Source organism: Cannabis sativa, chromosome 8, assembly GCF_029168945.1.
Source record: "Cannabis sativa cultivar Pink pepper isolate KNU-18-1 chromosome 8, ASM2916894v1, whole genome shotgun sequence".
Classification (NCBI taxonomy): domain Eukaryota; kingdom Viridiplantae; phylum Streptophyta; class Magnoliopsida; order Rosales; family Cannabaceae; genus Cannabis; species Cannabis sativa.
Window position 1 is genome coordinate 12,900,661 of NC_083608.1, and position 72,089 is coordinate 12,972,749.

At 38.4% G+C, this 72,089-nt stretch overlaps 3 protein-coding genes across 3 annotated transcripts; 1 reads left to right on the top strand and 2 right to left on the bottom strand.

Moving 5' to 3' along the window:
• Nucleotides 1-38,110: 38,110 nt before the first annotated feature.
• Nucleotides 38,111-39,130, top strand: LOC133030152 (photosynthetic NDH subunit of lumenal location 2, chloroplastic-like). Its single transcript, XM_061102395.1, has 2 exons — nucleotides 38,111-38,664; nucleotides 38,941-39,130. Exons 1-2 carry the CDS (start codon nucleotides 38,185-38,187, stop codon nucleotides 39,034-39,036), a joined length of 576 nt encoding a protein of 191 aa, XP_060958378.1. The 5' UTR covers nucleotides 38,111-38,184; the 3' UTR covers nucleotides 39,037-39,130.
• Nucleotides 39,131-39,204: 74 nt separating this feature from the next.
• On the bottom strand, nucleotides 39,205-40,401 carry LOC133030153 (casparian strip membrane protein 1-like). The gene is made up of 3 exons (XM_061102396.1): nucleotides 39,953-40,401; nucleotides 39,681-39,804; nucleotides 39,205-39,580 (listed from the first exon to the last, which is right to left on the bottom strand). The coding sequence occupies exons 1-3, from the start codon at nucleotides 40,186-40,188 to the stop codon at nucleotides 39,365-39,367; spliced, it is 576 nt and encodes a 191-aa protein (XP_060958379.1). The 5' UTR covers nucleotides 40,189-40,401; the 3' UTR covers nucleotides 39,205-39,364.
• Nucleotides 40,402-52,453: 12,052 nt separating this feature from the next.
• Nucleotides 52,454-53,287, bottom strand: LOC133030404 (uncharacterized). Its single transcript, XM_061103141.1, has one exon. The coding sequence runs from the start codon at nucleotides 53,285-53,287 to the stop codon at nucleotides 52,454-52,456; it is 834 nt and encodes a 277-aa protein (XP_060959124.1).
• Between the last annotated feature and the right edge of the window lie 18,802 nt (nucleotides 53,288-72,089).

A 72,089-nucleotide genomic window follows, 5' to 3' on the forward strand; every position in this document is an offset into this window, starting at 1 on the left:
AAAGTTTTAATTTAACACGTTTTTCGAGAAATATCTTTGATTAGCAAAGATTGCACAATAATTGAAAAAGCACTGTAGCGTGCCTTAGCATTAGGGCGTTACAGGTTACACTTTCACAAGTGATTAATATCCATCTTCTATCAATGGATTCAAACTGTATGTTAGTATGGAATATGAGTTTAGTATTCTGTGACCAGGACCCACTTCCACTATTCTAAGAACTCTTTAATGTAACTAAACCTAAGTCATAAAAAGACTACAACCACAATCTTATAAATCTATGGCATTTGTATCTTCTTCATAGTGGTTTTGACAAGATCATTCTCTGCAAAGAGTCAATATGCCTATATCCACTGAAAGTATAATCATCTCATTCGCAGATGGATGTACATTCAGGGGTGGATATGAGTTTTCGTTATATTCTTAAGACGATCACTCTAGATTTTACCTTATGCAAAAGAAATTTTAAAATTTAAAATTTCATGAATTTCTAGCAATGGTGAAAACCATTAAGGTAAGTGGTTAAAGATCTTGCGAACTGATAGGGGTGGAGAAATATTTGGTACATATGCAGTTCAAAGATAATTAAGTTGATTTTTGAATAATATCCAAACTTACCTCCCCAAAAATTCGATTTGCATATTGATGATTAGTTACTAGTCATTGCCTAAGTCCTTCTAGGGAAATACCTTAGTGAAAGGAAAATTTCAGAATGATGGAATGGTTGTGTACTTAGTATAAACCATTACTAGATTCATGGATGGCCTAATCAAAATCTTAAGAAAGGCTAGAACTGTTAACTGAGGTTTGCATGTTTGTTAGCTATTCCAAGTGATTAGGGGTAGACCATCCCATAGTCATTAGAGAAGAAAGTGTTTGTTTAAACAAATACTACTTTTCTAAGAAAATGACTAAGCCTGAGAATAAAGTAGCAAATAAAGGAGATATTTTTTCTTGATTCCAAAAGTGTTCTATCATCTTATTCTACATATGATGATCTCACTGCCTCTGTTGTCTTAACACAACCAAAGAGGTCAATACCATTTAGTTTTCTTAGACATAATTCACGGTACCTTGTCGTAGTGGGAGAGTTTCTAGGAACTCACCCTATTATGACTTGGAAGACACTAGTGATTAAAATCCATTGTGAGTTTAAACAAGTAATGGATTGTCAAAATAAGAAACTAAGAAATAAAGCCAAGAGAACTATGGTTTAAACCATTCATATGGAACAACCAAAAGTTTTCTATTACAAGGACAAGAAAGGAAATTTTCGTTTGTAAGTCTATTCAATGGACTTAACAAAACTTCCTGTTCCTAGTATTATAGGTTTGAGTTTATCTAAACCTATGGCTTATGGTATACCTGGTAATTTACTTACTCTAGTGCAAGCAACTTACTAAATGCAAGCAACTTACTTTAGTAAGATGCTGAAGCATTTTCTTTTCTAATGAAAATCTATAGAAGCTTCTCAACTTCTAGACATAGATTTTATTTATCTAAGGAAAAGTCTCAACTATTCCATAAAAGATAAAGCCATGAAAGAATTCCTTAAATCAACAGTGAGAGGTCTCAAATATGCTTTAGTATGCCTTAGACTAGACACCTACTGTTGAGTGGGAGTAATGAGTAGGTATCAGATTAATCCATGAAGGAACATTGGAAGACAATTAAGTAAATCTTAAGATTAAGAAGAGGAACTATATGTTAGTCGATAAGAGTCTATTTAATACTCTTAGACTATACCACATCAGATTTCTAGACTTGTCTTAGTGCCAGAAGGTCTGCTGATGAGATGGTGATTATGCTGGGGGTGGAGTAGTGATTTTGGAGAAGTGTAAAAACCTATCTAAAATCTCTAAGTCTACCAGAGAGAGACTGAATGTTAAAGTTGCAGGAAAGGTACTTATTAAGTCTAAGGAAAGTTCTATACATTTTTGGCACTGTTCCAACATTTCTTAACTACTAGTGTTACTTCCTGATTAGCGAAAAAGTAGTTGCCAAAAGTATAGAATCCAGTATCCCAAGAGAGTAGACATATAGAGAGGAATTTCACAATATCAAGGATTTTAAGATTAAGGAAATGTAATGGTGGAGAAAAGATTGTGTTTAATTCAACCTGTCAGATCTTATTACGAGGAGTATACTACATACTACACTTGGTTTGTATATGAAGGTGTTGAGATTATTGTTGGGTTTTATGCCCTAAATAAAACTTCATTTCAATGTAATCCATTTTATTCAACATCAATAAAGAAACAAAAGTATTTTTCATTCATTTGTGTATGTTTTGGTTCACCTTATCAATTGCTTGTCTATTTGATTTATAAATTCATCTGAAACCCTTTTCACATACTTGATCCTTTTATTGTGTTGTCAACACTTTGGAAAGTAAACTTGACTATGTGAATAAAGTTTCCTAGATTTATCAGACACAGGGTTTTACTGATATGATAATCTACAACAAGAGTTTACTTGCATTTGGAGAAATGCTATGTTCTTTCCAGAACATTGGTTAAAGTAAAGCTTAGGTTGGATGCATGGAGTATGCATCAGAAGGGTCCGATATTGAACTTTGACTTAGATTTATTTAACTTACCGTAATATCTATTCAAGTCAATATTGCCTAGTTGATCCTAGATCAAATGATCTTAATCCTGTTATGATTAGGCTCAATCTTAAAAGGCTATTCGTGTTATTTGATTTGTTAGTTAAGCCTACTTTTAGGTCAGGGTGATACGTACATTTTGGGAACACAGTAGTGCAATTGAGTGGGAGCGCTAACATAAACATAGAATCTATAGCTTCTATCTAGCGAATAGTAAGTAAAGGATGATCTCCTTCCAGCTTGACCAAACGAAAATAAATGGTGGAGTACTCATTTCACATAAGCTGAAATATCATTTATACGGGGTTAAGTGTTTTAAGAATAAAATACACAGTAGGGTGTAACAGTAATCTAATCCCTTTACAGTGTAGATCATTCATATAGAGGATCATTGATCAAATTAGGATTATAACAATGGATAACTAATGATGTGTCTATATGGTGGAACATATAGAGCATTCTATATACTGAGAGTGCAATTCTAAGTTCTATGCGTGGATTCAACGAAGAATTAATAAGTCAGTGAATTTAGGTTATAAATTCTTGATCTACTTATTGGAAGCTCAGTTATCTAGACCCATGGTCCCCCCACTAGTTGAGATAATATTGCTTGTAAGACTCATATAATTGGTTTTGATTAATCAATTATAATTCTCAAATTAGACTATGTCTATTTGTGAATTTTTCACTATGTAAGGGCGAAATTGTAAAGAAAGAGTTTTAGGGGCGTATTTCTTAATTATGATACTTAGTATGGTTCAATTAATAAATATGATAAATGACAATATTATTTAATAATTATTTATAGTTATTAAATAGTTAGAATTGGCATTTAAATTGTTGAATTAGAAAATTGGCGTTTTTGAGAAAATCAGATGCAAAAATGATAAAAGTGCAAAATTGCAAAAAGTGGGGCCCAATTCCATATTGCCAAGGGCCGGCCACTTTTGTAGGGTTTTACCTCTGATATTTTCATTATTTTAATGCCAAATAATTCAAACCTAACCCTAGTGGAATGCGATAAATAGATAGTGAAGGCTTCAGGAAAATTACACTTTTCATTCAGAAAAACTTGAGCCTTCTCTCTCTCTATACCTGGCCGCCCACTCTCTCTCTCTCTTCTTCCTTAAGATTTCGAAATACTTAGTGATTAGAGTAGTGCCCACACACAGCAAGTGATACCTCAACCATAGTGAGGAAGATCGTGAAGAAAGACTTTCAACAAGAAGGAGTTTCAGCACTAAAGAAGGAGAGAAAGAGATCTAGGTTCAGATCTTGATAATACTCTGCGATAGAAAGGATACAAGGGTTAGAGATCTGAACGGAAAGAGTCATATTATTCTGTTGCAGCCAATGTAAGGTTTCTAATACTTTATATGTGTTTATTTCATAATCGTTATAGAAGTTCATATTTAGGGTGTTAATCAACATACTTGTCAGTAGATCTAAGATCCTGGTAAAATAATTTCCAACAACTGGTATTAGAGCCATGGTAATTGATTTGCTTGGAAGAAATTTGGACTTAAAACGATTGTTTGATGTTTTGGATGGTATCATGTTGTTTTGAGTGTTGTTTGATGATTGATTGAAGTTTGTGAATTTTCGTGAAAAATAATTGAATATCTGTTTCTAGAATTATTTTTATTGGATAGTATGGAAAAAATTAAGCATTTTAATTTTTTACAGAACTCAATTTCGATTTAATTTGAATTAGTTATGATTTTTTGAAGTTTCGAAAAATATCTGAGTCGTGCAACAACACACGCGCGCGCACGAGGGATGTCTCTCGGACAGCACGCGTTCAGACACACTCCATGTCTGAAACCGAGACGTGCGCGCGCGGAGAGGCTGCATGCAGCCTCCTGTGCCGACGTTTCTCGGCCATGCACACTCAGAAGCGCGCGCGGACAGTATGCTGCTGTCCGTACAGCTCGCAAATTTTTCGTTTTTCTTCGATTTTTCATGCTATTTCATGGATTTAACTTCCGATTTTTTGTGTAGTTTTATATTTAGACATTTACTATTCCTAATTCATTTCTAAATATCATAATTAAATTAATTAATTTTTTTTTAAATTAATTCATGATATTAGTGTAATTTAAATTTGAAAATAGTAAATATCTATCTTTTTTGCTTAATTATCTATCTTATTTTTTAAATTTGATTATATCTTATCTTTTTTTTTTTAAATTTAAGGTCAGATATTATTTTTTTAAAATTAATTTTTTTAAAAAAAATTTGACCTTATTTAAATTTAAAATAAGAAAACTATAATCATGATATTTTAAATAGATGTAAGATATTTGGCTAACTTTTAAATTTTGTTATTTTTTATTTAAATTAAATCATAAAATCTTAAAAAGATATTTATTTATCTTTTTTTAATTTTTTATTTAATTTTTATTTATAAAATAACATTAAATTTTTAAAAGTAGTTAGCAAATTTTGAAATGATATTTAGGTTAGTTGAAACCTAATTTTTTAAAAATTGTAGGTTTAATTTTAAATATTATTTTTTAATTAATTTCAAAATATAAATATATATATTTTTAAATTTTTTCGAAAAATTAAATATTTTTTTTTATTTAATTATTTTTTTTTCGAAATTAATTATTTAAAATTAAATAAATCCTACATCCAACTATCCAGCTAACCTTGTTGCAGGAGTATATGTTTTAGCTTGTTTGTAAGTTTTTAAAACCTATTATTGCTTGATTGCAAATAGCCATGGTTAACTTGTTGACAGATCCAATGATCTGAGTTTAACTCATGGCTCCCTTGGTCAAGTAAATAATTTGTAACAGGTATATTTACAATCTTCTTTCATCTGTGTATGACCTAGCAACATGATAGGATCCATCCAAATTGTGTGCCTGTGTGAGCCTATGTGTTTAATTTTTATTATAGATGCATATAGGTTGTTGTTGCTAAATAAAATATCATAGTTTTTGATAGATTTTATTTAGGCCCATTTAGTTTTTAAGCCTATTCAATTAATAACAATTGTTCATTTTAAGGTTAAATTCCTCTCTTTTGGGCCTTGTGTGAGAGTTGGGAGCCATAGAAGTGGGTACGACATACTGAACCCAGCACCCCCTCACATGAACCACCCCAATTGTGAAGGCCCATTTGCCAGATTTGAATAACTGTACTAGGTTAATTAAATTAGTTTAACCTAATAAAATTGATTAGCAACATAATTAATTTCATTTATTTTGAATTTAATTTAAGAAAACCATAGTTTAAAGAATTTTTATATTCTAAGCTAAACTATATGTATTTTCTTGTATTTAATTAAATATAGAATTATAACCAACTAGATTCTTTCTGGAGCTTAATTTAAATTTTTCATTAAATATTCCTATTTAAGTTGATATTTAGTTATCGATAACTAATCAGCTTAAATCTGAATATCTTTTGGATTTAAAATTTCAAAATTAAGTTGAGGAATTTTAGGAATTGGTTATTAAGATTCTTTAGATATTTTTTAAGTTGATATTTTTTGAAATATTAACTTAAAATGGAATATTTTTTAAATTAAGTGGTTAAAACTTAATTTCAATTTAATTAAATCTATTTTTAAGACATTTAAGTTGATTTTTTAGATTCTTCTAAAACAACTTAAACAAGATATTTTTAAATTTGTTCCATTTTTTTTTCGAATTTAAATAATAATTGCGATTTAATTAAAGTTGTTTTTTTTTATTTAAACCAACTTTAATTTGTAATTTTTCAAGGAACAGATGATTAAATAAAATACATATTTTTTTTAAATAATGAGCTTTAATCAAAAGATATTCGATCTCCATTGTTGGTCTTACAATAGTTAAATTTTTTCAATATAACCTCGAGACGCTAGACTTCGTCCCCCTATGGATGGTTATTCGTTGAAAACTTTTAACACTGTAAGATTTCATTTGATAAGTGTTTTGTGAGTTTTCGTCTCTATTAGACTCTCCCCAACGGTGACTACTTAGAGATAAACTCATAAAGCATGAAATAATGGTGGAAGCTCATAAAATGAGAATAACCTTGACTCTCGCCTACCGGGACAACGTTGGATTCTCATTTTGATCGAATAAAAGGTTGCTAAAATGGTTTTATTTTAGATGAGCTGACTACTCTATTCAACTAATGTTATCTTTGACTCTCGCCTACCGGGACACTGTATTTCATTATGTTGGAAACCTTGGAAAATAAACTATGTTAGATTTAGTATTTTTATAACATATGTGATTATTTGTTATTTTCTGAAGTTGTGTATGAATTTTGAACCAAAACCTTACTTCTGTTTTATTGATGTATTGTAGTGCCAATAACCCTCATCCCATCCCACTCCTAGTTAATATCTTAGCAATTGAACTTGAAGTTATAAACTCCTTGTCAGAGTAATACTTCCCATATGCTCATGATGAACATAAAATTCCAGAAAGCAGGTAAGCTGGGAATTGTTCACTCTAAAGAGCAAATAGTTCATAACTCCATAAATCCTACTACTTCAAGCTTAGTTGAAAAGGTAAGAGAAAGTGATTCCACTTCCTCAAGTTATACTTCACAACAAAATAAACCAGCAAGAACAACTATTAACAAACGAATAAGCAGTGATGCTTTAGTCTTCGAATCATGTGTGTTAGAGAATGATAAATCCATTTGGATTCTTGATTCTGGGTCTACAAACCATGTAAGTTGTTCATTGCAATTGCTTGAGAATTGGAATTATTTGAAATCCGGAGAGTTGAAACTTAAGGTTGGTAATGGCGAAATGGTTTCGGTTAGAGCTAGAGGAAAAGCTAAACTCAAGTTTCAAAACAGAATTTTGGAATTAGACAATGTCTTATACATTCCAAATTTCAGTAGAAACTTGGTTTCTGTTTCATGCTTACAATTGCAACAATACAAATTAGATTTTTCGAGTTCTGAAACTACCATTTCTCGAAATGACATTCATATTTGTGTTGCATCCATAGAACATGGGCTTTATGTTCTTAGACCAGAAACACCATTTGCCCTACATAACGAACTTTTTAAAGTAGCTAAACCTAGAAACCACCAAAAGCAAAAGATCAATGATGATAATGAAACATATCTATGGCATTTACGTTTGGGTCACATAGGCTATGACAGACTAAATAGGCTAACCAAAGACGGTCCATTGAAAAATGTCGTCTTAGGTGAATTACCTGTTTGCGAGTCCTGCCTAGAAGGAAAGATGACCAAACGTTCTTTCTCTGCAAAGGGAGAGCGTGCCAAACAACCCCTAAGGTTAGTACATTCAGATGTTTGCGGACCTTTGAATGTGAAAGCCCGAGGTGGTTATGAGTACCTTGTAACTTTCATTGACGATTACTCTAAATATGGACATATTTACCTTATGCATAAGAAATCTGAAACATTTGCAAATTTTCAGTAATTTCACGCATTGGCTCAAAACCAATTAGGTAAAACATTAAAGATCTTGCGAACTGATAGGGGTGGAGAATATATGGATATGCAGTTCAAAGATCATTTAATTGAACTTGGAATTGAATCCCAATTAACCGCCCCTAGCACTCCACAGCAAAATGGAATTGCAGAAAGACGGAATCGCACGCTTTTAGAAATGGTTAGGTCCGTGCTTAGTTTTTAACCCCTACCTACGTCCTTCTGGGGATATGCAATTCAGATGGCAACCGACATTTTAAATGTTGTTCCATCTAAATCAATCCCTAAGACACCCTTAGAACTATGGATTGGTCGTACACCTAGTTTACGCCATTACAGAATCTGGGGGTGCCCTGCTCATGTCTTAAGAAAGAAAGACAGCAAACTTGAGTCACGAACTGAAGTTTGCATGTTTGTCGGTAATTCTAAAGAGACTAGGGGTGGACTATTTTATATTCGCAAGGATGATAAAGTGTTTGTTTCCACGAACGCCACTGTCCTTGAAGATGACTATATTAAGAATTTTAAATCACAAAGTAAAGTAGTGTTGGAGGAAATGCTTTCAGATATAAGTCCTTCCAATGTTCCGTCCTCTTCCACTCGTGAAGAGGACTATCCCACTCCCTCAGTCGAACCAACTGAGAAATCTACTACTAAAGTTCTTGTTCAGAAGATCACCGCTCCTCGTCATAGTGGGAGGGTTTCAACAAAACTAGCTCGTTATGGCTTGGATGGTGAAATCAATATTGGTGACGGTATTGAAGACGACCCATTAACCTATAAACAGGCAATGGCTAGTCCGCAACGGAAACGATGGTCAGCCGGCATGGATTAAGAAATGGATTCCATGAAAAGAACAAACTCTGGGAATATGTAGACGCACCTGACGACTATCATCCGATAGGATGCAAGTGGGTTTACAAGAAGAAAAGAGGAGCTGGAGGCGAAGTCGAAACTTTTAAAGCTAGACTTGTAGCCAAGGGTTATATCCAAAGAGAAGGCGTGGACTATGAGGAAATTTTAGTCCTGTTGCCATGCTCAAATCCATCCGAATTCTTCTCTCCATAACTGCTGCTTTCGACTATGAAATCTGGCAAATGGATGTCAAGACTGCCTTCCTTAATGGGTACTTGAAGAAACCATCTATATGGAGAAACCAGAAGGCTATGTTCTTCCAGGGCAGGAAAAGAAAGTTTGCAAATTAAATAGGTATATCTATGGACTTAAGCAAGCTTCTCGCTCATGGAATAAAAGGTTTGATAAAATCATCAAGACCTACGGCTTTTTTCAGAATGAAGATGAACCTTGTGTTTACCAACTCAAGGAAGACCAAGTAGTAGTATTCCTGGTCCTTTATGTTGATGACATTTTGATTATTAGAAACAATATCAAGAAAATGACTCACATCAAGGAATGGCTTAACACTCAATTCGATATGAAAGATTTGGGTGAAGCAGCCTATGTTCTTGGTATTCAGATTATCAGAAACCGGAAGAACAGATCTCTTGCTCTCTCTCAAACAACCTACATTGACAAAGTTTTAGAGATTCTCCATGAACAACACCAATGGGGCAAACATGCCTTCTAGATATGGTATCTGTCTATCTAAGGAACAGTCTCCGACTGATCCTCAAGAGATAGAGGACATGGCGAAAATTCCTTATGCTTTTGTAGTTGGAAGTCTAATGTATGCAATGTTATGCACTAGACCTGACATCTGCTATGCAGTTGGAATCGTGAGCAGGTATCAGTCAAATTCAGGACAACAACATTGGAATGCAGTTAAGTATATGTTGGAAATTATTTTACCAGAATCTTAGATCTACTCACAAGTATGTTTATTAACACCCTAAATATGAACTTTCTAAAACGATGAAATAAACACGTATAAAGTTTAAGAAACCTTACATTGGGTGTAGCGGAATTAAATGACTCCTTCCGTTCAGATATCTAGCCCTTGATTCCTTTCTGTAGCAGAGCATTATCAATATCTGAACCTGGATCTCTTTCTCTGAATCTTTGATGCTGAAACCTCCTTCTTGCTGAAAGTCTTTCTTCACGATCTTCCTCACTATGATTGAGGTATCACTTGCTGTGTGTGGGCACTACTCATACACTAAGGATTTCGAAATTCAAGAGGAAGAGAGAGAGAGAGTGGGTTCGGCCAAAGATAGGGAAAGAGAAGGCTCAGGTTTTTCTGATTCAGAAAGTGTCAGAAAAAAGTGTAGAAATTTAGTGTAAATTTCCTGAAGCCTTCACGAACTATTTATAGCATTCCACTAGGGTTAGGTTTGAATTATTTGGCATTAAAATAATGAAAATATCAGTTTAAATTGCCTATAAAAGTGGCTGGCCATGCTTAGTGGATTTGGGCCTCACTTTTTGCAATTTTGCAGTTTTATCTTTTCTGCATCTGATTTTCTCAAAAACGCCAATTTTCTAATTCAACCATTTAAATGAAAATTCTAACTATTTAATAACTATAAATAATTATTAAATAATATTGTCATTTATCATATTTATTAATTGAACCATACAAAGTATCATAATTAACAAATATGCCCCTATAAACTCTTTCTTACAATTTCGCCCTCACTTAGTGAAAAATTCACAAATAGACATAGTCTAATTTGAGAATTATAATTGATTAATCAAAACCAATTATATGAGTCTTACAAGTAATATTATCTCAACTAGTGCGGGGACCATGGGTCTATATAACCGAGCTTCCAATAAGTAGATCAAGAATTTAGCACTAAAATTCACTAACTTATTAATTTTTCGTTGAATCCACGCATAGAACTTAGAATTGCACTCTCAGTATATAGAATGCTCTATATGTTCCACCATATAGACACATCATTAGTTATCCATTGTTATAATCCTAATGTGATCAATGATCCTCTATATGAATGATCTACACTGTAAAGGGATTAGATTACCGTTACACCCTACAATGTATTTTATCCTTAAAACACTTGACCCCGTATAAATGATATTTCAGCTTATGTGAAATGAGTACTCCACCATTTATGTTCGTTTGGTCAAGCTCGAAGGAGATCATCCTTTGCTTACTATTCGCCAGATAGAAGCTATAGATTCCATGTTTATGTTAGCGCTCCCACTCAATTGCACTACCGTGTTCCCAAAATGTACGTATCACCCTGACCTAAAAGTAGGCTTAACTAACAAATCAAAGAACACGAATAGCCTCTCGAGATTGAGCCTAATCATAACAGGATTAAGAACATTTGATCTAGGATCAACTAGGCGATATTGACTTGAATAGATTTTACGCTAAGTTCAATAAATCTAAGTCAAAGTTCAATATCGGTCCTTTCCGATGCATACTCCATGCATCCAACCTGAGCTTTACTTTAACCAATGCTCTGGAAAGAACATAGCATTTCTCCAAATGCAAGTAAACTCTGTTGTAGATTATCATATCAGTAAAACCCTATGTCTGATAAATTTAGGAAACTTTATTCACATAGTCATGTTTACTTTCCAATGTGTTGACGGCACAATAAACAGGATCAAGTATGTGAAAAGGGTTTCAGATGAATTTATACATTATATACATATAATCATGAAATAAATCATGTGAACCATGCAACATTAAATGTTATTTCTGATCTATATTAATAAGTAAATCTGATTATGTAACACCCTAACTAACTTAGGCGTATTACGTGATTTTTAAACGTACTGTGCAGCTCGTTGCTAATCAACGAGGTTTATGGAAAAACGTGATTAATTAAAATTTTGCTTTTTCATTTAAACTTATAAACCATTTTGCAAAAAGTCTCGGGATCCCGATTTATAAAAATATTTACAAACGTTTTTACTGTTCAACTTTTACATCAAAATAAAGTCGTCTAACGACAATTACAAAATCTCAGCCGTGCTGTCCCGAGGATCGTACGCTCCAGGCCTAACCGCCCCGACATGTACAATCCCATAAGCTCGCTCACGGTCCATCAGCAACTGCCTTGCCTTTACCTACACATGCAACGTAAACTGTGAGTCGACAGACTCAGTAAGAAAAGCATAATAATATCATACATAAAACTGACTGCCGTGTCCAACACGATACTGAGTCCCGCTACTGCCATGTCCAACATGGTGCGAGCACTACTGCCATGTCCAACATGGTACTGAGTTTTGAACGTTCAGGGGACGGCACTATTGACAAGTATCCTCCTGATCGGTCGAACCGGTCATACTCCGGCTGCTGGTCATACTCCAGCCTGTACCGACGGGATAGGTCAATAGATCGAACCACCAACCGGTGTCGGCTGATCGGTCGAACCGGTCATACTCCGGCTGCTGGTCATACTCCAGCCTGTACCGACGTGACAGGGTTGGGTGGTTCGAAGCCTAAATACATATCTAATGTAAACTAACAGGCTTCCTACATGCACGCTAAACATGTAAACTACATATGCATACTGTTATACTAATCTTACCGGATTCGATTTCGTGTGTAGTCAACTGGACCGGAATCGAAGCTGAACGGCGGATTACTGGCTCCTAAACCATAAAAACCACAACGCTATAAGTGACACGCTAAATCACTTCCCGGGGACTAAAACTCGAAACTAAAAGTTTCCCTATCGATAAAAAGCATGGCAATACCCCTAAAAACCCAAAAACGAGGAAAACTAGGGTTCTGAAAAATCCCCCATCCGGAAGTCCGGTTGCCCAACCTAATTCCGGTTCGGGAAAATTTCGAACCCCATCCGGAATTCCGGATGCTCAACCGGAATTCCGGTTCCTCGCAGGCAGCAACCAAAAATTCCCATATCTCGACCAATTTAACCCCAATTGATCCCAAACTTTCCAGACCTCCTCCATAGGTCCCAAACAACAATTCTAGAGCATCAAACCTACCCAGAAACCCCACATGCAAAATTCACCATTAAAGCTCAAGCTTTGAGTTTCAAACTCAAGCTTGAGCAAAACCAACTAACTAAGCAATCCACTAGCTTAAAACAACATAACTAAGCATCATATAGCCTCTGCAAACTAACAAGAACAACAACAACAACACAGAACATAAACATAGCATTTTTCTCACAAAATCACCTATTTTCACATATAAATTAAAAGCTTGAACAATCCTAACTAACAAGCATTCAAACAACTCAATCATCATCAAAATAATCATGCTTGAACCCTAGAAAAATAACAAAACCACAGCAGCAACAAATACTCAAAACTCATGCATGCATCATTATTTTTCACATAGTTTTTCAAGAAATTAAGGGAGGAGAGACATGAACCAACCTAGCTTGAGATGAACCCTAAGAGATGATGAACAACTAGCCAAAATCCAAGGAGAAAATCCCCTCCTTGCTGCTCAAGGTTTGGCCGAAAGAGAGAGAGAGAGTTGTGTGTGTGTGAGTTTTTGAAATTTCCTTTAAAATGACTAAGTGTTGAAAATGTGAGTAAAAGAGAAAATAACACATTTACTTCAGCCAAATAATCACATAAATAATCATTTATTTTCCAATTAATAAATCATACAAAACAAAACACTAATGGGGCAAAAAGACCATTTTGCCCCTCCCCCATAAAATCATGAAAATCATACTAAAGGGGGTATTTTTGGGACATTCTAAATTCCCGGCCATTCCCGACATTCCCAATGTCTAAAACCCGTCCCCAAAATACTAACATACTAAGTTGTGATTTCTACTGAGCCAAACGCCGCGTTCCAAAATACTGGGACACGGAAATGCGAAATAAAAAAAGCTCGCCGATGACATAATTATGCATATCCGAATTCCATAAATATCCATGATAAATTATTTAAATAGCTATAAATAATTTCGATTAACATAAATAATCGCTAATTTCCAAATTAACTAAGCGGGCTTTACAACTATCCCCCCTTAAAAGGATTTCGTCCCCGAAATCTAACCTGAATAACTCTGGATATTGAGCTCGCATATCTGATTCTAGCTCCCAGGTGGCTTCTTCCACCTTACTGTTTCTCCAGAGAACCTTGACCAACGTTATGGTCTTATTCCGAAGGACTTTATCCTTTCTATCCAGGATCTGCACTGGCTGTTCCTCATAGGACATATCTGACTGAAGCTGAAGGCTCTCATAACTGATTATATGAGAGGGGTCTGAAACGTATTTTCTCAACATTGAGACATGAAATACGTTGTGCACTGCTGATAAAGCTGGAGGCAATGCTAACCGATATGCCACTTGACCTATCTTCTCGAGAATCTCGAAAGGTCCTGTAAATCTAGGGCATAACTTGCCTCTTTTCCCGAAACGTTTAATCCCCTTCATCGGAGATACTCGCAAAAACACATGGTCCCCTACTCGGAGCTCAACATCTCGACGTTTCGGATCTGCGTAACTCTTCTGTCTGCTCTGGGAGGCAAGCATTCTAGCTTTAATCTTCTCTATTGCCTCATTGGTCCGCTGAACTGACTCCGGACCTAGGTATTTCCTCTCCCCTGTCTCATCCCAGTGGATAGGGGATCTGCACTTCCTACCGTACAACAGTTCATAGGGTGCCATCCCTATCGTACTCTGATAACTGTTGTTGTACGAAAACTCTATTAACGGTAGGTATTTATTCCATGAACCCTCAAAGTCCATAACACAGGCTCTCAGCATGTCCTCCAATATCTGAATTGTCCTTTCGGACTGACCATCTGTTTGAGGATGGAATGTTGTACTGAATTTTAGCTTTGTACCCATTGCCCGTTGCAAACTTTGCCAAAATTTGGAGGTGAATTTCGGATCCCTGTCCGAAACAATAGACTTCGGTACCCCGTGAAGTCTCACTATTTCCCTGACGTACGGTCCGCAACCGATCCACCGAAAATGTTGTTACGACCGTGCGAAAATGAGCGAATTTCGTAAATCGGTCCACCACTACCCAGATGGAATCATACATACCCGTGGTCCTAGGTAACCCGACCACAAAATCCATCGTAATATCCTCCCATTTCCATTCTGGTAGGGTTAGAGGCTGCAACAACCCTGCTGGTCTCTGATGTTCAGCCTTGATCTGCTGACATGTGAGGCATCTCGATACGAATTCTACCAAATTCTTCTTCATACCGTTCCACCAGAAGTACGGTTTCAAGTCTTGGTACATCTTGGTGGTGCCGGGATGCAGAGAATACGGGGTAGAATGAGCCTCTTCAAAGATCTCGTTCCTCAAGTCCACACTGTTCGGGACGCAAACCCTGGCTTTATACAAAAGCATCCCACTATCTGACACTGAAAAGTCCTTGGCTTGACCAGCCAATACCTCATCTCGGATCTTCACTAACTCCGGATCTGTCGTCTGAGCAACTTTTATTCTTTCTAACAGATCAGATTGCAGCGTTAAGTTGTGAAGCTGACCTACCACAAACTCAATGCTGGATCTAACCATGTCCTCTGCTAGCTGAGGTGAGATCTGAACCGTGCTAGCCACTTGCCCGGGACCCTTTCTGCTCAGAGCATCGGCCACAACATTGGCTTTCCCGGGATGGTAAAGGATCTCACAATCATAATCCTTCACTAGTTCCAACCAACGCCTCTGTCTCATGTTCAAATCTTTCTGAGTAAAGAAATACTTGAGACTTTTATGGTCGGTATAGATCTCGCACTTCTCACCATACAAGTAATGCCGCCAAATCTTCAGTGCAAAAACCACTGCGGCTAATTCTAAATCATGAGTCGGGTATCGCTGTTCATAATCCTTTAACTGACGGGAGGCGTAAGCGATAACCCGATCGGCTTGCATTAATACGCACCCCAAACCCTGTTTGGATGCGTCACAATAGACCACGAACTTCTCCTCGTCCGAAGGCAAAGCTAGTACCGGAGCAGTAATCAACCTCTGTTTCAGCTCCTGAAAACTAGCTTCGCATTTATCTGACCAGATAAATCGCTGATTCTTCTTTGTAAGCTCGGTTAGGGGCATTGAAATTTTGGAGAACCCCTCCACGAACCTACGGTAGTACCCAGCTAACCCCAAGAAGCTTCTGATCTCTGTCACTGTCTTCGGTCTCGGCCAATCCCTGACGGATTCGATCTTCCCGGGATCCACCTTGATCCCATCTTTACTCACTATGTGCCCTAGGAAGGACACCTGAGACAACCAGAACTCACATTTCTTGAACTTGGCGTAGAGTCTATGTTCTCGAAGTCGTTGCAGTACCATCTGGAGGTGTAACTCATGCTCCTCTTCTGATTGAGAGTACACGAGGATGTCGTCGATAAACACAATCACGCAGATATCGAGGAAATCCTTGAATACTCTGTTCATCAGGTCCATGAATGCTGCAGGAGCATTGGTTAGTCTGAATGACATAACCAGGAACTCGTAGTGTCCATACCTAGTGCGGAAAGCCGTCTTTGGAATGTCCTCCTCTCGGATCCTCAACTGATGATAACCCGAACGGAGATCAATCTTAGAAAAGACCGTCTTCCCCTGAAGCTGATCGAACAAGTCATCGATCCTAGGTAATGGATATTTATTCTTCACCGTCAGCTTGTTCAACTCTCTGTAGTCGATGCACATCCTCATAGATCCATCCTTCTTCTTCACGAACAAAACCGGGGCTCCCCAAGGTGACACACTGGGCCGAATGAACCCTAGGTCAAGCAACCCCTGGAGCTGAATCTTTAACTCCTTAAGTTCAGCTGGAGCCATCCTATACGGGGCTTTAGAAACCGGATCCACCCCTGGTGCCAAGTCAATCACAAAGTCAATCTCCCGATGAGGTGGTAACCCTGGAAGTTCTTCGGGAAACACGTCCAAAAATTCCCGAACCACACTGATGTCCTCTGGCCGAATGGTGTCTGGCCGAGTGGTGTCCACCACCACGGCCAGAAACCCTAAGCACCCACCGTGCAATAATTCTCTCGCTGACATAGCCGAGATCACCGGGATCCGAGATCCCTGAACCGAACCCACAAATACGAACGGTTCTTCACTTTCCGGTTGGAAGACCACCATCTTCCTCTTGCAATCAATGCTCGCCGAATATTTAGATAGGAAATCCATTCCTAAAATAATATCAAATTCGACTAAGCTCATCTCTATCAGATCAGCGCTCAACTCTCTACCATCTATCCTGATCGGCATAGACCTAATCCACCTATTGGAGATAACCAATTCTCCGCTGTAACGGGGTTCCAAACCACGACTCATATCTATCAAAGGGTCTACCCAACTTACTAAAGACTCGGCCGCCACATAAGAACGTGTAGCCCCGAATCAAACAAAGACCTTGAATAAAACGAGTCGTTAATAAGAATCTGACCTGTAAGAACTGATGGGCTGGCATCTGCATCAGCCTGCGTGATCGCGAATACCCTGGCTGGAGTGGGCATCGCTGGAGCTCTCGGTGCCTCTGGCCGGAGCTGGGGACATTCCCTCTTGAAGTGCCCGGGCATGCCACAATGAAAGCATCCCTGCCCCTTGCACTCTCCCCGATGATGCCTCTTGCAGCTAGGGCACTCGGGATAGGAGAAGCGAGTCTCATTACCACCAGGACGACTCCCTCTCGTTCGGTTCCCCCGAACCTCTTGTTCGACTCGAGCCGCCGAAGCGATGGGTGCCCTCTTCCTCCGATCAATGGCCGAACCACTACTCCCCCGCTAAAGCCCGATGCGGGGAGGGTAGGAGCTCCGCCACCAACCGGAGTACTGGCTAAATCTGACATACATCCCACTGCGCCCTCAGCTCGCAGTGCCTTCTCCACCATCTGAGCGTAGGTGGTGCTGTCGTCAGTGGTAATCATCAGGTCATGCCTGATCTTGGGATTCAACCCGTCTAGATACTTCTCCTTCCCCGCCGAAGCCTATTTGGTCGACAATACCCGAGGCTAACCTCGCCAACCGGTCAAACTGAGTGGTATACTCAGTGACACTCATGTTCTCCCGCTGGGTCAGGTGAACGAATTCCTTTCTCTTGGCGCTTCTAACCGCCTCATTGTAGTACTTCGCGTTGAAGAGTTCCCGAACCTCTCCCCAAGTCATGGTGGTGACATCGTGAATCCGAGACACCATGTCCCACCATACCGGGGCATCCTCCCGGAACCGAAATGTGGCGCACACCACTCGTCGTTGCGGTGACACCCATGAAGTTCAAGATTCCGGTGATCACCGTAAGCCACCGGCTCGGCTTTCGACACATCCGGACCTCCCAGAATACCGGAGGTGCTTGCTTCCGAACCGCTCATACAAAGGTTCCAATCTATGGGCCGCCACTACCATCTCGGCACAGGCGGCAGGGGCAGGTGCCACCGGAACTACCGGCACCGGAACCGCAGAGCACCCCGTCGTCTCAACCTCTGAATTTCGAGGTCTTGCTCTTCGATCCTGGCTTGCATCTCCGCAAACCGTAACTCCCGCCGGGGCTCCCCGATCGGCCGGGGAGCTGGGCGCCCGTGGTGGGTTCTCATCACCCCGACCACGAGCCCCGCCTCGGGGACCTCTACCTCGCCCCTAGCAGTGGGGGAAACCGAGCTCCCTCTCCCTGATTCGACCCCACGGAGTTGCCTCGACTCCTGGTAGTCCGCCTGGCGTCCATCTAGTTAGAACCGCCTGCGAAACCAAGAGTTGGCATATCAGGTCGTATTCAAGGCGAGCTTACTAATGCCGCTCAATTTGGAAATTAGAAATGAAACATGCGCCTATTCTACTATCAAAGCTACTAACATGCTTCCTATCGGGCTTTTCTTTTTCATAATCGAATAAAATAAACTACTAAAGCAATAAAGGCTTACCGAACCGTGAACCGAGCTAACCGCCGATGATGATTGTACATGTCGTGACGATCTTCTAAGACAACCGCGGCTACGATACCAAATTGTAACACCCTAACTAACTTAGGCGTATTACGTGATTTTTAAACGTACTGTGCAGCTCGTTGCTAATCAACGAGGTTTATGGAAAAACGTGATTAATTAAAATTTTGCTTTTTCATTTAAACTTATAAACCATTTTGCAAAAAGTCTCGGGATCCCGATTTATAAAAATATTTACAAACGTTTTTACTGTTCAACTTTTACATCAAAATAAAGTCGTCTAACGACAATTACAAAATCTCAGCCGTGCTGTCCCGAGGATCGTACGCTCCAGGGCCTAGCAGCCCCGACATGTACAATCCCATAAGCTCGCTCACGGTCCATCAAGAATCGCCTTGCCTTTACCTACACATGCAACGTAAACTGTGAGTCGACAGACTCAGTAAGAAAAGCATAATAATATCATACATAAAACTGACTGCCGTGTCCAACACGATACTGAGTCCCGCTACTGCCATGTCCAACATGGTACTGAGCACTACTGCCATGTCCAACATGGTACTGAGTTTTGAACGTTCAGGGGACGGCACTATTGACAAGTATCCTCCTGATCGGTCGAACCGGTCATACTCCGCCGTCTTGGTCATACTCCCCTGTACCGACGGATAGGTCAATGATCGAACCACCAACCAAAGTGTCGGCCCCGATCGGTCGAAGCCGGTCATACTCCGCCGTCGGTCATACTCCACTCGTACCGACGTGACAGGGGTTGGGTGGTTCGAAGCCTAAATACATATCTAATGTAAACTAACAGCTTCCTACATGCACGCTAAACATGTAAACTACATATGCATACTCGTTATACTAATCTTACTCCGGATTCCGATTTCGGGTGTGCTTGGCCAACTTTGTACCGGCCGAAGCCGAACGCTGACATCGGCTCCTAAACCATAAAAACCACAACGCTATAAGTGACACGCTAAATCACTTCCCGGACTAAAACTCGAAACTAAAAGTTTCCCTATCGATAAAAAGCATGGCAATACCCCTAAAACCCGAAAACGAGGAAAACTAGGGTTCGAAAAATCCCCCATCCGAAGTCCGTTGCCCAACCGAATTCCGGCTCGGGAAAATTCTGAACCCCATCCGGAATTCCGGATGCTCAACCGGAATTCCGGTTCCTCGCAGGCAGCAACCAAAAATTCCCATATCTCGACCAATTTAACCCCAATTGATCCCAAACTTTCCAGACCTCCTCCATAGGTCCCAAACAACAATTCTAGAGCATCAAACCTACCCAGAAACCCCACATGCAAAATTCACCATTAAAGCTCAAGCTTTGAGTTTCAAACTCAAGCTTGAGCAAAACCAACTAACTAAGCAATCCACTAGCTTAAAACAACATAACTAAGCATCATATAGCCTCTGCAAACTAACAAGAACAACAGCAACAACACAGAACATAAACATAGCATTTTTCTCACAAAATCACCTATTTTCACATATAAATTAAAAGCTTGAACAATCCTAACTAACAAGCATTCAAACAACTCAATCATCATCAAAATAATCATGCTTGAACCCTAGAAAAATAACAAAACCACAGCAGCAACAAATACTCAAAACTCATGCATGCATCATTATTTTTCACATAGTTTTTCAAGAAATTAAGGGAGGAGAGACATGAACCAACCTAGCTTGAGATGAACCCTAAGAGATGATGAACAACTAGCCAAAATCCAAGGAGAAAATCCCCTCCTTGCTGCTCAAGGTTTGGCCGAAAGAGAGAGAGAGAGTTGTGTGTGTGTGAGTTTTTGAAATTTCCTTTAAAATGACTAAGTGTTGAAAATGTGAGTAAAAGAGAAAATAACACATTTACTTCAGCCAAATAATCACATAAATAATCATTTATTTTCCAATTAATAAATCATACAAAACAAAACACTAATGGGGCAAAAAGACCATTTTGCCCCTCCCCCATAAAATCATGAAAATCATACTAAAGGGGGTATTTTTGGGACATTCTAAATTCCCGGCCATTCCCGACATTCCCAATGTCTAAAACCCGTCCCCAAAATACTAACATACTAAGTTGTGATTTCTACTGAGCCAAACGCCGCGTTCCAAAATACCGGACACCGGAAATGCGAAATAAAAAAAACTGCTGATGACATAATTATGCATATCTGAATTCCATAAATATCCATGATAAATTATTTAAATAGCTATAAATAATTTCCTGATTAACATAAATAACTGCTAATTTCCAAATTAACTAAGCGGGCTTTACAAGGACAAAGCACGCTGGAAACACTCGTGTTGGTCTGTAGGGTCAGTCATCAATCCAGGAAGCAGCCAGAGTGGCGTACTCGTGTATAAGAGCCATTATTCCGTGGGTGGAAGGACCCAATGGAGGCTTGAAGCGGGGACGTTACAAATGGTATCAGAGCCTTGACCCAGCCGGAAGTGTGGTCGACGAGGACGTCGGACCCCGTAAGGGGGGGTGATTGTGACAGTCAGTAGTCCCGTGATCCGTAAGGGGAAATACCGGGTAAGCTGTGCAATCCCACACCGCCTTGGGAAGGTCAAGTGGGATGATTCTGAGACTGTGTAGGTATGGGACTACATAGTTGAAGAGAGCTTAAATGGATTGATTGGTACTACCTATATCAACAAGGTGCATCTTGTTTTTCGGTAGCCCATCTCGAAAGAACTCCACAGTTAAGCGTGCTTGGCTTGGAGCAATTTCAAGGATGGGTGACCTCCTGGGAAGTTTTCCCAGGATGTGTGTGAGTGAGGACAAAGCACGCTGGAAACACTCGTGTTGGTCTGTAGGGTCAGTCATCAATCCAGGAAGCAGCCAGAGTGGCGTACTCGTGTATAAGAGCCATTATTCCGTGGGTGGAAGGACCCAATGGAGGCTTGAAGCGGGGACGTTACAGATTATATTGAAATGAGTTTTATTTAGGTCATAAAACCCAACAAACTCCCACTTTCACTAATATAAAACAAAAAGTGCGTTTCAAATAATCTCAACACCTTGATATACAAATCAAGTGTAGTAGTAGTAAACTCCTCGTAATAGGATCTGAAAGGTTGAATTAACCACAACCTTTCCTCCACCATTACTCTTCCTTTAATCACAAAATCATTGATAATGTGAAATTCTTCTCTATATGTCTACTCTCTTGGGATACTGGATTCTATAGCTTTGGCAACTACTTTTGGTTAATCAGGAAATTAACACTAGTAGTTAAGGCGATTTGGAATGGTGCCAAAAATGTATAGAACTTTCCTTAGACTAAATAAGTACCTTTCCTATAACTTTAACATTCAGTCCCTTCCTGGTAGACCTAGAGACTTCAGATAGGTTTTTACACTTCTCCAAAATCGCTATTCCACCCCCAGAGTAACCACCATCTTATCAGAAAGATTTACTAGCGCAAAGGAAAATTTCGAAATCGGATATTTTGTAGTCTAAGAGTTTTAAACACACCCTTATAGACTAACATATAGTTCCTCTTCTTAATCTTAAGATTTACTTGATTGTCTTCCAATGTTCTTCTCCTGGATTAATCTGATACCTACTCATTACTCGCACTCAACAGCAGGTGTCTGGTCTAAGGCATACAAAAGCATATCTAAGACCTCTCACTGTTGATTTAAGAAATTCTTTCATGGCTTTATCTTTTCTAGAATAGTTGAAACTTTCCCTTAGATAAATAAAATCTATGCCTAAGAAGTTGTGTAGCTTCTATAGATTGCCATTAGAAAGAAGATGCTTCAGCATCTTACTAAAGTAAGTTGCTTGCATTAGAGTAAGTAATTACTAGGTATACCACAAGCCATAGGTTTAGATAAACTCAAACCTATAGGAACAAGAAGTTTGTTAAGTCCATAGAATAGACTTATTAACTAAAATTTCCTTTTATGTCCTTGTAATATAAAACTTTAGGTTATTCCATGTGAATGGATTAAACCATAGTTGTATTGGCTTTTCTTCTTAGTTTCTTCTCTTGACAATCCATTACTTGTTTAAACTCACAATGGATTTTAATCATTAATGTCTCCCAAGTCATAAGAAGGTGAGTTCCTAGAAACTCTCCCACTACGACAAGGTACCGTGAATTATGTCGAAGAAAACTAAATGGTATATACCTCTTTGGTTGTGACAAGACAACAGAGGCAATGGGATCATCATATGTAAGATGATTGAACACTTTTGGAATCAAGAAATAAATATCTCCTTTATTTGCTACTTGATTTTTAGACTTAGTCATTTTCTTAGAAAAGTAGTATTTTTTTTTAACAAACACTTTCTTATCTATTGACAATGGGATGGTCCACCCCTAATCACTTAGAACAGCTAACAAACCATGGTTAACAGTTCTAGCTTTTCTTAAGATTTTGATTAGGTCATCCATGAATCTAGTAATGATTAACATTAAGTATACAACCATTACATCATTCTAAAATTGTATTACCATAGAAGGAATTAGGCAACGACTAGTAACTAATCATCAATATGCAACTCGAAATTTCTAGGGAGGTAAGTTTGGATATAATTCAAAAATCAATTTAATGATCTTTGAACTGCATATCTACTAACTATTTCTCCACCCCTATCAGTTCGCAAGATCTTTAACCACTTATCTTAATGGTATTAACCATTGCTAGAAATTAATGAAATTTTTCAAACATTTCAACTTTCTTTGCTAAAAGGTATAATCTAGAGTTATCGTTTTAATAATACAACGAAAAACTCATATCCACCCCTGAATGTACATCCATCTGCGAATGAGATGAACTACTTTCAGTGGATATAGGCATATTAACTCTTTGCAGAGATTGATCTTGTCAAATCCACTATGAACAAGATACAAATGTCATAGATAAAAAAAATGTGGTAGTGTCTTTTGATGACTTAGATTTAGTTACTTCAAAGAGTTCTTAGAATACTGCAAGTGGATTCTGGTCATAGAATACCTAACTCATATTCCATACAGTTTTAATCCATTAATAGAAGATGGATATTAAACACTTGAGAAAGTGTAACTGTATTGTATTCTGGAATTAGAAATATAAGAAAATTTCTATTTGGAATCTAAAATTAAAGTCAAAGACTTAAATTTATACCAAATATAATGAGTAATTCTATCTTGGACCAGCACTACTAATACAAACTCTAAGTCAGATTTGCCCATACAAGTAGGAGATTTCTAAGATTGAGGATTTATATCAATTGGGAATAGAATTTCGGGATTATAATTATATGCGTCATTTAATTTCTTAAGAGAAAATATAGAATGACATGAAATGATTTATAGACCATTCATCCAATGATATGTTATTGAGCTAATTCGAAATGAATAAGCTAAGAGGAATTAGGATAATTTCGTTTAAAATAAGAATCCAACGATGCTTCGATTAGCGAAAGTCAAAGTAATCTTATTTATACAATCTTCTTGTTTCATATCGTAAAAATACTAGTCTAAGGTGTCATCAATTGATGAACAGCTAGATGTCGCATATACAATACTTATCTTTCAAGATCTAACACTATTATGTATGTCTAATGGTGAAAATCCACTAGGGATTTATCTCATTAGATAAACAAGCCAAGTTAGACCAACAATGAAGATTCGAAATTAAACTACAACTTAATAACAGAAAATAACATGGTTCAATATAAATTCATACATAATTCAGAAATTATAAACATATAGCAAGTAGGAATGACAAGTGAAAATACTAAAACTTACAATCCTAAATAATTTCCAAGGTTTTTCAACAACTAATACAGTGTCCCGTTTAGGCGAGAGTCAAAGCTACCATCCATTGAATAGAGTTGTCAGCTCATCTAAAATGTTAAACATTCTAGCAACCTTTTATTCGATCAAGATTGGAATTCAGCGTTGTCCCGTTTAGGCGAGAGTCAAGGCAATTCTATCTTATGAGCTTCCACCATTGTTTCGCAATTTGCAAGTCAAGTATGGTCGCCACCATTAGGGTGATCTATACCATACAAAACACTTACAAACTACTTATCATTCGAGATTAAACGGTGCGAAATTGCTAATGAACGTTCCTCCATTAGGGAGGATTACTCACTAAAACAAACGCGGTGTAAAACCCACAATGGAGATCGAATGTCTTAATAATAAAGCTCATTATTTAAAAGGAGTTGTATTTTCTTTGATTCTCTTTATTTATTCTATTTATTTTAAATATATATTTATTTAATTAAAATTTCCAATTTAGAATGAAAAATTCTAAATATAAATTTTAATTTAATATTTATAAATTTTACTTAGATGGTTATGAAAATAACATGAATTATTTCCATCTTAGTAATAATTTCCAATAAATATTTAGAAAAATATTCAATTTAAGTTGTTACAAAATTAATTTAAATTAATTTACAACTCAAATTTTATTTTCTATAAATATATATTGCATTTCGAAAAATTAAAGTATTTAAGAATACAATTTTTGAAAAATGCATGTTAAAATAAAAAATAAATCCTGGAAAAATTATTCTAATTTAATGTTGGCCCAAAATTAATTAATAAAATTAATTTACAACAAAAAATATAATTTTCCTATTTAATTAAATATATATAAGAAAAATTTCAAATATTTAAGTGTGATGATGAAAATCAACTTAAATATTAATTTTCTATTTAATTAAATACGCTAGAAAAATACTTCAAGCAAATATATCATCTATCTAGATTTTCCTTTGACTAATTAATTCAATTTCTAATAATATACTTTAATTCAATTTATTTTAAATTAATCAATAAATGAAAAAATCATTGAATTAAGTTGATCCAAGAATTAATTAAAATAAATAATTTATTTACAACTTAATCTATTTTTCAAATAAAATTTGAAATTCCAGCATTTAAGAAATGCAATTTCGAAATTTGATTAATAAAATAAAGAAAAAAATATATTTTGAAAATTATTTAAATTTAGTTGAAAAAATAAATTTCAACTAAAAATAATTTTCTATTAATTAAATGTCATGAAAAAGAAATATTTAAGTATGATGATAAAAATCAACTTAGATATTTAATTTTCAAATTAATTAAATGTATTAAATTCAAGAAATAAATAATTAAGTGTAGAGAAGGCTTAATTATTAATCTCTAGTTTAATACTAGGAAAAAATATACTTAAAATAAATTGTACCAAAATTAATTATTTAAATGATTAATTTCACAATTTATAATATTTTCCTATTTAATATTAGAAATAATAAGTAGTCTAGAAATAACTATCTAGAAAATATCTTATTTGACTAAGTATCTTTTTCACAAAACTTGAAAAAATATCTAATTTAAGTTGTATTAGAAAAAATCTAGAACTTAAATATTTTCAAATTTAAATTTAATTATATATCAAAAATTAAGTTGTAACCACTTAATTTGAAAATATTCCATTTTAAGTTAATATTCGAAAAGATATTAACTTAAAAAATATCTAAAATATTCCATTTTAAGTTAATATTCGAAAAGATATTAAGTTAAAAAAATATCTAAAGAATCTTACTAACCAATGCCTAAAATTCCTCAACTTAATTTTGAAATTTTAAATCCAAAAGATATTCAGATTTAAGTTGGTTAGTTGTAGATAACTAAATATCAACTTAAATAGAAATATTTAATGAAAAATTTAAATTAAGCTCCAGAAAGAATCTAGATGGTTATAATTTTATATTTAATTAAATACAAGAAAATACATATAGTTTAGCTTAGAATAAAAAATTCTTTAAACTATAATTTTCTTAAATTAATTTCAAAATAAATGAAATTAATTATGTTGCTAATCAATTTTATTAGGTTAAACTAGTTTAATTAACCTAGTATAGTTATTCAAATCAGGCAAATGGGCCTTCACAATTGGGGTGGTTCATGTGAGGGGGTGCTGGGTTCAGTATGTCGTACTCACTACTATGGCTCCCAACTCTCACACAAGGCCCAAAAGAGAGGAATTTAACCTTAATAAGAACAACTGTTATTAATTGAATAGGCCCAAAAATTAAATGCGCCTAAATAAATTCTATCAAGAACTATGATAATTTATTTTAGCAACAGCAACCTATATGCATCTATAATGAAATTAAACACATAGGCTCACACATGCACACTTTGGATGGGTCCTATCATGTTGCTAGGTCATATACAGATAAAAGAAGTTTGTAAATATACCTGTTACAAATTATTATCTTGACCAAGGGAGCCATCAGATCAATAGATATGGCAAAAGGTAATGTAACGCCCTGTCCAACAGGGACGCCACGTGTGTGCAATTTATTTAAAATACCAATAATTATATAAGATGTAATTATACTAAAAGTGTGGGTAATTAAATTTTGATAGTTAAAACTCAGCCTTTAAACTGTTTAACAAAAGATAAGTAACATGAATTACGGGGTTCCCCTATTTTCAAAATATTTACAAACTGATTTCAAAGTATTTTACAACATAAGCTTTATATTTTCCAAAATACAATCAAAATAGAGCATCCTGTAAACTGGGCTGCCTACGGCTGGTATGTACATTGCTGCTGCGACCATAAACTCATGGTTGCTCGACTTTAGCCTTTCCTTTACCTGCACCATAAAGCACCAGTGAGTCACGAGACTCGGCGAAAGTGATCAAAACAATAATTGAAAGAAGATAATTATTAACTTAATCTCGTGCCATTATGTTCACTTACTATTCGATAATAATAATCATTCATTTGAACATCACACATTCCTGGTACTTAATAAAGTACCACTTTTTTTACCACTCGTCACATACGAGCTGAATATGTCACTACCGTTGCCCGATAAAGCAAACGATAAGTAAGAAACCTAACCGCGGTTTCAAGAGTAATTACTCATAACGGTAATAACCGTTTCCAACCCTAGGTCATAACCTAGGCTTAATAAGCTTTTAATCAACATCATGATAATAATTAAGGTCACTTCCATTCATCCATTGATTTTTAACCACATATGGTGCTTACCACTTTTCTTACCTTAATTCAGAAGTCAAGAATATGGCCGACCTGGGTGGAAAAACAAGCTAGGCAATCCCGGTCCTATGTCACGACAATTGAAACACAATAAATACCTTAACTTAATATTCCGGATTAAAATCCTAATTTAAAACCGATTAGACTTAGCCTTCACCAACTATATAATAATTCAAATAACTCAAAATTATTCAAAGGCAGGTACTAGGTTCAACCCCGAGCTAAACAGGGTTCAGAGAAAAAACCCGAGAAATTTTCCCCTCGTAAGGTCGACCGGTTCTAATACAAGAGAACCAATCCGATCGGCCGGTTCTTTATCAGACCAGAAAATTTCTGGTTTTTCTCCCCCAGCTCGAACCAAAACAATTTCAGACCTAATTTGCACTTCCAGAACAGTTCAATATACCAAGTATAACATATTCAACACATCATTTAATCACAATTCACCATTTAACTCAAAATCACCATCTTACTTGACAATTTGCATTTAAACATCACTTTCAACACCTATTTAATTGAACAGCCCTTAATTTCACTCAATCTTCATTCAAACAAGTTTCAAATCAACCCTAAGAACCTACCCTAACCTCAGTTCATACGCCAGCTCAGGATTTAATGAAAACCTTACCAAAACCTAACTAAACTCAAGGAAATGAATTAAGAAAAGAATAGAAGGATCATACCTCCACTTAGCTAGCTTCTAGGGTTAGGATTAGCTCAAGAAATTGAAAAAAAGAAATGAGTTTTCCTTGGTTCCCAGCTGCTTCAAGAATCGGCAAGAGAGGAAGAAGAAAATGCTTGAAGTTATGTAATTTTGTTTTTTTTTGTTTTCTTGCCTTGGAAGCAACTTAAATAAGGTTGCCTTTCTCTTTTTTTTTTTTTTTAAACTAACAATCAGCCACTAGAAAGTCAAAGGTCAAAAAAAGTCAAAACATAAAAATGACTAATTTACCCTTCAAAGAAACTTAAACTAAAATTATAACCTAAGGGCATTTATGGTAATTTTACTAATTCCCCAATCCGACATCCTAATAAAATTCTAACTTAATCCGGGATATTCTCAAAATAATTCTTTCATTAATGTCGTGACATTGCTAATCACATAGCTAAAATTCCACAATTGTCGGGCCCAAAAATAACGTATTTCATTAATTAATTTCTCAACAATTACCTAAGTAAGATCATAATCCTACTTCATTTCTCAAGAAATTACATATTTAATAAAATATGTCCATTTAAATATTATTTATTTTCTGGGATATTACAGATAACCATGGCTATTTGCAATCAAGTAATAATAGGTTTTAAAAACTTGCACACAAGCTAAAACACATACTCCTGCAACAAGGTTAGCTGGATAGTTGGATGTAGGATTTATTTAATTTTAAATTAAATAATTAATTTCGAAATAATTAATTAAATAAAAAATAATTTTCGAAATTTTTTTAAAAAAAATTTGAATAATTCGAAATTTTAAAAAAAAAATTAAATTTAAAATTAAACCTACAATTTTGAAAAATTAGGTTTCAACCAACCTAAATATCATTTCAAAATTTGCTAACTACTTTTAAAATTTAAATGTTATTTTATAAATAAAAATTAAATAAAAAATTAGAAAAGATAAATGAATATCTTTTCAGATTTTAAATGTAATTTAAATAAATAAAATAACAAAATTTAAAAGTTAGCAAAATATCTTATATCTATTTAAAATTACATGATTATAGTTATCTTATTTTAAATTTAAATAAGGTCAAATTATTTAAAAAAAAATTAATTTTAAAAAAAATTTAAAATCTGACCTCAAATTTAAAAATAAGATAAGATATAATCAAATTTAAAAATAAGATAGAAAACTAAGCAAAAAAGATAGATACTAACTATTTTCAAATTCAAATTACACTAATATCTTGAATTAAATTTACAAAATATTAAATTAATTCAAAATGATAATTAGAATTGAATTAGGAATAGTAATAGTATAAATATAGAACTACACAAAAAATCGGAAGTTAATTCCATGAAAAAGTATGTAAAATCGAAGAAAAACGAAAAAATTGTGAGCTGTACGGACAGTTTTTGCGATCGCAAGAAAATTTCAGCACAGCTCCGATTTTTTCGAATCTTCAAAAAATCATAACTAATTCAAATTAAATCGAAATTGAGTTCTGTAAAAAAGTAACTTGCTTAATTTTTTCCATACTATCTAATAAAAATAATTCTAGAAACAAAATCGCAATTATTTTTCACGAAAATTTACAAACATCAATGAATCATCAAATAACACTCAATACAACATGATACCATCCAAAAACAAACAAACAATCGTTTTAAAGTCCAAATTTCTTGCAAGTAAATCAATTACCATGGCTCTGAGGCCAGTTGTTAGAAATTATTTTACCAGGATCTTAGATCTACTCACAAGTATGTTTATTAACACCCTAAATATGAACTTTCTAAAACGATGAAATAAACACGTATAAAGTTTAAGAAACCTTACATTGGGTGCAGCGGAATTAAATGACTCCTTCCGTTCAGATATCTAGCTCTTGATTCCATTCTGTAGCAGAGCATTACCAATATCTGAACCTGGATCTCTTTCTCTGAATCTTTGATGCTGAAACCTCCTTCTTGCTGAAAGTCTTTCTTCACGATCTTCCTCATTATGATTGAGGTATCACTTGCTCTGTGTGGGCACTACTCATACACTAAGGATTTCGAAATTCAAGAGGAATAGAGAGAGAGAGTTGGTTCGGCCAAAGATAGGGAGAGAGAAGGCTCAGGTTTTTCTGATTCAGAAAGTGTCAGAAAAAAGTGTAGAAATTTACTGTAAATTTCCTGAAGCCTTCACTATCTATTTATAGCATTTCACTAGGGTTAGGTTTGAATTATTTGGCATTAAAATAATGAAAATATCAGTTTAAATTGCCTATAAAAGTGGCTGGCCATGCTTAGTGGATTTGGGCCTCACTTTTTGCAATTTTGCAATTTTATCTTTTCTGCATCTGATTTTCTCAAAACCGCCAATTTTCTAATTCAACCATTTAAATGCCAATTCTAACTATTTAATAACTATAAATAATTATTAAATAATATTGTCATTTATCATATTTATTAATTGAACCATACAAAGTATCATAATTAACAAATATGCCCCTATAAACTCTTTCTTTACAATTTCGCCCTTACTTAGTGAAAAATTCACAAATAGACATAGTCTAATTTGAGAATTATAACTGATTAATCAAAACCAATTATATGAGTCTTATAAGCAATATTATCTCAACTAGTGCGGGGACCATGGGTCTATATAACCGAGCTTCCAATAAGTAGATCAAGAATGTAGCACTAAAATTCACTAACTTATTAATTCTTCGTTGAATTCACGCATAGAACTTAGAATTACACTCTCAGTATATAGAATGCTCTATATGTTCCACCATATAGACACATCATTAGTTATCCATTGTTATAATCCTAATGTGATCAATGATCCTCTATATGAATGATCTACACTGTAAAGGGATTAGATTACCGTTACACCCTACAATGTATTTTATCCTTAAAACACTTGACCCCGTATAAATGATATTTCAGCTTATGTGAAATGAGTACTCCACCATTTATGTTCGTTTGGTCAAGCTCGAAGGAGATCATCCTTTGCTTACTATTTGCCAGATAGAAGCTATAGATTCCATGTTTATGTTAGCGCTCCCACTCAATTGCACTACCGTGTTCCCAAAATGTACGTATCACCCTGACCTAAAAGTAGGCTTAACTAACAAATTAAAGAACACGAATAGCCTCTCGAGATTGAGCCTAATCATAACAGGATTAAGAACATTTGATCTAGGATCAACTAGGCGATATTGACTTGAATAGATTTTACGGTAAGTTTAATAAATCTAAGTCAAACTTCAATATCGGTCCCTTCCGATGCATACTCCATGCATCCAACCTGAGCTTTACTTTAACCAATGCTCTGGAAAGAACATAGCATTTCTACAAATGCAAGTAAACTCTGTTGTAGATTATCATATCAGTAAAACCCTATGTCTGATAAATCTAGGAAACTTTATTCACATAGTCATGTTTACTTTCCAATGTGTTGACGGCACAATAAACAGGATCAAGTATGTGAAAAGGGTTTCAGATGAATTTATACATTATATACATATAATCATGAAATAAATCATGTGAACCATGCAACATTAAATGTTATTTCTGATCTATATTAATAAGTAAATTTGATTATATTGAAATGATTTTATTTAGGGCATAAAACCCAACAGTATATTCTTAAATACTTAAAGAGTACAAGAGATCTAGTATTAGTCTACAAGGGTGGTGCTTTAAATCCCATAGGCTATACTGATTCAGATTTCCAGGCAAGTCTTGAAGATAGGAAATCTACATCTGGGATGGTGTTTACTCTTGGGGGTGGAGCAGTGATTTGGAGAAGTGCAAAACAAACCGCGATATCGGACTCGACGATGGAAGCCGAATACATAGCTGCAGCAGAAGCTGCTAAAGAACTTGTCTGGCTAAGAAAGTTCTTCACCAGTATCGGTGTCGTGCCTGGAATGGAAAAGCCTCTGGTCCTACTTTGTGATAATAATGGAGCAATAGCCAACAGTAAGGAACCTCGAAGCCACAAGAGAAGCAAACACATTGAAAGAAAATATCACATCATCAGAGAATATGTGGCAAGAGGGGATGTACTAGTTGAGAAAGTGGACACAGAGGACAACCTAGCTGATCCATTCACCAAAGTCTTGGCCGTGACTGCATTTGAAAAGCACCGTCACAATTTAGGATTAATTGATATGTACTGATTAGTTTTATATTAGTGCAAGTGGGAGTTTTTTGGGTTTTATGCCCTAAATAAAACTCCATTTCAATGTAATCCATTTTATTCAACATCAATAAAGAAACAGAAGTATTTTTCATTCATTTGTGTATGTTTTGGTTCACCTTATCAATTGCTTGTCTATTTGATTTATAAATTCATCTGAAACCCTTTTCTTATACTTGATCCTGTTTATTGTGTTGTCAACACTTTGGAAAGTAAACTTGACTATGTGAATAAAGTTTCCTAGATTTATCAGACACAGGGTTTTACTGATATGATAATCTACAACAAGAGTTTACTTGCATTTGGAGAAATGCTATGTTCTTTCCAGAACATTGGTTAAAGTAAAGCTCAGGTTGGATGCATGGAGTATGCATCAGAAGGGACCGATATTGAACTTTGACTTAGATTTATTAAACTTACCGTAATATCTATTCAAGTCAATATCGCCTAGTTGATCCTAGATCAAATGATCTTAATCCTGTTATGATTAGGCTCAATCTTAAAAGGCAATTCGTGTTCTTTGATTTGTTAGTTAAGCCTACTTTTAGGTCAGGGTGATACGTACATTTTGGGAACACGATAGTGCAATTGAGTGGGAGCGCTAACATAAACATGGAATCTATAGCTTCTATCTGGCGAATAGTAAGTAAAGGATGATCTCCTTCGAGCTTGACCAAACGAAAATAAATGGTGGAGTACTCATTTCACATAAGCTGAAATATCATTTATACGGGGTTAAGTGTTTTAAGGATAATATACACAGTAGGGTGTAACGGTAATCTAATCCCTTTACAGTGTAGATCATTCATATAGAGGATCATTAATCAAATTAGGATTATAACAATGGATAACTAATGATGTGTCTATATGGTGGAACATATAGAGCATTCTATATACTGAGAGTGCAATTCTAAGTTCTATGCGTGGATTCAACGAAGAATTAATAAGTCAGTGAATTTAGGTTATAAATTCTTGATCTGCTTATTGGAAGCTCGGTTATATAGACCCATGATCCCCCCACTAATTGAGATAATATTTCTTGTAAGACTCATATAATTGGTTTTGATTAATCAATTATAATTCTCAAATTAGACTATGTCTATTTGTGAAGTTTTCACTAAGGGCGAAATTGTAAAGAAAGAGTTTTACGGGCATATTTGTTAATTATGATACCTTGTATGGTTCAATTAATAAATATGATAAATGACAATATTACTTAATAATTATTTATAGTTATTAAATAGTTAGAATTGGCATTTAAATGGTTGAATTAGAAAATCGGTGTTTTTGAGAAAATCAGATGCAAAAATGATAAAACTGCAAAATTGCAAAAAGTGAGGCCCAATTCCATATTGCCAAGGGCCGGCCACTTTTGTAGGGTTTTACCTCTGATATTTTCATTATTTTAATGCCAAATAATTCAAACCTAACCATAGTGGAATGCTATAAATAGATAGTGAAGGCTTCAGGAAAATTACACTTTTCATTCAGAAAAACCTAAGCCTTCTCTCTCTATACCTGGCCGCCCACTCTCTCTCTCTCTTCTTCCTTAAGATTTCGAAATACTTAGTGATTAGAGTAGTGCCCACACACAGCAAGTGATACCTCAACCATAGTGAGGAAGATCGTGAAGAAAGACTTTCAGCAAGAAGGAGTTTCAGCACTAAAGAAGGAGAGAAAGAGATCCAGGTTCAGATCTTGATAATACTCTGCGACAAAAAGGATACAAGGGTTAGAGATCTGAACGGAAGGAGTCATATTATTCCGCTGCACCCAATGTAAGGTTTCTAATACTTTATATGTGTTTATTTCATAATCGTTTTAGAAGTTCATATTTAGGGTGTTAATCAACATACTTGTGAGTAGATCTAAGATCCTGGTAAACTAATTTCCAACAATTATTTGAAATACACTTTTTGTTTTATATTAGTGCAAGTGGGAGCTTGTTGGGTTTTGTGCCCTAAATAAAACTCATTTCAATATAATCAGATTTACTAGTTAATAAAGATCAGAAATAACATTTAATGTTGCATGGTTCACATGATTTATCTCATGATTATAAATATAATGTATAAATTCTATTTAAGTCTAGAACATATATTTTTGTTAATGATTATAGTGTTGTCAGCACAGTGGAATATAATCTTGATTATATGTTCGAAAGTTTCATTCCCTGATTTGTCAGTTCACTGGATTTAGACTAGCATGATAATCAGCGATAGGTATAGTTACACCTTGGATAAGTGGTATGTCTTTTCCAGGGCATTGGCAAAGTTTACCAGTATCGAATGTATGAGTATACATTGGAAGGGACCGATATTGAACTTTGATTAGATATGTTAAAACTTACCGTAATATCTATTCAATTCAATATCACCTGTTGATCCTAGATCAAATGATCTTAATCCTGATATGATTAGGTTCGATCTCAAGAGTATTATACATGTTCTTTGATTTGTTAGTTAAGCCGACTTTTGGGTCAGGGTGATACGTACATTTTAGGAACATGATAGTATAATTGAGTGGGAGCGCTAACATAGATATGGAATCTATAACTTCTATAGGTATTTAGAAGTTAAACGATGATATCCTTTGAGCTTGGCTAAACAGAGATAAATTGTTGAGTACTCATTTCACTTCGCTGAAAGATCATTTATACGGAGCTAAGTGTTTTAAGGATAAAATACATTGAAGGGTGTAACGTTAATTTAATCTCTATATTATGTAGATCATCTATTAGAGGATCATTGATCAAATTAAGATTATAACAATGGATAATTAATAGCGTATCTATATCGTGGAACATATAGAGCGTTCTATATAACTGAGAGTGCAATTCCAAGTTCTAAGAGTGGATTCAATAAGGAATTAATAAGTTAGGAAATTTACTTGGTAAATTCAGTTCGGCTTATTGGAAGCTCGGTTATATAGGCCCATGGTCCCCATACTAGTTGAGGCCATACTGCTTGTAAGACTCAGTTAATTGATTTATCAAAATCAATTATAATTCTAAAGTTAGACTATGTGTAGTTTATGAATTTTCACTAAGCAAGGGCAAAATTGTAAGAAAAGAGATTCAAGGTTTTATTTGTTAATTAAGAGACTTTATATGTCTAATTAATAAATATATTAAATGACAATAGTATTTAATAATTAATTTTTAGTTATTAAATAATTGGAATTGACATTTAAGTGGTTAAATTGGAAAATTGGCGTTTTTGAGAAAATGAGATGGAAAAATGACAAAACGACAAAATTGCAAAGTGGGCCCATTATCTATTCCTTGGGTCGGCCACACTAATGCAATTTACCATTTTATTTTTCTATTATTTTAGTGCCAAATAATTCTAACCTAAACCTAGGTGGTTACCTATAAATAGGTAGTGATGGCTTCAGGAAAAGATGATGCATCTCATTCCTTCAGAGAAAAATTCTAAGCCTTCTACCTATACCCTAGCCGCCACCCTCTTCCTCTCTTTTCTTCTTCATATTTTTTCAGCCTTGAGTGAATGAGTGAGTGCCCACACACATCAAGTGGTATCTGAATCATAGTGTGGAAGATTGTGAAGAATCCAATCAACAAGAAGGAGAATCAGCATCAAGGAAGGAGAGAAAGAGATCCAAGTTTAGATCTTGGTGATGCTCTGCTACAGAAAGGAATCAAGGGCTAGAGATCTGAACGGAAGGAGTCATTATATTCCGTTGCACCCAATGTAAGGTTTCCTAAACTTTATATGTGTTTATTTCATTGTTTTAGAATTCATATTAGGATATTAATGAAACATATTTGTTAGTAAATCTAGATCCTAGTAAAAATATTTCTAACATTACCCACCTAGCGTTTCTTACCCAACATGCAAAAAGGGGCAAAATCACAACAGGACCATCTGACCGCTGGTTTGGTAGCTAGCTTTCCATCGTGCGGTGCTTGATCAGTGTAAGATATCTCAGGAGGGTCTTGACACGTGTCGCTCAAAGGTTTCTCCTTTAAAAGTAATTACCTAGACAAGTCGTTAGACAATAGGCACTACAAAGCATATATGCGCACAACCACGATCTGACGCAGAGGACAAGATCTGTTTTGGTGTTAGAAGATATGCAACCGTAGGGTTTAGCTCTGGATTAGGCATTACGGAGTTTCTGGCTAAGGTCTTCCTGGGCTAGCCAGTTCGCTATCATGTTGGAGCGTATGCGACTCCCATTCACTCACAGTAGCGGAAGCTTTCGATGAGAACCTCCAGAACCATCGCGGCCTTTGCTGGAGAAGTATTTTTTCCGAGTATTATAGCACCTTCCACAATCTTATTAAGGGAAAGATTTATGATATCAATATCTAATCTGACGTGGCACCCTTCCGTAATTTTCACATAGAACTCATCTTGGAATAGGAATAATAATAACTAAATTTTTAACAATACAAATAAAAATATTAAAATATTAACATCAATATATATATATATAAATTATCAAAGTGTTTATATTAAATTGTTTTAAAAAAAATAATGCAATATATCATATTTGAACATATATGAAAAAAAAACAAAATTTATATTGTAAAAATTAGTAATTTTATAATATATAGTACGGTGTGGTTTTAACTATAATTTTTAAAATTAAAATCACAAATTAGATTGTACCTTGTGATTTAACAAAAATGTAAATTACAACGCCCACTGCAAAATATTTTAATCTGCATTTTTTTACATTGTAATTCGGTGTTGGTAGTTTGTACCGTGTAAGCGGTTTGATCAACACCCTACTACCACTTCTCTTATATTTTTTTAAAATTCCATAAAGTTCCGAGAATTCCTCAAGAAACTATTGTACATAACATTGTAATGGTTATGCTTATGATGACTCTTTCTTCGTGTTTTAAAGTTAAACAAATAAAATTCACGCTTCGGGTGGATAATTCTTACCAGTACACCACTTATTATTATTTTGTTTTTAAAAAAATAAAAACATAATTGACAGACCTTTAATTAGGAGTACTTTGTTTGTTTATCATTATTCTGTTATGTACAAAAACATCTAAAATCACACTTCTATTTTATTAAGTGTTTTTTTTATTATTATTTATACGGATATTCTTTGTTCAGTTTTTTTACTTACATTTTTTTGAAAAACATTATTTTCATATTGCCAAAAAAAAAAAATATTCCGTGAAATTGTTAAGAATATTGTAAATCCACATTTTTATAAATATTTTATCGTTTTGGTATTTCTAAAATAATTCTTTTTGTTTTTGTTTGGTGCTAGTGTAACACTCGAAGCCTCACTTGTATTCTAGTTCCAAGGAAAGAAAAGCCCAAAACAAGAATCTTGGAGGCTCAAGCCCACATAATTAAGGTCGACGAAGGTAGAGCACAAGACAGGACCACATCAGAAGGATAAAGAGGTCCACGTGGCGAAAGGTGGGTAATCCTGTCAGCAACAAAACTCAAAAGCGTGCTTTACCTTCCCTTCCCTTGGGCTAATAATAATAATCAATCATGAGTAGCTTTTTCATCCGCAACACCACCTCTACCGCCCTCCTCGGCGGCGCCCCACTACATCATCACCAGCCTAAAATCCCACCGATCCGGGCCAGCTCAGAAAACAAAACGACATGTCGTCGAAGCATCGTGACCACATTCTTAGCAGCGTCGTTGGGCATGGGACTGAGTTCCGCGGCTACGACACCAATGGCAGTGGCCCAAAATTGGGGGACCCGTTCGTTCATTAAGGAACGATTCTTCGAGCCCGGGTTGTCTCCGGAGGACGCGGTGGCTAGAATCAGACAGACGGCGGAGGGGCTCCGGAGCATAAGGGAGATGCTGGAGAACATGTCGTGGAGGTATGTTCTGTTCTACATTCGGCTTAAAACGGCGTATCTTAATCAGGATCTCAAGAACGCCATGACTATTTTGCCCGAAGCTCGCCTCAAGGATTATGTCAAGGCCGCTAATGAATTGGTTGATAACATGTCCGAGGTATTACTCATATATCTCCTTAATAATTAATTATAACTTTGTTTGTTCAAATCTTTAATTTCATAGGACTAACTAACTTTAAAATTTTGGTTGGATGGGATTGTGATTTTGGTTATTATTATTTTTTGAAAGAGCATTATTTCATTGGTTTTACTGATTATTTGACTAGATGTATGAGATTGTGATTTTTAGCGATTTATTTTTTTATGAGATTGCATTTCTTTCCTTTTTCTTTTCCTTTAATAATTTGTTATTTTCTTTGTTTGGTTTTTAAAGCTGGACCATTTCGTACGGACGCCAAAGATTTATGAGTCATACCTTTACTACGAGAAGACCTTGAAATCAATAGACGATGTTGTGGCATTACTATAGCTAATTAGCCATGTATACGGAACTCTACTCCTGTATATGTTTTTACACTTCTCTTACTTCTATATTAATTTTCCGAAGCATTTATCCCTCTTCATTCTTCTATAGCCTATCTTATTATAGTTTTTAATTATAATGCATATTAGATAGCAAATTTGAGAACATATATAATTCATGATAAGGTAAAGACCACATTCCATATTTCCATGTTTGACAAATTACATCAGTACGTACGCTCGATTCCATCTCTTTTGTGAATCTTATTTTTTGCCATTAAAGCAAATTAAATAACAAACAGAGATTTGTAATCATTAAATAATTAGGTAGGTAGCTAGCGTCGAGAGATGACAAGTGAAGACAAGATGATTAGGATGATGAAGAGAACTATGGCAAGGTAAGAACCAATGAGAGAACCCGAAACGCGTTGACAGAAGCTATTGAATTGTCTGCAAATCGGAAACCAGTTAGCAATTGTGTTCCCATCGTGTGCTAAGCTCACTATAGCTGTCGCAGCTGAAGCTCCACCCATTAATACACCCATTATTACCTGTTTCATCACAATATAACTACAAATTAATTAATTAATGTATATATATAATACTATATTATAATTATTTACCATCCTCGATCAATATCATTCTTCTTACCAAGTCGAATACAATCAAGACGATTCTACTATTTATGGCTTTATATTTGACGATGTGTAGGAAAGAGATAGTGAGTGAGAGAAGAAGATATCCGAACGCAATAGAATTCGCAATCACAAAAAACCTACGAATTGCATCAATTCCAACATAGAAACGTCAACATTAATAATAGATCAACTAAAACATTGTACTAAACATTATATATTATAGTTAAAAAATAAAAATGTATATATTAAGAACGATGATATGCATGTATGTATGTAATGACGCACGTAAATGTGGGAAGGTCTTTATAAACGGCCTTGAATCGAACGAAGCGAGTAACAAAAGGAAGTGTTTGTTTGGTGGTTCCCATGGCAATGGCACTTGCTAGGGTTCCAAGGGCTGCAAGTACTCTCAGAATGAAATCTAGTATTGATAGCCCCCGGCTTACACTTCGCCTCGTGGTTGACTCTATTGACACCTTGCCGGTTTGCACTTCTTGATCAACTACTTGAGCTGCCTTCATGATTTTCTCTAAAAAAATATTTATAAAATTGGATATAAACTGTTTTTGTTCTAGCTTATTGTTTTACACTTAATTATGAAGATTGATTTAGATTAATGTATGCATTTATACAATTTTTCGGGGACCGATTAATTAATAAGTATCAAAATTATTTAGTTATATCAAATATAAAATGTTCGACCAGTAAGAAGCCTTCTAAGTGGAGAGGTTGATTTCGCCAAGCTTTCAAGTGTGTGTGTGTGTTTTTTTGTCTAATGATGGTGACATTTGTTATATATTAATTATTGGTGTGGCGTCACATATGGATACACTATATTTAATTATTTATATAGTAATCACTGTACATATCAGTAGAGTACGACTCCTAATCTATAACTGGTTAAGACCTCGAATCATGGGATGGAACATTTACTTATTTTTACACATGCATACTGAGTATATACTCTATATTATTAAACATCTCGATCGTGTGTATTGTATAAAAATAGCTAAGCTTTGTTCCAACTCCACTAAAATTTAAAAATTATATCCAGGGAGAGACAGAAAGCCTAAAAAGTGTAAAAAAATAATTTGAGGTCACTAAATAAAATTTTAATAAAAAATAAAAATAAAAATTACAAAATCATAACTGAAAAATTAAAACATATATATATATTTGCGGGCATAATTTGTATATATACATTTGTCCGTTTAGAAGCGTCACATAGGTTTATGATTAAATTATTTAATTCTCTCTCACAAATAAATATATACAAGGACTAAACGGTAATAATTGCATTAATATTACCACGTACCGGAGTCGACGAGTCCTAGGATTTCTCTGCGAGGCGGCTATGTATTAATCCCTTTCTTGTAAGGGTCACTACTACTTATTAAGAGCCACTAATTTTGGAGCGACATAATGTCACCTCTAATAATATGGGTAGTCGCTCCTTATGTAATCTGATTTTTTTTTTTTAATTTGTAAAGCGTATGTCGCCCCTAAAACTTGTAGAGGTGACAAAATAAAGTATAAGGGGCGACATCAAAAGTTAAAAATAGTAGCGTTGATTATGGGCGGGATTTGTCCTGCTCATAACATAGTCTGAAAAGCTGTCAGATTCCCCTTTTAGAAGCGACTTTTAGGGGCCACATATATCGCTCCTAATACTCAATAAATTAAAGCCACCTGATTCCCCCTCTTCTTCATTTTGCCTCTTATATTTTTTTTTGAAAACAATAAAAGCTTTATTAAATCAAATCTTCCAAAACAATAGAACAATAAAAAGTGGATAAACAGTTCCCACTAAAAACACGATCAACCTCGTGAAGAGAAGCCCGCGCCAAAGCATGCGCAAGACCATTAGCAGACCGTTTAACAAAACAACAATCAACATTAAATAAAGAGGTTAACAAACCTCTACAATCTTGTAAAACAAAGCCATAAGGAGAAGCTAAAGTTTTAGCATTCTTGATATCATTAATAAGCGTAAGCAGTCAGACTCAATTATGACATGGTGCCAATCATTCCTCTTTATCCAACTTAGAGCTTCCTTCATTCCCATTGCTTCCACCATTAGTGGACTCCACACACCTTGCTTACACATTTGAACCGCTTCAATAACATTGCCAGAGCTATTTCTTGCTACAAAACCAAATCCGAAACAGGCCTCATTTGAGAAGATGGCACCATCAACATTAACTTTGATGAAAGGGTCAATCAGCTTAATCCAATGCTCAATAAATCTTCCTTGCTGACCGTGACCAGTAGGAGATATGTAGGAGTTTTTTTGAGCATTATTCCAAGACACAAAGTTAAGAGATGCTTTTGATACCACTTCCTCAATAGAAGATTGTTTAGAGTTCCATATCTTGTTGTTCCGATTACTCGAAATAGACCAACATAGCATAGCAGTGCCAAGTTGTTCATCCTTGTTCCACAGCTTTAAACCTTCATCAAACCAGCCCGCGAAGCTTGTTGCAGGTGAGGGGAAACGTGTAACACCCTAACTAACTTAGGCGTATTACGTGATTTTTAAACGTACTGTGCAGCTCGTTGCTAATCAACGAGGTTTATGGAAAAACGTGATTAATTAAAATTTTGCTTTTTCATTAAACTTATAAACCATTTTGCAAAAAGTCTCGGGATCCCGATTTATAAAAATATTTACAAACGTTTTCACTGTTCAACTTTTACATCAAAATAAAGTCGTCTAACGACAATTACAAAATCTCAGCCGTGCTGTCCCGAGGATCGTACGCTCCAGGCCTAACCGCCCCGACATGTACAATCCCATAAGCTCGCTCACGGTCCATCAGCAACTGCCTTGCCTTTACCTACACATGCAACGTAAACTGTGAGTCGACAGACTCAGTAAGAAAAGCATAATAATATCATACATAAAACTGACTGCCGTGTCCAACACGATACTGAGTCCCGCTACTGCCATGTCCAACATGGTACTGAGCACTACTGCCATGTCCAACATGGTACTGAGTTTTGAACGTTCAGGGGACGGTACTATTGACACGTAACAACCTGATCGGTCGAACCGGTCATACTCCGCCGCCGGTCATACTCCGGCTGTACAGAGCGTGTTACTATATCCTCCTGATCGGGCGAACCGGTCATACTCCGCCGCCTTGGTCATACTCCTGTCCCGACGGGATACGTCAATAGCACGGAACCACCAACCAAGTGTCGGCTGATCGGTCGAGCCGGTCATACTCCGCCGCTGGTCATACTCCGGCTGTACCGACGTGACAGGGTTGGGTGGTTCGAAGCCTAAATACATATCTAATGTAATCTAACAGGCTTCCTACATGCACGCTAAACATGTAATCTACATATGCATACTGTTATACTAATCTTACCCGGATTCCGATTTCGTGTGTGCGGTCAACTCCGACTGAACTGAAGCTGAACGGCGGATTACTGGCTCCTAAACCATAAAAACCACAACGCTATAAGTGACACGCTAAATCACTTCCCGGGGACTAAAACTCGAAACTAAAAGTTTCCCTATCGATAAAAAGCATGGCAATACCCCTAAAAACCCAAAAACGAGGAAAACTAGGGTTCTGAAAAATCCCCCATCCGGAAGTCCGGTTGCCCAACCGGAATTCCGGTTGGGAAAATTCTGAACCCCATCCGAATTCCGGATGCTCAACCGAATTCCGGTTCCTCGCGAGCAGCAACCAAAAATTCCCAAATCTCGACCAATTTAACCCCAATTGATCCCAAACTTTCCAGACCTCCTACATAGGTCCTAACAAACATTTCCAAGGCCTCAAACCTACCCAGAAACCTCACAAGCAAATTTCACCATTGAAGACCAAGCTTTGAGTTCAAGAACTCAAACTTGGTTAAACCCACTAGCATGCACCCTAGCCTAGTTAATTCTACTTAACTAAGCAAGAAAAACCCTCTGCAAACTAACAAGAACACCCAGCAATTATACAGAAACAAAACATGTATTTTCACTCAAAATTTCATAATTTTCACATATAATTTAAAAGCTTGAACAATCTAGCTACTCATGCTTCACACAACTTATTTAATCATCAAAAATCATGCTTTGAACAACATAAATCAACAACAAAATACAGCAGAAACAACTCTCAAAATTCACATGCATTACCATCCAATTTCATCATTTTTCTTCAAAAATTTAAGGAGAAAGGGACAAGGAAACACATACCACACAAGAGATCAATAGAGATTGCAAACCCAAGCTTGAATCACCACAAAATCCAGCTCTTGAACCCCAAAGTTCTCAGCCGAAAAAGAGAGAGAGAGTTGTGTGTGTGTGTGAGTTTTTGAAATTTCCTTAAAATTGACTAAGTGTGAAAATGTGAGAAAAAAGGGATTTATTCACATATTAATCATTTACTTTCAGCCAAGAAAAGAATAAATAAAATCAACATATAATTCCATTTACAAGTCACAAAAGACAAAAAGTCATTGGGGCAAAAAGACCATTTTGCCCCTCCTTTCTAAAATCACATAAAAATCACTAAAGGGGTATTTTTGGGACATTCTAAATTCCCGGCCATTCCCGACATTCCCAATGTCTAAAACCCGTCCCCAACATACTAACATACTAAGTTGTGATCTCTACTGAGCCAAACGCCGCGTTCCAAAATACCGGACACCGGAAATGCGAAATGTAAAAACTGCTGATAACATAATTATGCATATCTGAATTCCATAATAAATTATTTAAATAGCTATAAATAATTTCCTGATTAACATAAATAACTGCTAATTTCCAAATTAACTAAGCGGGCTTTACAACTATCCCCCCCTTAAAAGGATTTCGTCCCCGAAATCTAACCTGAATAACTCTGGATATTGAGCTCGCATATCTGATTCTAGCTCCCAGGTGGCTTCTTCCACCTTACTGTTTCTCCAGAGAACCTTGACCAATGCTATGGTCTTATTCCGAAGGACTTTATCCTTTCTATCCAGGATCTGCACTGGCTGTTCCTCATAAGACATATCTGACTGAAGCTGAAGGCTCTCATAACTGAGTATATGAGAGGGGTCTGAAACGTATTTTCTCAACATTGAGACATGAAATACGTTGTGCATCGATAAAGTTTGGAGGCAATGCTAACCGATATGCCACTTGACCTATCTTCTCGAGAATCTCGAAAGGTCCTGTAAATCTAGGGCATAACTTGCCTCTTTTCCCGAAACGTTTAATCCCCTTCATCGGAGATACTCGCAAAAACACATGGTCCCCTACTCGGAACTCAACATCTCTACGTTTCGGATCTGCGTAACTCTTCTGTCTGCTCTGGGAGGCAAGCATTCTAGCTTTAATCTTCTCTATTGCCTCATTGGTCCGTTGAACTGACTCTGGACCTAGGTATTTCCTCTCCCCTGTCTCATCCCAGTGGATAGGGGATCTACATTTCCTACCGTACAACAGTTCGTAGGGTGCCATCCCTATTGTACTCTGGTAACTGTTGTTGTATGAGAACTCTACTAACGGTAGGTATTTATTCCATGAACCCTCAAAGTCCATAACACAGGCTCTCAGCATGTCCTCCAATATCTGAATTGTCCTTTCGGACTGACCATCTGTCTGAGGATGGAATGCTGTACTGAATTTTAGCTTTGTACCCATTGCCCGTTGCAAACTTTGCCAAAATTTGGAGGTGAATTTCGGATCCCTGTCCGAGACTATAGACTTCGGTACCCCGTGAAGTCTCACTATCTCCCTGACATATAACTCTGCCAACTGATCCACTGTAAACGTCGTTCTGACCGGCAGAAAATGAGCAGATTTCGTAAATCGGTCCACCACTACCCAGATGGAATCATACATACCCGTGGTCCTAGGTAACCCGACCACAAAATCCATAGTAATATCCTCCCATTTCCATTCTGGTAGGGTTAGAGGCTGCAACAACCCTGCTGGTCTCTGATGTTCAGCCTTGATCTGCTGACATGTGAGGCATCTCGATACGAATTCTACCAAATTCTTCTTCATACCGTTCCACCAGAAGTACGGTTTCAAGTCTTGGTACATCTTGGTGGTGCCGGGATGCAGAGAATATGGGGTAGAATGAGCCTCCTCAAAGATCTCGTTCCTCAAGTCCACACTGTTCGGGACGCAAACCCTGGCTTTATACAAAAGCATCCCACTATCTGACACTGAAAAGTCCTTGGCTTGACCAGCCAATACCTCATCTCGGATCTTCACTAACTCCGGATCTGTCGTCTGAGCAACTTTTATTCTTTCTAACAGATCAGATTGCAGCGTTAAGTTGTGTAGCTGACCTACCACAAACTCAATGCTGGACCTGACCATATCCTCTGCTAGCTGAGGTGAGATCTGAACCATGCTAGCTACCTGCCCGGGACCCTTTCTGCTCAGGGCATCGGCCACAACATTGGCTTTCCCGGGATGGTAAAGGATCTCACAATCATAATCCTTCACTAACTCCAACCAACGCCTCTGTCTCATGTTCAAATCTTTCTGAGTAAAGAAATACTTGAGACTTTTATGGTCGGTATAGATCTCGCACTTCTCACCATACAAGTAATGCCGCCAAATCTTCAGTGCAAAAACCACTGCGGCCAATTCTAAATCATGAGTCGGGTATCGCTGTTCATAATCCTTTAACTGACGGGAGGCATAAGCGATAACCCGATCGGCCTGCATCAATACGCACCCCAAACCCTGTTTGGATGCGTCACAATAGACCACGAACTTCTCCTCGTCCGAAGGCAAAGCTAGTACCGGAGCAGTAATCAATCTCTGTTTCAGCTCCTGAAAACTAGCTTCGCATTTATCTGTCCAGATAAATCGCTGATTCTTCTTTGTAAGCTCGGTTAGGGGCATTGAAATTTTGGAGAACCCCTCCACGAACCTACGGTAATACCCAGCTAATCCCAAAAAGCTTCTGATCTCTGTCACTGTCTTCGGTCTCGGCCAATCCCTGACGGATTCGATCTTCCCGGGATCCACCTTGATCCCATCTTTACTCACAATGTGCCCTAGGAAGGACACCTGAGACAACCAGAACTCACATTTCTTGAACTTGGCGTAGAGTCTATGTTCTCGAAGTCGTTGCAGTACCATCTGAAGATGTAACTCATGCTCCTCTTCTGACTGAGAGTACACGAGGATATCGTCGATAAACACAATCACACAGATATCGAGGAAATCCTTGAATACTCTGTTCATCAGGTCCATGAATGCTGCAGGAGCATTGGTTAGTCCGAATGACATAACCAGGAACTCGTAGTGTCCATACCTAGTGCGGAAAGCCGTCTTTGGAATGTCCTCCTCTCGGATCCTCAACTGATGATAACCCGAACGGAGGTCAATCTTAGAAAAGACCGTCTTCCCCTGAAGCTGATCGAACAAGTCATCGATCCTAGGTAATGGATATTTATTCTTCACCGTCAGCTTGTTCAACTCTCTGTAGTCGATGCACATCCTCATAGATCCATCCTTCTTCTTCACGAACAAAACCGGGGCTCCCCAGGGTGACACACTGGGCCGAATGAACCCTATGTCAAGCAACCCTTGGAGCTGAATCTTTAACTCCTTAAGTTCAGCTGGAGCCATCCTATACGGGGCTTTAGAAACCGGATCCACCCCTGGTGCCAAGTCAATCACGAAGTCGATCTCCCGATGAGGTGGTAACCCTGGAAGTTCTTCGGGAAAAACGTCCAAAAATTCCCGAACCACTCTGATGTCCTCTGGCCGAATGGTGTCTGGCCGAGTGGTGTCCACCACCACGGCCAGAAACCCTAAGCACCCACCGTGCAATAATTCTCTCGCTGACATAGCCGAGATCACCGGGATCCGAGATCCCTGAACCGAACCCACAAATACGAACGGTTCTTCACTTTCCGGTTGGAAGACCACCATCTTCCTCTTGCAATCAATGCTCGCCGAATATTTAGATAGGAAATCCATTCCTAAAATAATATCAAATTCGACTAAGCTCATCTCTATCAGATCAGCGCTCAACTCTCTACCATCTATCCTGATCGGCATAGACCTAATCCACCTATTGGAGATAACCAATTCTCCGCCAGGTAACAGGGTTCCAAACCCTGACTCATATCTATCATAGGGTCTACCCAACTTACTAAAGATTCTGGCCGCCACATAAGAACGTGTAGCCCCAGAATCAAACAGCACTGAATAAAACGAGTCGTTAATAAGAATCTGACCTGTAACAACTGATGGGCTGGCATCTGCATCAGCCTGCGTGATCGCGAATACCCTGGCTGGAGTGGGCATCGCTGGAGCTCTCGGTGCCTCTGGCCGGAGCTGGGGACATTCCCTCTTGAAGTGCCCGGGCATGCCACAATGAAAGCATCCCTGCCCCTTGCACTCTCCCCGATGATGCCTCTTGCAGATAGGGCACTCGGGATAGGAGAAGCGAGTCTCATTACCACCAGGACGACTCCCTCCGTTGCGGTTCCCCGGAACCTCTTGTTCTGACTCGAGCCGCCGGAAGCAGTGGGTGCCCTCTTCCTCTGATCAATGGCCGAACCACTACTCCCCCTGCTAAATCCTGATGCAGGAGGGGTAGGAGCTCCGCCACCGACCGGAGTACTGGCTGAATCTGACATACATCCCACTGCGCCCTCAGCTCGCAGTGCCTTCTCCACCATCTGAGCGTAGGTGGTGCTGTCGTCAGTGGTAATCATCAGGTCATGCCTGATCTTGGGATTCAACCCGTCCAGATACTTCTCCTTTCTGCTGAAGTCGGTCGGCACAATTCCCGAGGCTAACCTCGCCAACCGGTCAAACTGAGTAGTATACTCAGTGACACTCATGTTCTCCCGCTGAGTCAGGTGAACGAATTCCTTTCTCTTGGCGCTTCTAACCGCCTCATTGTAGTACTTCGCGTTGAAAAGTTCCTGGAACCTCTCCCAAGTCATGGTGGTGACATCGTGAATCTGAGACACCATGTCCCACCATACCAGGGCATCCTCCCGGAACCGAAATGTGGCGCACACCACCCGTCGTTGCGGTGACACCCATAAAGTTCAAGATTCCCGGTGATCACCGTAAGCCACCGCTCGGCTTTCGACACATCCGGACCTCCCGGGAATACCGGAGGTGCTTGCTTCGAACCGTTCATATAAAGGTTCCAATGCGTGGGCCGCCACTACCATCTCGGCACAGGCAGCGGGCGGGTGCCACCGGAACTACTCGGCACCGGAACCGCAGGAGCACCCCGCCCGGTCTCAACCTCTGAATCTCGAGGTCTTGCTCTTCGATCCTGGCTTGCATCTCCGCAAACCGCAACTCCCAGTTCGGGGCTCCCTGATCGGCTGGGGGAGCCTGGGCAGCCTGTGGCGGGTTCTCATCACCCCGACCACGAGCCCTGCCTCGGGGACCTCTGCCTCGGCCCCTAGCAGGTGGGGGAAACTGAGCTCCCTCTCCCTGATTCGACCCCACTGAATTGCCCTGACTCCTCGTGGTCCGCCTGGCGTCCATCTAGTTAGAACCGCCTGCGAAACCAAGAGTTGGCATATCGTGTCGTATTCAGGGCGAGCTTACTAATGCCGCTTAATTTGGAAATTAGAAATGAAACATGCGCCTATTCTACTATCAGCTACTAACATGCTTCCTAACAGCTTTTCTTTTTCATAACTGAATAAAATAAACTACTAAAGCAATAAAGGCTTACTGAACCGTGAACCGAGCTAACTGCTGATGACGATTGTACATGTCGTGACGATCTTCGGAAGACAACCTGGCGGCTCTGATACCAAATTGTAACACCCTAACTAACTTAGGCGTATTACGTGATTTTTAAACGTACTGTGCAGCTCGTTGCTAATCAACGAGGTTTATGGAAAAACGTGATTAATTAAAATTTTGCTTTTTCATTAAACTTATAAACCATTTTGCAAAAAGTCTCGGGATCCCGATTTATAAAAATATTTACAAACGTATTCACTGCTCAACTTTTACATCAAAATAAAGTCGTCTAACGACAATTACAAAATCTCAGCCGTGCTGTCCCGAGGATCGTACGCTCCAGGCCTAACCGCCCCGACATGTACAATCCCATAAGCTCGCTCACGGTCCATCGGCAAGAATCGCCTTGCCTTTACCTACACATGCAACGTAAACTGTGAGTCGACAGACTCAGTAAGAAAAGCATAATAATATCATACATAAAACTGACTGCCGTGTCCAACACGATACTGAGTCCCGCTACTGCCATGTCCAACATGGTACTGAGCACTACTGCCATGTCCAACATGGTACTGAGTTTTGAACGTTCAGGGGACGGTACTATTGACACGTAACAACCTGATCGGTCGAACCGGTCATACTCCGGCTGCTGGTCATACTCCACTCGTACCGACGTGTTACTATATCCTCCCGATCGGGCGAACCGGTCATACTCCGGCTGCTGGTCATACTCCAAATTTCGTCCCGACGGGATACGTCAATAGCACGGAACCACCAACCAAGTGTCGGCTGATCGGTCGAACCGGTCATACTCCGGCTTGGTCATACTCCGGCTCGTACCGACGTGACGGGGTTGGGTGGTTCGAAGCCTAAATACATATCTAATGTAATCTAACGGGCTTCCTACATGCACGCTAAACATGTAATCTACATATGCATACCGTTATACTAATCTTACCTCGGATTCCGATTTCGGGTGTGCCGTCAACCCGACCGGAATCAAGCCGAACGGCGGACATCGGCTCCTAAACCATAAAAACCACAACGCTATATGACACGCTAAATCACTTCCCGGACTAAAACTCGAAACTAAAAGTTTCCCTATCGATAAAAAGCATGGCAATACCCCTAAAAACCCAAAACGAGGAAAACTAGGGTTACGAAAAATCCCCCATCCGGAAGTCCGGTTGCCCAACCGGAATTCCGGTTCTGGGAAAATTCTGAACCCCATCCGGAATTCCGGATGCTCAACCGGAATTCCGGTTCCTCGCGAGCGAGAACCAAAAATTCCCAAATCTCGACCAATTTAACCCCAATTGATCCCAAACTTTCCAGACCTCCTACATAGGTCCTAACAAACATTTCCAAGGCCTCAAACCTACCCAGAAACCTCACAAGCAAATTTCACCATTGAAGACCAAGCTTTGAGTTCAAGAACTCAAACTTGGTTAAACCCACTAGCATGCACCCTAGCCTAGTTAATTCTACTTAACTAAGCAAGAAAAACCCTCTGCAAACTAACAAGAACACCCAGCAATTATACAGAAACAAAACATGTATTTTCACTCAAAATTTCATAATTTTCACATATAATTTAAAAGCTTGAACAATCTAGCTACTCATGCTTCACACAACTTATTTAATCATCAAAAATCATGCTTTGAACAACATAAATCAACAACAAAATACAGCAGAAACAACTCTCAAAATTCACATGCATTACCATCCAATTTCATCATTTTTCTTCAAAAATTTAAGGAGAAAGGGACAAGGAAACACATACCACACAAGAGATCAATAGAGATTGCAAACCCAAGCTTGAATCACCACAAAATCCAGCTCTTGAACCCCAAAGTTCTCAGCCGAAAAAGAGAGAGAGAGTTGTGTGTGTGTGAGTTTTTGAAATTTCCTTAAAATTGACTAAGTGTGAAAATGTGAGAAAAAAGGGATTTATTCACATATTAATCATTTACTTTCAGCCAAGAAAAGAATAAATAAAATCAACATATAATTCCATTTACAAGTCACAAAAGACAAAAAGTCATTGGGGCAAAAAGACCATTTTGCCCCTCCTTTCTAAAATCACATAAAAATCACTAAAGGGGTATTTTTGGGACATTCTAAATTCCCGGCCATTCCCGACATTCCCAATGTCTAAAACCCGTCCCCAACATACTAACATACTAAGTTGTGATCTCTACTGAGCCAAACGCCGCGTTCCAAAATACCGGACACCGGAAATGCGAAATGTAAAAACTGCTGATAACATAATTATGCATATCTGAATTCCATAATAAATTATTTAAATAGCTATAAATAATTTCCTGATTAACATAAATAACTGCTAATTTCCAAATTAACTAAGCGGGCTTTACAAAACGGGATATAGCAGTAGCCTGCCAACAGTTGTGAGAGAAAGGACAATCAACAAGAATATGCAATATGGTTTCGACAACACCTTGGCATAATGGACAATTGACATTAAGGGGGACTTTTTTTTAGGACAGCTGAAAACAAGTGGGGAGGCAGTTGGAACACGCACGCCAGAGGAGATTTTTAACTTTTGGGGGCACTTTTAGTTGCCAAAGACAGCGCCAGAAACCCGAGTTATCAGGTTGATCATTCGACGCTTTGTTGTCTTGAATCATCTGGTATGCACTTCTAACGGTGAACAGACCCGTGTGCTCCTTACACTAGTACCATTTATCTTCATTAACAGAATGACTTAAAGGAATGGACTTGACCAGGTTGTAGTCTCTTGCTGAAAGGACATCATTGAGTATCTCATCATCCATTTCTTTTGTTGAAATCTTTAACAGAGCTGCAACATTCTGATTATGAAGTGTCGGATGGGAAGACTCAATATAAGGGTGTTGCTCATCACTAAGCCAAGGATCTTTCAATATGCTTGTAGTTAGACCCGATCCAATACACCTTTGAATACCCTGTTTAACAACCGCTTGAGCTTCATGAATGCTTCGCCAAACATAGCTTGGATTGCTACCAATGTCGGCTGAGAGATAATTCCCCATGGGATAATATCTTGCTTTAAAGATTCTTCCAACCAAACTATCCTCTTTCTCAAGTAACCGACAACCTTACTTGGCAAGAAGAGTAACGTTAAAATCTTTGAGGCATCTAAAACCCATGCCTCCTTCTTCTTTTCCACTCCCCAATCTTTTCCAACTCATCCAGTAAATTCCATTATCTTGATTCGCCTTAGATCTCCACCAGAATTTACTCATCATGCGTTCAATGTCCTTACAAATCTCATCTGTTAATAGGAAAACATTCATAGCATATGAAGGCAGCGACTGAAGCACAGATTTAATTAAGACTTCTTTTCCTGCACGAGACAAGAACTTATTATCCCAGCTTTGTATTCTTTGCCGAACCTTGTCCTTAAGATATCTGAGAACCGCATTCTTGTTCCTGTTCATAAAACTTGGGAGGCCTAAGCATTTGCTATTTTCACTAGCAGGCTGAATTCCCATTTTTGAACAAATAAGAGTTTTCGTTTGACTTGTTGTGTTGGTTGAAAAGAACACAAAAGACTTGGCATATTTAACTTGTTGACCCGTTGCTTTCTCAAACAAAGCCAAGATCCGAAACACTTCATTAGCTTCTCTATCAGTTGCCTTGCAATAAATGTAACTATCATCAGCAAACAACAAATGAGAGATCACAGGAGCTCTATTGGCTACTCTACACCCATGCAAACACTTTGTTGCTTCAAATCTTCGAATCATAGCAGATAAACCTTTGGCACAGATCAAGAACAAATAAGGTGAGATTGGATCACCTTGTCGAATCCCCCTAGAAGGCACAATCGGACCCAGATTAAAGCCACCACTCACCACATTGTAACGCACCGTTGTCAAGCATTGCTGGATGAGCAAGATCCACATGTTGTCAAAGCCCATCTTAGCCATAATGGCAAAGAGGAAAGACTACTCCATCCGATCATAGGCTTTACTTAAGTCCAGCTTTAAAGCCATATACCCATCACGACCCGTTTGTTTTTGCTTCAAGTAATGTAGCACTTCAAAGGCAATCATAATGTTGTCTGTGATCAATCTCCCCGGGATAAAAGCACTTTGATTCATTGATATCACTTGATCAAGCAGATGTTTCATGCGATTAGCGAGAACTTTCGTCATAATTTTGGAGAGCCCATTGCAAAGTGATATTGGCCGTAAATCACTCACATGGTCTGGGTTTTTCTTCTTAGGAATAAGCACCACGTTTGTATCATTTAGTCCCATAGGCATCAACCTAGAATGAAAGAATTGTTGAACCGAGACTACGACATCTTGCCCCACGATGTGGCAATACTTTTGATAGAATGTTGGGTTCAAACCATCAGGACCTGGTGACTTATCAGGATGCATTTGAAACAACGCCTTCTTCACTTCACTTTCTGAAATTGGTCTAAGAAGCTCTTCATTTTGATGGGTCGTTATCAAAGAATCCACACATTGTAAAACATCATTCCGATCAGCCGAACCCGCCAGAAAAAGCTCCTCAGAATACTTTATCATAACATTAGCAAGTCCATTATCCCAAGAGACCAACAAACCATTTTGATCCCCCAAGCTAGAGATTTGATTATTTCATCTACGCTTATTAGCGGAGGCATGAAAATACTTACTATTCTTATCACCCACTTGCAACCATAATTGTTTCGAACGCTGCCTCCAGAAGATTTCTTTTTGATGAAGAATATCGAACAATTTTTGCCTTGTTTCCATGAATAGGCAGATGCCCTCCGAATCTCTTCTTTTTTCAACAATCTAAGCTTTTTGTTGCAGTCTTTTAATTGAGCAGAGATGTTTCCCACATTAGTGTTACCCCAAGCAAGAAGAGCTTCACCACAGTTTTTTTTTATCTTACTTTGGATATCAGCATTCACACCATCCCCCCAATTCTCCCTAATAATCTGCTCACAATCAGGATTTCCTAACCAGAAGTTCTCAAAATGGAATGGTTTCGGAGCAGTACCAGAATTTTGAGGCTGAAAATCCAATAGTAACGGGGAGTGATCCGAAGTAGATAATTCAAAATTATGCGAAAGAGCCATAGGGAAAAGGTCTAACCAGTTTTGAGACACAATTGCCCTGTCGAGTTGAGCTTCAATCCAGTGAGTAGTGCCTCGACTTTTCTCCCATGTAAAAGGATGCCCCCGAATCTCCATATCACAAAGGTTACACGCATGTTGGGTTTCCTGGAAACCATCAATGAGCCACGAGGGGTGTGGCCTTCCACCTTTTTTATCTTCTTGACTCAATACATTGTTAAAATCCCCTATAAGAACCCACGGGTCAGGGGATTCTTCTTTGAGAGTTTGAATTAGATTCCATCTAAGTCTCCTTTGACTTTGGTTCGGTTCACCATAGATGCCCGACAGTCTAAAATCTGGTGTACCACTGGTAGAAACAACACAATCTATATGATTTTTGGAAAAAATATTTACTTTAATATCATTGCTATTTTGCCAAAGTAAAGAGAGCCCACCACTTCTTCCTTGGGCTTCATCAACAAAACAACCCTCAAAGCCCATTTGTCTACTTACCATCTCCACTTTCTTTTTATCACACAAAGTTTCACAAAGAAAAACAATCATAGGCTTATTTCAACCCACAAGGTCTTTTAGGAACTAAATAGTCCGTGGCGGCCTAAGCCCACGGCAGTTCCAACTCAAGATGATCATAATGATTGGCGAGCCCCATTGCCAAGGCCCGCCTTTGTAGAGTTTTTTGAAAGCCCATTATTAACCTGACCGATAATCAAATTTCCATCATAGACACTACCAGCCACACTTTCTCTTTTTCTGATCCAATACAATCAATGCACCATTATTCTCTCCATCTAATATTCCATCATCATCAATCTCTTTAACTCCACCATTCTGATTTTGTCCAGAAGTCAGCCCCCCTGGCGATCCTTCCTCACGCCCAGCTCAGGGATATCATTTTGGCTAGAGTGATTTGTGGCGAGATTGTTGGAGTGTGAAGTTTCCATATTTTTTGCTGAAGGTTGACCGTGTTCTTCCCCTGCTCCGATGTTGACTGACTCTGGCTGCCACCCCTTCGTTCTCAGCCACCTTGAACCAATATTTTGGTTATGTTTTTGGAATTTAGCCCGCATAAAAAAATCCCCATACGGTTTGATAATGGTCTCAATAGGTTCATGATAAAGTCTTCTACAAAACTTCTCTGAATGCCAATCAAACCACAAATGTAACAAAAAGTTGGCACCCTTTCGTATTTGAACGACACCCAAAATACCGAACCATCAGTCTTAGTGCATTGGAAACTTCGACGTAATGGTTTTTCAATGTTAAAGGTGACTCTCACCTGAAGGTAATCCCTCCAAACTCCTAAAAAAAATTTTGGATTCATTTCAACAAAAGAACCCAGGATATTACCTATGTTTTCCACAAAACTAGATGTCATGCATCCCGGCCTAACATCCCAGATTTGCACCCACATATCAAGCTTGTTTAGCGTCAGACTTCGTGTCTCCACCCCTTCTCCCAGCCGTTCAAAGATTAACTGCATCCGATTAAATGTCCAAGGGCTCCCTTCCACTACCCTTTGAATATCTACTTCATGGTAGAATTGAAATAGATAAAGATTACGCTGTAGAAGTTTGACAAACATGCCCATTTCAGGTTGCCATAAGGCAGCCAGATTGTTCTGTATAATCTCAAAGTCAATTGTTCGAGATGATAAGAATTTACCCACCAAACACCATCTTGGATCAATGCCATCATCCTCATCCGATCCTTCAACTCTAATACCCCCATCATTCTCATCTTCCACTAGTAATCTGAATGTTTCTTCTTCAACCTCCCTAGAACTCCAACTACAAGACGCCATTCTAGCAACACAGGAATCGAATTAAACAATAACGAATAACCTTCTTGGAACCGATCAAGATAAACAAACAAAAAACTACAGAAAATACCATGTCAAAAGACAAGACCTTAATTTTTATAGAAATATTTTTAACAACACCGTTATGTTTTTCTTTATTTCAAGTGATAGTGAAAATAACTACTTATTTATTAACAACAAAAGAAAGAGAGAAATTCTATTCTCGTTAATAGTCACCATTTTGCCTCTTATATTTCATTTCTAAAAAAACGAAAAACCAACATTTCAGAAAAATCCACTCGTCTTCTCCTTCCTTTTTATCTTCACCACCATGTTGTCGTCCCCGCACCACTGTGCGGTCGTCCCCGCACCACAGTGCGGTCGTCCCCGCACCACCGTACCGTCGTCCCCGCACCACCATGTTACTCTTCTTCTTCCTTTTCATCTTCACCATTAAAAAATGTATGTTTTTGTATATTTTTATTGGTTTAGATTAAGTTATTTTTATGTTTATTAGTTTAGATGATGAATTTATATTATTAGTTTGGGTAAAATTAATGATGCTTAGAAAGTGTTTAATGAAATGTGTCTTGAAAATATAAAGTTGTATGTGATTGTTTGTGCAAAATTTTATTTATTTATATAATTATATGTATGTATGTATATATATATATGTTTGTGTGTATGAGTATATATATATGTATGAGTATATATAAAAATATGTATTATGAATATATATATTTATATGTAAATTTAGGTTATTAAAATTATTAGAATTAGTTCATTTAAAAAAAAAAACTATTAAAATTAACAGTTAGATTAGATTTAAATTTGTGTGTGTTTGTTTTTTATTTATTTTTTGATTAAATTTTTTTTTGAAATTGAATAATATTGTAAAATTAGTCTATGTTAATTTTGGAGAAATCTAATTTAGAGTAGAGATATTGTGGGATTTCATACAAAAATATGTATATATGAATATGTATATTTGTATAAAAAATATATATTTTTTTTGTTTGAGTATATATATGAATATGTATATGTTGTTTGTGTTAGTAAATATTTATGTTTATTTATATAAGTATATATATTTTCGTGTATATATATATGAATATGTATATAGCGTGTGAGTATATATATTTATATTTGTGTATATGTAAGTGTTGCCCCTGATTTTGCTCAATATACGTGGACCAACCGGACAGGGACACGTGGATCAGAACGTCTTAATGCTTGAATTATTTGCTAAGTCTTTGTGATATAAGGCAGCATCCGAGACATGCCTCCTGGAGAAGGCATGCTGAGCCCCATACGCTCCCGGATGCCCAAGTAATACTAAGGCATCTCCGCGAGGTGTCAGGCTTCCCCTGAGTAGTCAATTCGCATTTAATGTCGCATGGGAGGAAGCGTGTTGGGACTGCTTTACGTAATAAAGTCTGACGGCACAACCCCCAATCTGCAGCTGCAAAGTAATGATCATTTAAGTCTATTGACGGCTAAACTGTGAAGGGTTACATCAGTCGAAAGACAATAAGGACATTCCACATAAAAGCCCTACTGCACCTAGGGACTTGACCATACATTACTCATGGCATATTCATTGGGAATACCTATCTTTGTGGATTTTACAGATACACATGTACAATAATCCTGGGGATTACCCCACCAACAACACTATAAATACCCGCTAAAAGCTCATTAAATGGGGTCGAGAATTTTGGGTTGCATAAGAGCAAGAAGAGTAAATACTCACCAAGAACATTCTCTATATTTATAAGAGTAAATACTCACCAAGAACATTCTCTGTATTAAATACATCCATAAATAACACAGACTCGTGGACTAAGGCTCATTAACGCCCCAACCACGTAAAAATCCTTCTCTAATTTTCTTACAATTCTCGAATCTTATAATATTTTATTGGTTGCCGAAAACCTCGGTCAACATTTTGGTGCTTTCATTGAGAGCTGAAGAGAGCTTCTACAAAAATACACTTCACGTTACAAAAATGGTGGAGACTAGAAGTACTCGTCAACCTCGCCCTCTGGAGGATGCTTAAGATCCAAATGAGGAAGACGTAGCCTCAAGAGCAACTGAGGGCTCTGAGGAAGAAGAAGGAATTCCTGACGATGACTACGAGGAAAACCTCGATGAGTATGCCTACGATGAAGGTAGCTACTCAGAGTTGGTGCTTCTAAGGCAAAAAGCTATCGATCACGAAGCTAAGATCGAAGCCCAAAAAGCACAAAACCAAAAAATGCAAGAGGTGATGCTGGCCATGCAAAAAGCCATGGAGGCGGCTGGCATCCACGTGCATCCCAGGGCAATGACTGCTGGGCCTGGCAAGGAACCAGAAGAATCCTCGCCTAGCACCCAACGGCAAAGGTCTAGAGAACCTAGCCCCATAAGATATCCTGTTGAAGGGAACCAAAAGAAAAACCCTACCTCTACCTCTGGGCGAAAGAAAAAGGCACAGGATCCGCGAAAGGTCCGCTCAGATTTCCCGAAAGGGAAAGGTCCACAGAGGGGCAGGCTCCAAAAAGGGAGCCTTGGCCCTCAGGATCGAGAGGACCAGGAGCCCGGAGGTAGAGGAAGAAGAGGACAGAGATGTCCTCCCGTTGATTTGAGAAATTAAATCAATGGGAATCAAGGTGACCTCCGGTATCACCTTGACCAAAAGAAATACGGGCCCGCGGCCTCCACGGGAACGTTAAATGAAGGAATCATGGCGGAGCTCGCCATACTCCGAAAAGATATCGCCCGAGTCTCCCGGAGACAAAAAGGGGACGACTCCGACTCGGACTGTGAGGACCGGGAGCCATGTGCTAAGCACATCCTGGAAGCAGAGCTCCCCAAGAATTTCAAGATGCCCAAAATGGCAGCTTATACTGGGAACTCCGATCCAAGCGACCACTTGTCGCGGTTTAACCGTGTCATGATGGTCATGAGAGTCAGCAATGACGCGAAATGTCTGTGCTTCCCGCTTACTCTAAGCGGGTCCGCAGAGGAATGGTTCAAGAAGCTGGAACCAGGATCCGTGGGCTGTTGGAACAAGTTGCAGACCAACTTCCGGAGATAATTTGTCGCCGCACGAAAGGTCAACCTGGAGGTCAGTGCCTTGACTAACATCAAGCAACTGCCCACCGAGACCTTAAAAAACTACATAAAGAGGTTCCGAGAGGAAGCCTCGAAGACCAAGAAAGTTGATGACGGACAACAACTTGGCCTTCTCCAGGCACGCATCCGTACAGGGACTCCCTTCTGGAACAAACTACAACAAGAGGGAGCTGCAAGCCTTCAGGACTTCCAGAAGAGAGTCCAAAAATATATCAACCTTGAAGAGGCCCAAATAGTGGCCTATGGAGGATACTATCCCACCGGGATAGCAAGGTACATGCCCGGAGCACCGCCCTCGGGTACTGTCCCGACCGCGTCTCCACCAATGAGCGGCATACAGTTCTCTGCTACTACCGGATATAGTCAAGGCCAGGCCTTGGCACCCGCATTATCCCATTTTAGAAACCCCTCAGGGATAAATGCACAAGCTCCCTCCCACTTCGCTCCAATCGCTAGCCTAGCAAGCCCTTCCCAGGGCTCAAGGAGTAAACGATCCTCCAAAGGCAGCACCCGGACGGAGGAGAAACGCCAAAAAAGGGGGTACACTCCCCAGTACACCCAGTACACGGAGCTGACAGACTCCCAGCGTGTGTACTTTGCTACTAGGCAAAATACGCACTACCGGAGACCACCTCCCTTATACAAGGACAGCTCCCGGAGGGATCCAAACTAAAGATGCGAGTACCACAACGACATTGGGCATAGCACCAACGAATGCAAGAATCTCAAGGACGAGATTGAAAACCTGATCCAATTGGGCCACCTCTATGAGTGGATCAAGAATCGGCTGCCTCACCTTAATCCGGGCCAGGCAATAGGGGTTGTGCCACAGGGAAAACCAGGGGGTGCAGCAGGAGTATTGGCTCCAGTTGCTCACGCCGGCGATGCCCAACACATCCCCGGTCTGCCGCCCAGACCCAACGGGAGAGTAGCCATGATCTCTGGAGGACCCCATATTGGAGGAACCACCCGCAAAAAACTAAAGCGGTACGGGGGGGCCGTAAAGCACGATGAGATTTGGGAGGTTACTCAACTCCCAGCTCAAAGGCCCCGGCTGATGGATCAGCCCATCACGTTCACAGAAGAAGACGCCAAGACGGTGCGCTTCCCTCATCATGATTCGTGGGTCATTGAGACCCCCATCGCCAATAAAGTGGTGGCCAGAGTCCTGATTGACAACGGAAGTTCTGTTAACCTACTTTTCAAGGAGACCTTCATTGCAATAGGCCTGACGGACCGAGACCTCTCACCCAGCAGTTCCCAACTCACAGGGTTTAACGGAACAGCGCTTATCCCAATGGGAAAAGTGAGGCTTTCCGTCACTTTGTGCCCGGACACCCCCCAAAGCACGTTCAAATACTGCAATTTTGTGGTGGTGGACTGCCCTACCGCATATAACGCGATCCTCGGCTGACCGGCCCTGGTAGATTTTGGCGCAGTTACATCCATTTGGCACCTGTGCTTAAAGTTCCCTACCCACGAAGCTAGAATAGGAACGGTGAGAGGAAATCAGGGGGAGGCAAGGCAATGTTACAATGTCGCAACCCACATGCCCGTACTGATGGTCTGGGAAACTGTCAAGCCAGGAATGGCTGAAGAAGATGAGTTGGACCCCCGGGTGGGGTCCGAAAAAATTGTGGAACCGATGGAGGATGTCGAGGAAATATCAGTGTGCGACCTCGACTCCACCAAAGTACTCCAGCTGGGAAAAAGCCTAGATCCGGAGGAAATAATAAAAACACTGAAGGGCGCCATCGACATTTTTGCATGGCGCCAAGAGGACATGACCGACATAAGTCCCCATGTCATCACCCATGTCCTCAACGTCAACCCGGACATGCCACCAGTCCAACAAAAGCGACGCCCCCTCGACTCGGTAAAGGCCGAGGCCCTAGAGAAAGAGGTGGACAAGCTTCTGACGAACAGCATGATCCGCGACGTATACTATCCAGAATGGCTAGCCAATCCGGTCCTGGTACCCAAGCCGAACGGAACTCAGCGAGTTTGTATAGATTTCACCGATCTAAACAAAGCTTGTCTGAAGGACTGCTTCCCGCTGCCGAGGATCGACCAGATGGTAGATGCCACTTCCGAATTCAAATTACTATCCTTCATGGACGCCTACACCGGGTATAACCAAATAAAGATGCACACGGCAGACCAAGAGTGCACTAGCTTCAGGACCGATAAGGGGGTATACTGCTACCTAGTCATGCCTTTCAGACTGAAGAACGCTGGAGCGACCTACCAGAGAATGGTCAACCGAATGTTCAAGGGCCTCCTAGGGCGAAATATGGAGGTATACGTGGACGATATGCTCGTCAAGTCTAAAGCATGCAATAGCCATGCAGACGACTTGGAAGAGTGTTTTGAGGTAGTCCGGAGATACGACATGAAGCTCAACCCAAAGAAATGAACCTTTGGGGTCAAATCAGGAAAGTTCCTGGGCTTCATCATCAGCCAGAGGGGGATTGAGGCAAACCCAGAAAAAATCCAAGCTCTCCTGAGCATGCCATCTCCCAAGAAGCATAAAGACGTGCAGAGCCTAACCGGAAAGGTTGCTGCCCTGAGCCGTTTCATCTCCCGGTCTACAGACAAGTGCATCCCCTTCTTCAACATATTGAAGAAGTGTCAAAAGTTTGAATGGTCGGACGAGTGGGAGGAGGCATTCAAAAAATTGAAAGAACATATGGCCAAGCCCCCCATCCTATCAAAACCCGTTCTCGGAGAGGACCTATTCCTATATTTGGCCGTCTCCGAGCACGCGGTCAGCGCTGCCCTAGTCCGGGAAGAAGAGAAAACTCAACATCCCGTGTACTATGTTGGCAAGCGCATGATAGGAGCGGAGACGCGGTACCCCATCATCGAAAAACTGGTTTTTTGCCTCCTAATAACCTCCAGAAAACTAAGGCCATATTTCCAAGCACACCTGATCAAGGTACTGACCAATCACCCACTCCGGCAAGTCCTACAAAAACTAGAAGCATCCGGTAGGCTCCTCAAGTGGGCAATGGAGTTAAGTCAGTTCGACTTACACTACGTTCCCCGAATCTCCATAAAAGGCCAAGCCTTGGCAGACTTCATTACCGAATGCAATGAAGCTGAGGAAACCGCGAATACGCCAACACCATCAATCCCCACATGGAGAGTGTTTGTGGACGGAGCCTCCAATGAAAATGGATGGGGTGGCAATGATATCCCCGACTGGAATTCGACTCCAGGCAACCTTTCGGTTCGACTTCTCAGCTTCAAACAACGAGGCCGAATACGAGGCCTTGATAGCAGGGCTGAGGCTAGCGAAGGCCGTAGGGGCCAAAAGAGTGGAAGTCTATAGTGATTCCCAGCTGGTCGTAAATCAGGTATCGGGAGAGTACCAAACGCGTGGCGAGCGAATGGCCACGTATGTAACAATAGTCCGGGAGCTGCTCCACGAGTTCATGGACTACAAAGTAGAAAGAATCCCCCGGGAAAAGAACGCTCATGCGAACTGTTTGGCTAAGTTAGCTTCAGATAGTGAAATCAGGGGATGGGGGTAGTACTAGTGGAACGCTTGGCAGAGCCAAGCATCAAAGTAAAAGAGGCCATAATAACGGTTGGGCAAGAACCCAACTGGATGGTCCCCATCATAGAATACATAACAAAAGGTGAGTTGCCCAAGGAAAGGGCACTGTCTCGAAAGATTCAGTATCATGCTCACCGTTATGTAATGATGGATCAAATTCTCTACCGAAGAGGACTCAGCATGCCTTTGTTGGGAATTATTTTACCAGGATCTTAGATCTACTCACAAGTATGTTGTTTAAACATCCTAAATATGAACTTTCTAAAACGATAAAATAAACACATATAAAGTTAAGAAAACCTTACATTGATGCAGCGGAATAAATGTCTCCTTCCACTCAGATCTCTAACCCTTGATTCCTTTCTGTAGCAGAGTATAATCAAGATCTGAGCCCGAATCTCCTTCTTCTTCAAGCTTTGATCCTTCACAGTCTTCCAATCTATGATTGAGTTACTGCTTGCTGTGTGTGGGCACTTACTCTTTCACTAGGGTCACGAAAAAGATGAAGGGAAAAGAGAGAGAGGTATTTCGGCCAAGGTAGAGAGTGAGGAAGGCTCAGTTTTCTGAAGAGAGAAATTTCTGTCAGAAAGCTAATGAAAGCATGTGTTGTGAATGAGCCATCACTTTCTATTTATAGGCAACTACTAGGTTTAGGTTTAGAATTATTTGGCATTAAAATAATGAAAATAATAATTTGAAAAATCTAATTAAGTGGCCGGCCTAGGTGTTGTAATGGGCCTCACTTAATTTTGCAATTTTATCAAATTTTATCTCTATTTTCTCAAAAATGCCAATTTTCCAATTCTAACCTTTTAAATGCCAAAACTAATTATTTAATAACTAAAATACATTATTAAATAATATTGTCATTTAATTTAATTATTAATTAGACATATAAAGTCCATTAATAAATAAATAAACCCAGAAAACTCTTTTCCTTACAATTTCACCCCTAATTAGTGAAAATTCATAAAATTAGACATAGTCTAACTTTAGAATTATAATTGATCAATCACGAATCAATTAATGAGTCTTACAAGCAGAATGTTCTCAACTAAAATGGGGACCATGGATCTATATGCTGAGCTTCCAATAAGTGAACCAAATTTACCAAGTAAATTCCTACTTATTAATTCTTCGTTGAATCCACTCTTAGAACTTAGAATTGCACTCTCAGACTTATATAGAGCATATTGTATGTTTCACGATACCAATATACTATCTCATTTAACCATTGTTATAATCTTATTGTGATTTAAAGATCCTCTATATAGATGATTTACATCGAGATGGGATTTCTTTACCGTTCTCACCCCTCAATGTATTTTGCCCCTTAAAACACTTAGCTACCTGTAAATGGTGTTTAGTGATCTAATAATTAGTCAGTTAAACAAGAGCTCATCCATTTACTTCTATTTGCTAAGCTCGAAGGGAATCATCACTTAACTTCTATACACCAGTAGAAGCTATAGATTCCATATTTATGTTTAGCACTCCCACTCAATTATAATTCTCAATTTAGACTATGTCTATTTGTGAATTTTTCACTAAGTAAGGGCGAAATTGAAAAGAAAGAGTTTTAGGGGCATATTTTTTAATTATGATACTTTGTATGGTTCAATTAATAAATATGATAAATCACAATATTATTTAATAATTATTTATAGTTATTAAATAGTTAGAATTAGCATTTAAATGGTTGAATTAGAAAATTGGCATTTTTGAGAAAATCAGATGCAGAAAAGATAAAACTGTAAAATTGCAAAATGTGAGGCCCAAATCCACTAAGCATGGCCGACCACTTTTGTAGGGAATTTAAACTGATATTCTCATTATTTTAATGCCAAATAATTCAAACCTAACCTTAGTGGAATGCTATCAATAGATAGTGAAGGCTTCAGGAAAATTACACTTCTGATTCAGAAAAAACTGAACCTCTCTCTCTTTCCCTATCTTTAGCCGCCACTTCTTCTTTCTCTTCCCTCTTGAATTTCGAAATTCTTAGTGTTAGAGTAGTGCCCACACACAGCAAGTGATACCTCAATCATAGTGAGAAAGATCGTGAAGAAAGACTTTCAGCAAGAAGGAGTTTCAGCACTAAAGAATCAGAGAAAGAGATCCAGGTTCAGATATTGATAATGCTCTGCTACAGAAAGGAATCAAGGGCTAGAAATCTGAACGGAAGGAGTCATTATATTCCGCTGCACCCAATGTAAGGTTTCCTAAACTTTATATGTGTTTATTTCATCGTTTTAGAAAGTTCATATTTAGGGAGTTAATCAACATACTTGTGAGTATATCTAAGATCCTGGTAAAATAATTTCCAACAGTAAGTTCAAATATAATTGTAGTTAAGTTATATTAAATTGTATAATCTCTAATATTTACTTCATAAATTATAGGAGAACCCGGATTACATCAGCACATGGAGGGAAGTCCATACCAAAAAGAATAAGTAATTTGTCAATGAATATGCATGACAAGATTATGTAAGTTTTTGTCACTTAATCTTTATATTTTCCCAATATTAGTGTCATATTGTTCTAATTTTTTGATTTAATATAGGAGCAGTTGGAAGCAGCTCAAGCAACTCGTTCTCAGATAGATTCTGATCCTGGGTCATCATCTGATCAAGCCAGCATCTTTGAAGAGGCATTAGGTTAGAGGAGGGGTCACGTTCGTGGAATTGGTCACAAATTGAAGGGTACATATTCAACTAGTCGTGCCCAATCCACCCAATCACAGGCACCTTCACAAGATTTGGTAAATGACATGTGTGCGATATTTACTCTCAATTCATCTCAAATCAACCCATTAAACATGGACCCTACAAAGTTAGCAATATTTAATATGCTTAAGAGTAAGTACTCCACTCCAGCGCCTCAACTGTCCCAGATGCACATGTCTCAAGGTTCCCCTGCACATTCTCAACATTCTGCAGCATCATCTGACATGCACACATCTTTGACATCATAGTCTCAGCACCCACCACAGCTGCTCTCCCAGCCTTTGCCATAACCATCGCACCCTCCACTGCCTTACCCTTACATGTATAGACCACTGTACACACATCCATACATGTACGGAGGAATTTCACAGTAGCATCCTTCTGCTTTCTTTCAAGGTTTGACTGATGTGGGTTGATCATCACAGCAAGCTCAGCCAGCCTACCCATATCAATGGATGATGGGGGCACCGACAACAGCCGTTACAACCACCACATACATCTCAGCCGCTACAGCCACCACATACATCTCAGCCACTACAACCACCTCAGACATCACAACCGCTACAACCACCTCAGACATCATAGCGCCAACCATCGAGTCATTTAGAGTTCGATGAGAACGAGAGATCAAATGACTTTTTCACCTCAGTTGTAAAACCAAAAGACTACTGTTATATTTTTATGGTAAGAACTATTATAATTTTTTTTTTCTTTAAGTTGTCTTAGTTACTAATATTTGTAAGAACTATTTAATTTTATTATATTATTGTGCAACTATATTAATGAAGAAATTTATATTTGATATTAATTATTATTTTAAATTTTATTTGTTATTATAATTATTTTTAAAATATTAAAAATCAATATTTCAAATAATATAAATTATAATATAAAAACCTTTAGGGGCAACATTGTCACCCCTAAAAGTCAAATACAACAATTCTTATAACACCATTTAGGGCCGACATTATGTGTATTAGGAGCAACATTGTTGCCTCTAAAAGTAAAAAAATAGAAATTCATGTATTACTTTTAGGGGCAACATTGTCGCCCCTATTTTCAGGCGACTTTTTTGTCGCCCCTAATAGTTCTTTTAGGCGCAAATCATTAGAGGCGACCTTTTAGGGGCGACATGTCGCCTGTAAAAGTCATTAGGGGCGATTTAATGTTGTTTTAGGGGCAACTTTTGTCATCCTAATAAGTGTATTTATTGTAGTGGGTTGAGTTTTCTGGCACAACAAAGCAGCACAAGACGATTGGCAGACTGCGAATTTCAGCAAGCGATGGCAGTAGGCGGATGACAATTGAGTGAGTAGCAAGTGACGATTGTTGTTTGTGGGTGAACGACGATTATGAGTTCGGTTGGTGAGCTGTAACACCCTAACTAGCATAGGCGTATTACGTGATTTTTAAACGTACTGCGCAGTTCATTGCTAATAACGACTAATTACGAAAAGCACTATTGTCCCGAGGATCGTACGCTCCAGGCCTAACCGCCCCGACATGTACAATCTTCATCGGCTCGTCCTCACGGTTCCTCAGCCTTGGCCTTGCCCTTACCTACACATGAACATAGCACTGTGAGTTGACAGACTCAGTAAGAAAAGCATAAACATAATCATACATAAATCTCGAGTTATGATAAGACGCCCATACCCCGGACAATAACCCTAACTGCCGTGTCCCACACGATACTGAGTCCCGAATGTTCATAAGACAGTACTATTGACAAGTAACAGCCTATACTCGGTACACTGGTCATACTCCAGCTGCTAGTCATACTCTAGCCTGTACCGATGTGTTACAGTATCAGCCTATACTCGGTACACTGGTCATACTCCAACTGCTAGTCATACTCTAGCCTGTACCGATGTGATACGTCAAATAGTACAGTACCACCAACCATAGTATCAGCCTATACTCGGTTCACTGGTCATACTCCAGCTACTAGTCATACTCTAGTCTAACCGATGTGATACAGTGTCAGCCTATACTGGGTACACTGGTCCTACTCCAGGTGCTAGTCATACTCTAGCCTGTACCGATGTGACACAGTCGGATGGTACGAAGCCAACATACATATCTAATGTAATCTAACAGGCTTCCTAACATGCACGCTAAACTTGTAATACATATGCATACTGTTATACTAATCTTACCTCTATTCTGAATTCAGGTGTGCCGGTCAACCTGAGTGGAACGAACTGCACGGCGATTTACAGGCTCCTAAACCATAACAATCACAACACTATTAAGTGATACGCTAAATCACTTCCGGGGGACTTAAACTAGAAACCAAAAGTTTCCCTATCGATAAAAAGCATGGCAATACCCCAAATAACATAAAAACGAGAAAATCTAGGGTTCCTAAATATTCCCCAACCGGCAGACCAGTTGCACAACCGGAATTCCGGTTCTGGGAATTCCCGAACCCCATCCGGAATTCTAGTTGCACAACTGGAATTCCAGTTCCTTGTAGGAAACACCCAAAATTCCATAACTCATTCAAATCAAACCCAAAGCATACCAAACCTTCCAGACCTGTTCTAAATACCCCTAAGAACAAATCCAAAGCAAAAGAACCAAGCTTCAACCACAGAAACTCATTTCACCATTGGAGGTTTAAGATTGAGTTCAAAAACTCAAAAGATGACTAAACCTCCAAACAGCCACTAAATCATACATAACTCAACCTATTTCAACATAAATTAACACCAAAAACACTACTCAACAATAACAGCAACCACAGCAACGAAAATCATCATTTTACTTTGAAAAGCATAGCTTTTGAACCAAAAATTCTCAAGCTTGAACAAGGGTAACTAGCATGCATAAAACCTATCTAATCACACTTAATTCAGCATTTTAATCAAAGAAACAACACCAACAACTAACAGCAGCAATAACATCAAAAACCATACATGCAACACTCATCCTTTCATAATTTTCAACAAACTTAAAGAGGAAAAGATTAGGAGCTAACCTAGCTTGATTAGAACACCAAAAAGAGCTTGAATCACAAAGAAAAACCAAGGATCCTTGCTGCTCAAGGAGGGCCGAAAATAGAGAGAGAGTTTGAGACAAAAAGATTTTCCTTTAACTTTGATTTTTTCTCAACTTAGAAACTTTTTGACTAAACCATGAAATAAACATAATTCCCTTATTACTTCAGCCAACACAATTAAAATAATACACACATCATAATAATAATAAGTCCACTAAAGGACAAAATATCATTGGGGCAAAAAGACCATTTTGCTCCTCCACACTAAAATAACATAAAGGGCACTAAAGGGGTATTTTGGGAAATTCTAAATTCCCGACCAATTCCGACATTCCCAATGTCTAAATAACCGTCCCACAATACTAACATACTAAGTTGTGATTTTACTGAGCCAAACACCGAGTTCCATGTTACGGGGCACCGGAAATGCAAAATTATGAAATTCACTATATGACATAAAATGCATTTCAGAATTCAATAATAACAGCATAAATAATTATTTAAATATCTATAAATAATTTTGCATAATTAAATATAATTAACTGCTAATTTCCAAATTAAACTAAGCGGTCTTTACAACTATTCCCCCGTAAAAGGATTTCGTCCCCGAAATCTAACGTGAACAACTCTGGATATTGAGCTCTCATATATGACTCTAGCTCCCAGGTGGCTTCCTCCACCTTGCTGTTTCTCCAGAGTACTTTGACCAATGCTATGGTCTTATTCTGAAGGACTTTATCCTTTCTATCCAGGATCTGCACTGGCTGTTCTTCGTAAGTCATATCTGGCTGCAGTTCAAGGCTCTCATAACTGAGTATATGAGAAGGATCTGAAACGTATTTTCTCAACATAGAGACATGGAATACGTTGTGAACTGCTGATAAAGCTGGAGGCAACGCTAACCGGTATGCCACCTGATCTATCTTCTAGAAAATCTCGAAAGGTCCTGTAAATCTAGGGCATAACTTGCCTCTTTTCCCGAAACGTTTGATCCCCTTCATTGGAGACACCCGTAAAAACACATGGTCCCTTACTTGCGTTTCGAATCTGCATAACTTTTCTGTCTACTCTGTGAGGCAAGCATTCTAGCTTTTATTTTCTCAATTGCCTCATTGGTCCACTGCACTGACTCCGGACCTAGGTATTTCCTCTCCCCTGTCTCATCCAAATGGAAGGGAGATCTACACTTTCTACCGTATAACAGTTCACAGGGAGCCATCCCTATCGTACTCTGATAACTGTTGTTGTAAGAAAACTCTATCAACAATAGATATTTATTCCAAGGGCCTTCAAAATCCATAACACAGGCTCGTAACATGTCCTCCAATATCTGAATTGTCCTTTCGGACTGCCCATCTGTCTGAGGATGGAATGCTGTACTAAATTTCAGTTTTGTACCCATTGCTCGTTGCAAAATCTGCCAAAACTTGGAGGTGAACTTCAGATCTCTATCCGAAACTATAGACTTCGGTACCCCATGAAGTCTTACAATCTCTCTAACGTACAATTCTGCCAACTGATCTACTGAATAGGTTGTTCTAACAGGCAGAAAATGAGCAGATTTCGTGAATCGATCCACCACTACCCAGATGGAATCGAACAAACCCGTGGTTCTAGGTAACCCAACCACGAAATCCATCGTGATATCCTCCCACTTCCATCAAAGATTTCATTCCTGAGTTCCACACTACTCGGAACACAAACCCCTGCTTTATACAAAAGCATCCCGTTGTCTGACACTGAAAAATCCCTGACTTGACAAGCCAAAACCTCATCTCTGATTTTTACTAACTCTGGATCAGTCATCTGAGCGACTTTAATTCTTTCCAATAGATCAGACTGCAGCGTCAAGTTATGAAGCTGGCCTACCACAAACTCAATGCTGGATCTAACCATGTCCTCTGCTAACTGAGGTGAGATCTGAATCATGCTAGCTACCTGCCCGGGACCCTTCTTGCTCAGGGCATCGACCACTATATTGGCCTTCCCAGGGTGATAAAGAATCTCACAGTCATAATCTTTCACTAACTCCAACCAACGCCTCTGTCTCATATTCAAATCTTTCTGAGTAAAGAAATATTTGAGACTTTTATGGTCTGTAAAGATTTCACACCTTTCTCAGTAAAGGTAATGCCACCAGATCTTCAATGCAAAAACTACCGCGTCCAACTCTAGGTCATGAGTCGGATATCGCTGCTCATAATCCTTTAACTGACGGGAGGCATAAGCGATAACCCGATCGGCTTGCATCAGCACACACCCCAGACCCTATCTGGATGCATCGCAATAAACTACAAATTTCTCTTTGTCTGAAGGCAAAGCTAGCACTGGAGCTATAATCAACCTTTGTTTCAGCTCTTAAAAACTAGCTTCGCACTTATCTGACCAGACAAACCACTGATTCTTCTTCGTGAGTTCGGTTAAGGGTGTTGAAATTTTAGAAAGCCCTTCCACGAACCGACGATGATATCCGGCTAAACCCAAGAAGCTTCTCATTTCTGTCACTGTCTTCGATCTTGGCCAATCCCTGACGGATTTTATTTTCCCGGGATCCACCTTGATCCCATCTTTGCTAACAATGTGCCCTAAGAAAGACACCTGAGATAGCCAAAATTCACATTTCTTGAATTTGGCATAAAGTTTGTGTTCCCGAAGCCGTTGCAGAACCATCTGAAGATGTAACTCATGCTCCTCTTCTGATTGAGAGTACACAAGGATGTCGTCGATAAACACAATAACACAGATATCGAGGAAATCCTTGAATACTATATTCATCAAATCCATAAATGCTGCAGGAGCATTGGTTAGTCCAAACGACATAACCAAGAATTTGTAATGTCTATACCTAGTACGGAAAGCCGTCTTCGGAATGTCCTCCTCTCGGATTTTCAACTGATGATAACCCTATCGGATATCAATCTTGGAAAAGACCGTCTCCCCCTGAAGTTGATCAAAAAGATCATCGATTCTAGGTAGTGGATATTTATTCTTCACTGTTAGCTTGTTTAATTCCCGATAATCGATACACATTCTCATAGTTCCATCTTTCTTCTTGACGAATAAAACCGGAGCTCCCCAGGGTGACACACTAGGCCGGATAAACCCTATGTCAAGTAACCCCTGAAGCTGAATCTTTAATTCCTTAAGCTCAGCTGGAGCCATTCTATACGGAGCCTTGGAAACTGGTTCCACTCCGGGTGCCAAATCTATAATAAAATTAATCTCAAGCTGAGGTGGTAAACTTGGAAGTTCTTCGGGAAAAACATCTAGAAATTCCTGAACCACCTTGATGTCCTCTGGCCGAATGGTATCTGGCCGAGTGGTGTCCATCACCACGGCCAGAAACCCTAAACACCCGCCATGCAGTAACTCCCTAGCTAACATGGCCGAAATCACCGGGATCCGAGATCCCCAAACCGAACCAACAAACACAAATGGTTCTTCA

Excerpts from the sequence above, each read along its gene's own strand:
- LOC133030152 (XM_061102395.1), top strand. The coding sequence starts at position 38,185 with ATGAGTAGCTTTTTCATCCGCAACACCACCTCTACCGCCCTCCTCGGC. Across the intron at positions 38,665-38,940 it reads TGGTTGATAACATGTCCGAG|CTGGACCATTTCGTACGGAC; the intron begins GTATTACTCATA and ends TGGTTTTTAAAG.
- LOC133030153 (XM_061102396.1), bottom strand. The coding sequence starts at position 40,188 with ATGAAGGCAGCTCAAGTAGTTGATCAAGAAGTGCAAACCGGCAAGGTG. Across the intron at positions 39,805-39,952 it reads AAAGACCTTCCCACATTTAC|GTTTTTTGTGATTGCGAATT; the intron begins GTGCGTCATTAC and ends TGCAATTCGTAG. Across the intron at positions 39,581-39,680 it reads TCTTGATTGTATTCGACTTG|GTAATAATGGGTGTATTAAT; the intron begins GTAAGAAGAATG and ends GTGATGAAACAG.
- LOC133030404 (XM_061103141.1), bottom strand. The coding sequence starts at position 53,287 with ATGGCTAAGATGGGCTTTGACAACATGTGGATCTTGCTCATCCAGCAA.